We start from the raw sequence: 63,599 nt of genomic DNA on the forward strand, positions 1-63,599 counted from the left end.
TGGGACAGTAGGGTACTCACCCCTAGGGGGCTCCCTGAGTTAGCATATGCTGGGAGGTAGAGACTGGGAGATGGGATGGGACCCAGGCATCCGGGACAGCAGTGCAGGGCACTCACCCTCAGGGGACGCCAAAGTACAGAGAGACAATGATTCCCCAAAGAGTCTCTTCTCAGGTAGGATTTTATTACGTGGGGGGAGTAAAAAGCTGGGCTTTTATTCAAGCACCCGCTGGGCTTGGCACCACCATTCTGGGTTGGGAGGACTCCTTCCTACTCAGAAAACTCCCCAAACCCAGCTCTGCCCCCTTCAATGAAGGGATGCAGGGCTTTCAGCGTGGGACCCTGGGCTGCTGAGACCCCTCATTGTTTTCTTGATCCAGGGGACGTACGCGGAGACCCTGGTGAACACCCTCGGAGGGGACCCGTCATTTTTGCCAAAGGAGACGATGCCCTGGGCTGTCCCGTCACACACCAGGGGGCCCCCGGAGTCGCCCTGAGAAATCAAAGCAGGTAGAGGGTAAATATGAGCTCAAAGCACAGCATTCACCTGTCCTTTTTGAACTGTTCTATAGCAGGGATTGCAGTCCCCCACTGCCCCACCTAGCTAGGTAGATAAACAGATAAAGAATCCAGCCCAGGCCTTGGCAGCAGCGTCTCTGAGCCTGATGCTGGACCAGCCACTAAAGGGATTCAAATGGCCAATTCCCAGGCAATGTCATTCAGATCCCCTGGGCTGGGCGCTCTGGCCCGCACTGTGTGGGGGTGGGGGGCAGAGGAGGTGGTCTGATGGTCTCCGCTGGCCGTCATCTCTCCTGCTCTACGAACAGCTCAGATCCACGTGATAGAAACCTTCCCACCTTCACGGTGTTTCCTTCTCTGTATTCAGGGCATGAATAGATAGATAGATAGATAGATAGCGTATGGGGATGGACAGACAGGCAGATAGACAGACCCCAGTCTCAGTGTTGTCCACTGAAGGTCACCCTAACTGATTCCCTAACTCCCTTGGCCTCCTGGGGAAGCTCCCAGCACAGCCGCCCACCAGGGACTGGGCGTTTTCCAAGAATGTGGCCTTGTCCTCATCAGGGTTCCCCACACACATCATCTTTGAGGGCTTGTAGTAGCATCGGAGCTTCGTGTCCCTCTGGCAGGTCTCATCTGACATCACCTCCAGCTCCAGGTCTGAAGGTCATTAGTCTTCTGTTTGCCTTTCACACAGAAAAACATGACTGGATCCCTGCACAGCTGGATCCCTGCACAGCTGAGGGTGCTGCACCACTGGATCCCTGCACAAAAGGAGCCCTGCACAGCCCAATGGATGCGCATGGCTGGATCTCTGCACAAGTGGGGGTGCTGCATGGCTGGATCCCCGCATAGCTGGATCCCTCTACAGCTAGGGATGCTGAACATCTGGATTCCTGCATGGCTGGATTTCTGCACAGCTGGATGGATGCTGCACAACTAAAACCCTGCACGTCTGAGCGTGCTGCGCAGTTGGATCCCCGCACAGTTGGGGCTCTGCACAGCTGGGTCCCGGGTTCGGGGAGACACTGGGGCGCAGACACAGGTTCTTACCCATCGCCGCAGTGGGCGGCTGTCAGCACAAAATCCTCCCGCACCAGGAAGCCCCCACGCATCTCTTCACCTGTGTAGGTTTTTCTCTTGAGATAGGCCATGTACGGGCGGGAATGCGGCTTGGCTTCCTGGCTGCCGATGATCTCCCCTGGAACCCCGGGGAGAGATGAGGGGAGAGATTTGAGCAGGTGCAGATGGAAAACTCCAGCAGAAGCAGCCTTGTCACCCACAGTGCTGGCAACCCCACTCCCCAGATGTGCCCAGCTGCCCAACCCTCGCCTGGCATCCATCGGGACTGAGGTCCATTGGATGCAGCCCCAGCAGCTGCTGTCCAGCTCTGTGTCCCCCACTTCACTCCAGCGGGTCCCTAGACACCAATCACAGTGCCCCCATCCCTTAAAACCCCCAAAGTTCCCAAAGCCCCAGGGCCCCCCGATCCCAGCCATACTCACCAGTATGAGCACCGGAGGACAGGAAAAAAGTCATGGGGAGCAGGAGCAAGATCTGGAGCTGCATGTTCAGAGTCAGTGCAGGGACGGTGCATTGGCCTCAGGCCTGGGGGCATTATAGACTCAGCTGCGGAAAGATGAAAGGGAGGAAACCTCAGGGTCGCCCACACACTCATCTGCATGTGGGGCTCACGCGTCTCAGTTTCCAGCCGCACCAACCACACGGGCTGGGGGGGAGGACAGGCCGTGCATCAACCCGGCAGCTGGGTCCCTTTGATCTTTCTCACAGCGGTCCAGCCATGAGCAGGCTGGGGCTGGGCAGACCAGCCATCGTCCCCGATAACAGCAACCGTAGCAGGCGGGTTTCATGCAAAGGGGATGCGGCAGGCTCTGTGACATGCTACAGCTGGGAGCTATGACTGTACAGCAGCAGAGGGGCAATGACACAGGAGAGCCAGGAATAGAACCCAGGAGTCCTGGCTCCTAGCCCCTTGCTGCAACCACTAGACCAAATACTCTATGCAATTAATAGTAGCAAGGGGGAAGGAACACAAGCGAAAATAGGGTAAGAACAGGTTAAAGAACATCTAGATAAGTTAGATGTATTCAACTTAGCAGCACCTGATATCATTCCTCCTAGGGTACTTAAGAAACTAGCTGAAGCAACCTCAGAACCGTTAGCAACTATCTTCAAGAACCTCTGGCGGACAGGTGAGGTCCCAGGGGACTGGAGAAGAGCGAACATAGAACTTATCTTTAAAAAGAGGAACAAAGAGGACCCAGGGAATTATAGCCCGTTGGGATGGGGCACTGTGGTTGGTATCTAGGGATCCGCTGGAGTGAAGTGGGTCAGCCTACCTTTGATACCTGTGTAAGCAGGGTCTGAATGAGCTCACCCTTGACAGCTAGCTGGGACAGGGGGAGACTTCAGGAGCAAACTGTATGTAGATGAACACACCTATTCTTCCTAGGTATCCGGCAGACAGAAGCTGGGTTGTTCAAAGTGATCATCTTTGGCTGGTGTTGGGTTTCAAATAATTTTAGTACTGAATGCAGGGGTAGTGAAGTGTTGTTATCAGTGTTGTTATCTTTATTGTATGAGGAAAGGGAGCAGAACTGTGCTTAGCCTGGCCCCGTTGAGAGGGTCACCCTCAGCTGAAAGGAACTCACTAAGCCAGGGGCTCAAATGCCAGACCCCTGCGAAAGTCAGAGGGGGTGGGGACAGGTGTCCTTACCAGAAGATGTGGCTTCTGCCTAAGGGTCCCTGGTATGATTTAACCTGTTCCTTCCCACTCTTCAAAGATAGAGCTAAATAGGCTCCATTAGGAGTCTTTTGTTTTGTTAAGTGCTCACAAGAGTTGAAATCACTTGTGGTGGGACAGCGTTTCTGCCCAGCTTGCTTCATGTTCTCCCATTAAGAGCTGACAATCACTAAGAGTTGGGTAGAACCTCAAGAGACTGAGCTGCAGAGGTGACAGCAGAGAGGCAAGTGGCAGCAGAAGGTGACCAGCGAGAAGGGGGCTGGCGGGAGCGGCGAGCAAGCGGCCAGTGAGGGTGGGTGGCGGTAACTGGTGAAGCGGCCAGTGGAACGGAACAGTGGCTGGCAGGGCAGCCAGCCAGAACCAGCACTCAGATGGTGGAGCAAGCAAGGAGCCTTCTTCCCCGGGTGGGAGGTGAACTCACACAGATGCACCTCTGAACCCTGAGTCCTCACCGACCAAGGACAACCCCTGTGAGTGGAGTGTAGTGAGGAGCAGAGAGGGGCACAGAAATGGAACTTCTGGTTGTAGAACTCAAGAACATAAGGCAGGAGACACTGCCTCACACACGCGGGGCTAGGGTGTCCTGCTCACAGGTTTATGATTCTGAATCCTGCTTGTGGAATTTTCCCTAATGAATGTCGGGTCACTTCCTTCCTTTCATTAAAAGTTTCTTTTCTACACTCAGACTCTGTGCTTGCGAGTGGAGAAGTATGGCCTCTCAGAGGTACGAAGTGGCGGTGGGACCTGATAACAGTCTTCAAATATGTGAAGGGCTGTTATAAAGAGGATAAGGATCAATTGTTCTCCATGTCCACTGAAGGCAGATCAAGAAGTAATGGGCTTAATCTGCAGCAAGGAGGTTAGACATTAGGGACCCAAGAAATTTGGGACCTCTTCCCAGCTCTGCCCAGGATCCCGGTAGGCAAGGATTTTCATGGATCACTGATGGGCACCCAAACCCCTTAGGCAGGTTTTGAAACAATCTGCCTTGGTCTCAGTTTCCCCATGTGTACAATGAGAAGAATGTGTCTGTTTGCATTGGATGCTCTTTGGGGCAGCAAATTTTCAAGAAGTCAGAGAGCACTGGGGAAGTTCCAGAAGCCCGGAAGAAAGCTAATGCTGAGTCAATATTTAAAAAGTGTGAACAGGACGACCCAGGTAGTTATAGGCCTGTCAGTCTGATATTAATCTCAAGGAAGACAGAGTGGCTGTTATGGGACTCAATTAATAAGGAACTAAAGGAGGATAATGTAAAGAGCCCCTGGTAAAGGTGATAGTGTTGATTTATACACATAGACTTTTGTAAGGTGTTTAACTTGGTACCATGCATTTTGATGGAAAACTAGAAGGATATACAATAAGGATGGCACAAGTTAAATGGATAAAAAGCTGGCTCACTGTCAGGTCTCTAGATGTAATTGAAAATGGGAATCGTCATCGAAGGAGTGTTTCTAGTGAGGTCCTGCAGGGATCTGTTCTTGGCCCTGTGCTATTTAACTTTTTTTAGTGACTTGGAAGAAAACATAAAATCCTCACTGATAAAGTTTGCAGATGACCCAAAAATTGGGGGAGTGATAAATAATGAAGAGGACAGGTCATTGATAAAGAGCCATCTGGATTTCTTGGTAAACTGGGTGCAAGAAAATAATAAGTGTTTTAATATGGCTAAATGTAAACGTATTAATGTAGGAAGAAAAATTACAGGTGATACTCATAGGCTGAGGGACTCTATCCTGGGAAGAAGTGACTTGGAAAACGTTTTTGGGGTCTTGGTGAATAGTCAGCTGAACAAGAGCTCCCAATGCAACACTGTGGCCTGAAGGGCTAATGCGATCTTGTGATGCATAAAGAGGGGAATCTAGAGCAGGAGCAGAGAAATTATTTTACTTCTGTATGTGGCACTGATGCAACTGCTGCTGGAATCCTGTATCCAGTTCTGGGGCCCACAAATCAAAGAGAATGTTGAAAAATTGGAGAGGGTTCAAAGAAGAGCCATGAGAATGATTAACAGATTAGAAAAACTGTGTTATTGATAGATAGATAGACGGGGATGGGGATAGATAGATGGGGAAGGGGCTGGAAAGATAGGTGAATTGGGATGGATAGATAGATGGGGATATCTGTCTATAGATTGATAGACAGATATATGGATGGAAACAGATGGATAGATGGGGATATAGATGAATTGGAATTAGATAGATAGATTAGATTAGATGGGGATTGGCTAGAGAGATAGATAGATCAGGATAGGATTAATCAATGGATGGAGTGGATGGATGGGGATAGATACTGTGACAGGGTCGGGCCAGATGGCTACAGGAGAGTGATACTACTGAGAACCACTGCTAAAGGATTCCCTTCCCACCCCCAGCCTAAGAGGGGCGTCCACAGGTCCTGGAAACCAAGTGGGCAGGGCGTGCCCTCTCGCTGGACCCCGTTGAGGTAGGCCCAAGCAGCGGGCAGTAAAGCGGCCCTCACCTCCTGAAGTATGCACTGGGGAATACAAGGTCTGCAGAGCCACATGCGCAGAGCGAGCGTCAGGGGATCCAGCCAGTCTCCCTGGTCATAGTCCAGGAGGTCTCCAACTCTGGTAACTTCTGCCAGGACCAACCTCTGGTGCACCGAGGGGGACTCCGCCACCTGCACACGTAGCTGGGGATTGTGTAGCAGGGGCTCCAAGAGGAGATCTGCTCACTCAGTGGTCCAAAGCCTAACGCTCGCAGAGTGCCCAGGAGATACCCGTGAGCCACCCTATCGAATGCCTTCTCCTGATCCAAGGACAGGAGGGCGAACAACGGACCACCCCTACACCCAAGCTCCAGGAGATCCCGGACCAGATAGATGTTATCAAAGATGGTAAGGCCCGGGACAGTGTAGGTCTGGTCTGGGTGGACCTCATCCGCCAGCACGGACCCCAGCCACAGCGAGATGGCCTTGGCTATGACTTTGTAGTCCGTGCTGAGGAGCGAGATGGGATGCCAATACCATAAGTCGCGGAGGTCCTGCTTCTTCGGCAATAAGGCGACCATGGCTGTCCTGCATGAGAGAGGGAGGACTCTCTCTGAAAGGACTCGGACCAGGCAGTGACGAGGTCTGGGCTGAGGACGTCCCAGAACACGTGGTAGAACTCCACAGTGAGCCCATCCATGCCCGGAGATGTATTGGTGGGCATGCGGTGGATGGCTTCCGAGAACTTGGCCAGAGTGAGAGGCAGCTCTAGCCGGTCTCGGTCGCCCGTGCTGACCAGCGGGAGTCCGTCCCAGAGCACTTTGCAAGCGTCAGGATCGGTCGGATCTGGGGAGAAAAGATCTGCGTAGAAGGCCCTGGCCCTCCAGCACATCTCTGCCAGATCTGGGAGGGGGGTGCTATCCTTTGCTAGCAGGCAGGTGACATGCTTCTTGGCCCCCTCTTTTGCTCCAGGGTGTAGAAGAAGCAGGAGCTGCGATCCATCTCCCGAAGGAGGCAGATGCGGGATCGAACAAAGGCACTCTGGGCCCGATGGTCCTCGAGGGCTCGGAGCTCCTCCCGCTTCTCCCGGCACGCTCCGCAGAGGGATGGATCCTCGGGGCTGACGGCCAGACTCCTCTCCAGCTCTAAGACCTCCCATTCCAACTGCTCTATCGCCACATACCTCCATCGGCTGGCACCCCAGGTGTAGTCACGACAGAAGAGCCGGGCGCACACCTTCCCCACGTCCCACCACCACCATGCTGAGGGAAAGGCATGCCACTGCCCTCGCCAGGCCAGCCAGAACTCCCGGAAAGACGCCATGAAGCCCACATCCTCCAACAAGCTGTTGTTGAAGTGCCAATAGGTCGGCCCTTGCCACTCTGCGCAGAGAGAGGCCGTCACGGTGGCTAGACGGTGATCCAAAAACGGGGCCGGCAGGATGCTGGAGGAGTGGGCCGGTGAAAGGTGGAAGCGTGACAAGTAGATGCGGTACAACTGGGAGTGGCATAACTGATGGGCCTCCACCCAGACAAAAGTAAATGTCAAGATGTCGTCCGGTCGCACCAGACTTCCACCAGGGAGTGATGTTCAATAATCTCCTGGAGGACGTCCGCGGCGGCCGGGCACTGCTCGGTCCCCAAGCGGTTCCACTCCTTGAGGGTGGTGTTAAAGTCCCCGGCCAGGACCAGGCACTAGCGAGGATCCAAGGAGCCGAGGAAGGCTGTCATAAATATAAAGGGAAGGGTAAACATCTTTAAAATCCCTCCTGGCCAGAGGAAAAAATCCTCTCACCTGTAAAGTGTTAAGAAGCTAAAGATAACCTCGCTGGCACCTGACCAAAATGACCAATGAGGAGACAAGATACTTTCAAAAGGTGGGAGGAGGGAGAAAAACAAAGGGTCTGTGTCTGTCTGTGTGATGATTTTGTCGGGGACAGAATAGGAATGGAGTCTTAGAACTTAGTAAGTAATCTAGCTAGGTATGTGTTAGATTATGATTTCTTGAAATGGCTGAGAAAATAGCTGTGCTGAATAGAATGACTATTCCTGTCTGTGTGTCTTTTTTGTAACTTAAGGTTTTGCCTAGAGGGATTCTCTATATTTTGAATCTAATTACCCTGTAAGGTATTTACCATCCTGATTTTACAGAGATGATTCTTTTTTACTTCTATTAAAAGTCTTCTTGTAAGGAAACTGAATGTTTTTTTCATTGTTCTAAGATCCAAGGGTTTGGGTCTGAGGTCACCTATGCAAATTGGTGAGGAGTTTTACCAAACCTTCCCCAGGAAGTGGGGTGCAAGGGTTGGGAGGATTTGGGGGGGAAAGACATGTCCAAACTACGTTTTTTCAGGAACCCAGATAAAGTTTGGTGGTGGCAGTGGAAGTCCAAGGGTAAAATAGTTTGTACCTTGGGGAAGTTTTAACCTAAGCTGGTGAAAGTAAGTTTAGGAGGTTTTCATGCAGGTCCCCACATCTGTACCCTAGAGTTCAGAGTGGGGAAGGAACCTTGACAAAGGCGGACGTCCCCGAGCGGTCCCACTCCTTGAGGGTGGTGTTAAAGTCCCCGCCCAGGACCAGGCACTCACGGGGATACAAAGAGCTGAGGAAGGCAGACGCCTGCTGATAGAAATGCAGCCGCTCCGGGCCCAATGTCAGGGCATAAACATTAATAAGGTTGACTCCAGCAATTCCAGGTGGCAATCCAGTGGCCAGACAGGCAGAAAGGACCCCTCTTAGGTGGTGGTTGTGGCGGTGATGGTGTCCACAGCAGCGGCTGGGGATGGAGCAGGGGTCCCTCTTTCCTCTCCTCTGGGGAGAGAGCCAGCAGCACCCCCCAAAGGGCTGCATCAGGAGTAGCAGCAGCAACCCGGGGTGAGGGGTTCACCAGCCAGCCAGCAACCAGGTAGCAGAGAAGGGGGGGCGGTCTCTGGCCCACACAGGGGAGCAGTTGAAGCAGCAGCAGCAGCGAGAGCTTAGGGCCTAGCAGCAGTCCCAGCAGCAGGAGGAACAGCCCTCTCCCTCCTTCCTCCCTCCAGGCCAGAGGGCTACAGGAGGGTGTTCGGGGCATAGACGTTAACGAGATTGACCACGATCCCCTCCATGCTGACCCAGAGGTGCAGCAGGCTGCCCGGCCCAGCCACGGCGACCCCCAGCACCTCCGGCCGTAGGTGGGGGGGAACAGGGTTGCCACTCCAGCCATACGAACTGTGAGATGGCTAAAGTTGACCCTGTCCCCCCATTCCAGCAGCCAGCTGTCTTCGGCGGCCAGATCCATTCGGGTCTCCTGCAGGAAAACCACAGAGTATCCCCCCTCCCAAAGGAAGGAGAGCACCTGGCACCTGCGGAGACCCATCCTGCAGCCCCGGGTGTTCAATGTTGCAAAGATGATGGGTGCCATGAGGAGGGCTGCAGGGTATCCTCGCCGGCAGGGATGCTCACGGTCCCCATTGGGCTGCACAGCAAACCATGACCTACCCCGTAGGTGAGTAAGGAGTCACGGAAGCCACGGACCCGTGGCAGCCTGCTTCCCGGTCCTTTTACCCTCCCCCATAAGGGCCCTCGCGGCCCAGAGGATTTGATGAAAATCCCCCCCATCGCTGGAGAGCAAGCTGCACCTTGTTACGGGAGCCACGGATGTCTTCAAGAAACTCCCACCGCTCTTCTCTCAGCATATGGGGGGCCAGGGTCACTGGCCCCCAGCCTTCCTCCAGAGGGGCTCCCGGCACAGCCCCAAGGCCCACTGAGATGGGCAGGCAAGAAGCGGATCCCCAATGTGGCGTCCGATAGGCTGGTGCCACATGGCCCGCCTCAGATCCCGGCTCAGTGGGGGGCAGTGGAGGGAAGATAGCAGCCCCGAGTGGGTCGGGACAGGGGAACATGAAGGCCGCTACCTGGGAGCCATCCTCTGGGAAAGGGAAGGAGACAGCCCCAGCAGCAACAATGGCGTCACGGGAGGTGGAGCAAGGCAGGTGTCAGGAGCAGGGGCAGGGGCAGGGCAAGGGTCAGGAAAAGGGTTGGGGAGGGGGCAGAGGCGGGATCCTGGGCCCCAGTAGCCGGGCTGCTGGGAGGTGGTCCCTCTCGATCTGGCACAGAGGTGTGGGGGGTGGGAAGGGGGCCCTCCATGATGCCGGGCTCAGGCTCTATGGAGGGTGTGACAGCCACGGCATCAGGAGGTGAACGATTTTCGGTGCGGCCCCTGCCCGGGAAGGAGGTCGGTTGCCCCACACCACCGAGGGATGCCCCTGGTATCTCGGGTCCGGCCGTGAGGCACTGGCCGTCACCTCAGTGGGCTCGGCGGCCGTCAGCGGGGTGCCACCTGCGTCCGGGCGGGTGGAAGAGTCCAGGGGACCCTCGGAGGCGGAAGCGGAAGCAACGGTTAGAGGGAGGGAGCATGGGGAAAGCGGGGCCGGAGTGAGGTCACCGAGATCGAGGCCCACTGGCAGAGGGTCGTCCTCCCCCTGGGTAACCGGGGTCAGACCCAGGGCTTTGATCTCTTCGAAAATGGAGGGGAGATCATCACCCCACCACCCTGGGGTTCTCCCCACCAGCGCCCAAAGCGACGCTCGCCTCGGGGCTTGCAGGGGCCGCGGGAGTCAAAGGGGCAGGAGGGGCTCCATCAGGGGCCTCCACAAGGAGGGGCTCTAGTGGAGGGGCAGTGCTACCCTCTGGTGCTGCCACGTTTTCCCCAGCCGGCACCGGTGGATGGAGTACACTCAAGGGCAAGGCAGAAGGCTCGGCATCGGTGCCCCACTTCCTGGTCTTCTGGGGGACCTCCGCATCCGACGGCAGGAGCGGAGCTCGAGCCTTCCACTTGCCCCGCTTTCCCTGTACTAGGGCCCAGCCCTCCATGGCATCATCTGGGGGCTGGCTAGCAGGGGTCGGGTCGGGGGGCAGGGGCGACGGCTCAGGGACTCGGGGAGGAAATGGTGGGGCAGCATGAGGGAGGGAAGATTGCCCCGCTGCACCCCCTCCACGGGCCCCGCCAGATTGCAGGCAGCAGAGGTGGGGCTCTCCCGCTCGTCTGGGCATAGTGGGAGAGGTTCAAGCGGGAGCAGTGGTGGACTGGGAGGAAGGAGGGGCAGCTCCAGGCGCTGGGCAGCCTGGGGCGCCAGTGATGATGGGGCCGGAGCCCTGCCGGGCCTCGGGGGTCCCGGACGCTCCTCCGTGCCAGGCCAAGGGGCTGTCCCTCCGGACGTGCCCCATCACCCGGCAGAGGTAGCACTGGGCCTCCCCCGTAGAATAATGCACTCGGTAGCAGGCCCCCTGGTAGGGGACCAAGAAGGACCCCTTGAGCGCCCCTCCATCACGCGCCGCCGGCGGCAGTTGAAGCTGCACCTGCTGGCAGAACGAGAGGATGTGATGGAGGGCGGGGTCTTTGCAGCCCAGCGGGAGAGGGCTGATAATGGAGATCAGTTTCCCCAGGGTAGAAAGGCAAGGGAGTAGGGCGGCATTGGGAAGGAAGGGTGGTACGGAGGTCAGGACAACTGGGACGCCCACGTCCTCTCGCGGCTCCAGGGGGACGAACACCCCCACCCACCACCAGGCCCTTCTCCACCACCTCCTGGGTGGCGGCCTCCGATTCCAGGAAGAAGACGACCTTCCGATATATTTTAGAGGCCGCCATGATGGCCGTGGGCCCCACCACCCTTGCCAATGCCCGCATGTAGGTCTCCACGTGGGGCGAGGCGGGCACCAGGAGGCAACAGATGCCATGCTTCCTGGTCAAGGTGGGGAAGGGGCCCCGGCCGCTGGGAATGGTAACAGAGATGGTGGCCTGGAGAGATGACGTAGTGGCAGGCGGAGCGGCTACCGCCACCTGGGCGTATGCCCTGGGGCCGGGGGGAGGGACACCCGCAGAGCTGGTGAAGGGAGCAGCGGGTAGGAATGCCGCGGCCAGTGGCAGGGCCGCGGCAGTGGGGGCGGTACCTGCCATGGAGGGCCTGGTCTTTTTGGCAGTGCCCTTCCCCTTCTTTTTGCCCTGGCCCTTCCCACCAGCTGGGGGGGCTCCCCCAGAATCTGAGGGGGTGACGGACGTGGCAGCAGCGGAAGTCACCCCGTTGCCCGCTGCTGCCGGCGCCCCAGTGGGGGCGGTAGCAGGTGGTTCAGCAGTGGTGGTTGAGGTAGAGGCTAGAGGGAGTCACGGGGGGCAGGTGGAGGAGGGGCAGCGGGGTCTGCCCAAGGGGTGCCACCCACCTTATTATGGCAGGGGATGAGGTTGGGGGGGAGGACAAACACCAGAGGGAGGGGGGGAAGGGGAATAGGTCGACCACTCCTCCCCGCTAGCCTGCAGGCAGGGGAGGAGGGCGCCGGAAGGGGAGGGCTGGATGGGGGGGGGGGGCGGGGGAGGGCTATCAAAGACTTGTGGGGGGGGTTGGTCACCAACCCAGGGTAGGATTCTGGCTCCTCTAGCTGCACTAGGGAGGGGGGTTATAATAGCATTAAGGGGGCGCAGTGACACGGGGTGAACTAAAATGGGAGGGGCACAAGTGCGTGGGGGGGGAGCATGGGCGCACGGATCGAGGGGCTAATCAGGGCAGAGTGGACTACAGGGGGAGGGAAACAACCAGGTTGGAGGCAGGACAGGGAGACCTAGGGGCTAGCTTCAGAGGCTGGGACGGGGCAAACAAAGCTGCAGAGGGAAACGGGTGGGGCAGACAAACAAACTGAAGCTAGTGAGGGGCTGAGGCAAAGGGGGGGGGGAAAGGCTGCAAGGGGCAAATGGGGCAGGTAGCAAGGGGCAAACTCCATGCGGACCCGGAGGTGCAGCAGGCGGCCCAGCACCTCCGGCCATAGGTCAGGGGAGAACAGGGTCACCACTCCTGCCATAGGAACAAGAGGATGTGACGGAGGGCGGGGTCTTTTCAGCCCAGTGGGAGAGGGCTGATGATGATGAGGGGTTTCCCCAGGGTAGAGGGTAATAGGGCAGCATTAGGGAGGAAGGGAGGGATGGAGGTCAGGACCAAACGGATGCCCAGCTCCTCCAGCTGCTCCAGGGGGACAAACACGCCCCCCACCGCCAGGCCCTTATCCACCACCTCCTGGGCAAAGCCCGCCCACTGCTAAAGGATCCCCCCGCAGCCTAAGAGGGGGATCCACAGGACCTGGGCACCAAATTAATCCGGGGGACAACTAATGAAGTAACAGGGACAGGAGTGTGGTCAAAGGGTCAAACGAAGGGAACCGGACAGGGGCACCGAGCAGAGAACCCCGGACAGCGCCCACTGCTCCTCAAAGGCGTCAAGGGAGTCAGTGGATGCCGCCCAGATACGTGAATGGACCGAGGATCGGAAATAGGCCCCACAGTCACAGGAGACTCCATCGGCCAACCTCCTCACTCTGGTTTTATAGATGGCCATTTTAGCTAGGGCCAGGAGGAGGCTGACCAGGAGATCCCGTGACTTTGTGGGGCCACGGATAGGGAGTGCATAAATAAGAAGGTGAGGGGAAAAGTGCAACCAAAATCTTAACAAGCTGTCTAAGAGGAGCCAGAATAGGGGCTGCAGCCTGGCGCACTCCAGGTATATGTGTGCCCGGGTTTCCCTCACGCCGCAAAAGGGGCAGGTGTCCGGGATAGGGGTGAAACGCGTGAAGTACACGCCCGTGCTCACAGCCCCGTGAAGGAGCCGCCAACTGATATCCCCGGCGGCTACAGGAGAGTGATCGAAGGGAGAGACAGGAGTCCCGGGTTAAGCCGGTTCCTTTTCCCTGGGTAAGGTAACGGGCAAACAGAACAAACAGGAACTCGCTGGAACCAATTAAGACCGGCAGGCTAATCAGGGCACCTGGTTTAAAAAGGACTTCACTTCAGTCAGTGAGGGGTGCGCAAGGAGCTGAGAGTGAGAGGGCGTGTTGATGGAGGACTGAGGAGTACAAATGCTATCTGGCATCAGGAGGAAGGTCCTGTGAGGATACAGAAGGTGTTGGGAGGAGGCCATGGGGAAGTAGCCCAGGGAGTTGTAGCTGTCAAACAGGTGTTACACGAAACCTTGTAGACAGCTGTGATCCACAGGGCCCTGGGCTGGAGCCTGGAGTAGAGGGCGGGCTCAGGTTCCCCCCATCCTCAACTCCCTATTGGATACAGGAGGAGTTGACCTAGACTGTGAGTCCCACCAGAGGGGAAGGTCTCTAGCCTGTCCCCCAACCCACTGGGTGGACCAGCAGAGACTGTGGGGATTGTTCTCCTTCCTTTTCCCCATGCTGGCCAGTGATGAGGTTAGCTGAATGAACGGCAGGTTTGAGCCACTAGCAAAAGTGGCCAACCTGAGGGCTGCCGTGAATCCCTGAGGCGAGCAAATCCCCCAATAAGTGCAGGACCCACCAAGGCAGAGGAGGAACTTTGTCATAATAGATGGATGAGGATGGCAAGAGGCAGCTTGATTTTTTTGTCACTAGAATAGTTTCAAACCTGTCCCACTTTTGTCCCAGAAGTTGACCCTCTGGCGTCAGGACAGCTGATTCCTAGGCAGCTTTTACACTTTGCATCTCTGTCCCAGCAGGCGGGGTCTCGTCCAGCCCTGAGTGGGTTAATTCCCTCCTGGCACCCATCAGATCCTCATTCTTACTCCTGTGGGAATTCTGTATCACTATCCAATGCTGAATTTGCACAGAAATTAATGTTGTTTGTGTAAGGGGACTGTTGCCCCCTTACTAACATTCAGTGGGGGTGTTTTAGTTGCTAGCTCCCATTTCTTAAAAGGGGGAAGGGTCGATGGGGAATCAGGACCCTGAGACTGACAGCCCCCAGGAACAATGGGGAGAGGCCAATGCTCCAGGTCAGCCTGAATCACAGGGCGGGCAGGCTAATCAGGGAGTCAGGAGGCCAGGGAGGTCCCGTCCTCCATGTGAGCTGGATTTGCCTGGGTCAGACAGAGTGGGGTTGAGCTGAGGAGAAAGCAGGGGCCCAAGCTGAGCTGGGGGACAGAGCTGCAGCCCCAAAGCCAGCACAGCCCAGAGAGAGCAGACTTGCCCTGGGAGCAGAGCTGCAGCAACCAGAGTCAGAGGGTCCAGAAAAGCAGCCCGGGAAGCAGGTCTGTGCTGGGAGCAGAGTCACAGAAGCAGCCTGCAGAGCAAACTTGCCCTGGGAGCCCAGCTGCAGCCCCAAAGCCAGAGGCACAGCCCAGAGAGAGCAGACTTGCCCTGGGAGCAGAGCTGCAGCAACCAGAGCCAGAGGGGCCAGAGAAGCAGCCCAGGGAGCTGGAGGCAGAGCAGCAGCAGCCATGCAGAGACCGAGTGGTGCAGCCGGGGCTGGAGCAGTCCGGAGCTGGGTGCGGTGAGCAGCTGGGGAGATCGAGGGGGACCCTGGGCAGCAGGCCCAGCACAGGGAGACGCCTCAGCCAAGAGGCTCTGCAGGCCAGGCTTGGATCGTAACCGCGACAGGGCGGGGGCAACACTGGGAAGAAGGGTCCTGCCACTTAGAGCCTGAGAGCGTGTGGCCACCACCAGAGCAAGTGTCCAACCCACAGCATCCCTGCAGCACAGCCAGGGCCTGAGGAGGGGCCTGGGACTTACAAGGAGCAGACTGTGAACCGCCCTGACACTCCAGAGACACTGTTTGTGAAGTTCCCTGCCACCGAGCAGGTTGATGTGTTTCCTTTAACCTTTCCCATTTTTCCTTATTCTTTTTAAAATTAATTGTTGATTAAATATCTTGCATTTGCTTTAACTTGTATGTAATGGTCAGTGGGTCAGAGAAGTGCCCAGTGCAGAGAGAGTATCCGGAGTGGGGACACCCTAGCCCCTGTCCTAGGTGACCACAGCAGGGTTGGGGGTCGAGCCCCCCAGGAATCCTGGGCCCAGCCTTGTTGGGGTTATGAGGACTCTGCCAGACAGGAGAGTGGAAGGGGAGCCCTCAAGGGCAGGGAGGCCACTGGGTAAAGGAAGTGGGAGCGAGGACTCGGATCCTTTCGCTAGCCCATTTCACTGGGGTAGTGCACAAGCCAGGAAAGTTCCCCACAAGAGCGGGACTATTCCCCCGCTTATATTTGCACAGAATTTTCTCCCCACCCCCGCCCCACCCTGTAATGGGCTGCACAGCTGCTGGCCTCCACAAGGAGGCGCTGGACCCCACAGAGCCCAGCTTGCACATAGAAGACACTGCCCGGGGGAGGGGAGGGAGCTGGGGGGTTCCCGGCAGCTGCAGTTCTCAGCACGCCCTGGAGGAAGGCAGCAGCAGGCAGGAAACTCCATAGAAGCCCGGTACCCAGCATCAGGCTGTCTCCCCCTCTGGATCCCTGGGCTCTGGGGGGAAAGGAGGGGGTGTCTGGGTTGGGGGGCCCAGAGCTGGGCTCCAGGGGTAGGGGGTGCAGGAGTCTGAACCTGGGGGTGCCACACAGTTGGGCTTTGGCAGGAGGGGGTGCGGTTGTCTGGGCTGGGGGGATACCCCGCTCTGGGCTCTGGGCAGGAGGGGGCAGAGAAACAGGAACTGGGTTGTCGTAGGGGTTGCTTTAACTCTCTACTGCTGGGGGACAATTTGTGTGTCTCTGTATTGTTACAGATATACATACTGCCACATATTTTGAAATCAATTACCAAAATAATTGAAACCAGTGTGATTCTATTTTGTTATTTTGACAAAGAAAATATCCAGAATTTCGAAATGTTGTGCGCAGAATTCCCCCAGGGGTATGACATGCTGCGTGAAATCTCTGAACCCAAGTGTCCTAGGTCCCAGCCCAGTGCATTTACCACAAGCCCAACCTTTCCCTATAGGGGTAAATTCCCTCCTGGGCCTGGCAGATGCAGCAGCTGCTCTGGATATCGAGGCTCATGTTGATCGCTCACTCCCAGAATCACTTTTTTTTTTTTTTTTTAACTTTTTTTATTCATTGCTGGCAATGTAGCAGTGAATGAAACGCAGCAGGCCGCATGGCAGGGTGGGGCAGGGAAGGTGGGAAAGAGGCGATCAGCGCCAGGGATTGATCTGCAATCTGTTCAGGGTAGCCTTCACTGCGTTCCCTTCCCACTGGCCTTGTCCACACTGGGAACTGGTGTGTTTGGAATGGGAAGTGGCCCCCCAGGGGGAACTAACACACGGGAAAGGCCCAGTGAGGACAGGGCAGGCTGCAGTTTTAACACGACTTAGCAGGTCAGGTAATGACAAGGATCTCTCATACACGGTCACTCGACAGGGTGACATGGGTGAGAGCTACAAACCGCCGGGTCTGCTCCAGGGTTTGGCCCGTGTCCGTTACCCTGGGGGAAATAAACCAGCTGGTTCCCTAGTGAAGAGGCAGCCTAAGGGTTGGGATTCCCAAGGGAACTGACAGGAGCAGGCCTTGAACCTGGTTCTTAAATCCCCTAGGCTCCCTGCATTGATGCTCATGGGATGGGCGCTGCCTGAGCGGAGCGATGGCTGGGGGAGGCTCAGCCTGGGGGGCCGCAGCCCTTCTGCAAAGCAGGCCCTATGTCTGGGCCTCTCCAAAGGACAGAAGCGGTGCAGCTCTGGCCAGTGCAGCGATTCCTAGAGCGGCTCAGGGCTGCAGCCTCTTCATCGTCTCCTGTATCCAGGGGATGAAGGTGGAGACACTTGTGTACACCCCAGGGGGCTCCCCAAGAGATGTTGCCCTGGGCTGTTTCCCACACACCAGGGGACCCCCAGAGTCACCCTGTGAAATAAAACAAGCCACAGTTATTTTCCCATTCATTTGTACAGCTCCTAGTGCAGTGGGGCCTGATCCCCAATAGCCACTTGTAGGCTCGACTGCAACACCAACAGCCTCATTAATAATAATGATTGGATGCTTGAAGCCAGGAGCACATTTGCCTTTGCACAGTTTTTGTCAGTCTTTGGATCCCCCGCACATGATCGTTGAGGCGTTATAGTCATGATATGTCCCATTACGTTTCTTTGGACATGCGGCATCCTTCATCACCACCACATCCACCTCCTGGAGCATGGCCAGAGTCGATTCACTCTTTGACCTAGTCCTGCCCCAGCCAGCAAGGCTGTACACAGTCCCAGGCTTTACTCTCTCGCTGGCTTGGGGCAGGGCAATGGTTTTCACTCCTCTATTCAACTTCACTCTCTTTGCCAGCTGAGACACAAGACCGATGAAGATCAATGTGAAGGTCGCACTCAAGGATGCAGAGACACACCCCAATACCCAGCAAAACCCATAACCATGGTCTCAGTGGGGGGGGGGGTGATGGGATGGGGCGGTACCTGCAGCAGCATGATGTCATTGTCATCCGTCTCCTCATTGTACTGCGGGTGAGGTATCTGGTGGCACATGGGGACCTTTTGTCTTTTCCATTCCCCTGGTCTTATGTTATGGGCTCCCAGCTTGACAATAATCTCACTGTAAAAGCCAAGAACAATCCATGAGGCAGCAGGGGCAGGAGTGAACGTGAGGCAGGGGATGGGCACATGTGAGTCTGTGACATGAACAGTGATATGGACGGGACAGGGCAGCATGGGGCTCTTAGGCCATGATCCCAGACTCAGCTGCTGGCCTGGAAAAACGTAAAGACCACCGTATACATTGCCCACTGAGATCCAGCCCCAGGACTGGAAACTGGCTGACTTAGGGAGGGAGGAGGAATAGCACATGAGGCCTCTCCCTGCTAGAGGGTGCCATTTGAGGCACAAAGTCCCTGCCCAGTGGTGTTGGGGTCCCAGCCTGTGTCTCTCCCAGCCCCTTCTGCTGTTTCCCTGAGTTCCTTCACTCCCCATTGTCCTCCCAGCCCCTGGATCTCAGCTGCCCTGCACCCCAGCTAGATCCACACAGGGGGTCTATGCCCAGCTCCCTGCAGCCCACAGCCCTGCAGAGCTGTCCTGGGGCTGTGAGCCCCTCCTTGCCCTGATCTGGGCAATGGGCCAGACCCCAGCTGGTGCCAATGGCTGTAGCTCCATTGATTTACCCAGCGCTGAAGCTGGACCATGGTTTGCAGAGGCCCCTAGAGACATGGCGATGCCCCCTGAGCAGATTGGACCCCTGAGCTCTGCTCTCCCAGCCTGTCCTACTAACTGTTCCTACCCTGCAACCTACGACAGTGCCAGGACTCCCGACTCCATCACCCACTAACTCCCAACCTGCCCCGACATTCCCAGCATGGAGGCGCTTACTCTCCATTGCAGTGGGCGACCGCCAGCACGAAGTTCTCCACCACCAGAAACCCTCCGCAGCTGTAACTCTCATCTTCATCTCATATATCCAGATAGGCCATGTAGGGTCTGCAGTGGGGCTTCAATTTCTTTTCCCCGATGATCTCACCTGGTCGGGGGGAGACAAGTTTCATACAAAGAGCCCCATTGTGTCCCTGGGCCAAGCAGGGACCGAGCTCCCCATCCCAAAGGGGAGTCCCCACAGCCTCAACCCACCCCCTCTGATGCTCTCCCTGGGGGATCCCTGGGCCTGGAACTCTGCCCTCTCCTCAGCTCTCCCCCAGACTGGACACCCCATGGGGCCGAAGGGTAAATCTGAAACTCTGACCTGGCTGGGCGGAGAATCGGTGCCAAACGCACCGGGAGTGGGTCAGTAATTGCACTGCCTTAAGGTAATGGCAATGGGGGCCAAAGTCACCCCAGATTAGGCCAGGTAGCCCCCAGATGGGCACTGACAATCTTACTGGCTGAATTTCCTTCAGGCAGGATCCTTTCCCCCAGTCCAATGCTGCTCCCTTTGTACTTCCGGTGTTGTGAATGCCATGGGTAGAGAGAAAGGGAGAGATCATTTGGGGCAGCTTCTCCCCCTTCTGATAGTACTTTCTCTTCTTCAATAAACGTCTCCAGCTGGGGCTGAGGAAACAGAAACTCCATAGACAGGCACCCCAAGCTCTTCGTTGATGAAGATGTACATTTTTCACCCATATCCCCTTTCCCGATGAAGAGTGGCCACTTAATCATTGTACCCCATGATCACCCCTTTTACAGGACTGACTGTGACAGGCCCCTAGATACCAACCACTGAACCCAATTCCTGAGACCCCCCTTTTACTCAAAGTCCAAGAGTCCCCGAGTCCAGTCATACTTAGCAGCCCAAGTTCTGGGGGAGCAGGAGAAAGGCCGTGGGGACCAGGAGCAAGATCTGTAACTGCATGTTTGCAGTCAGTACAGGGATGGCACATCTGCCTCAGACGTGGGGACTTTATAAACTCAGTTTGGGGTGGGGGGGGGGATCAGGAGGACAGGAAACCTCAGGGTCACCCACACACTCGTCTAAATGCAGGGCTCAGGTGTCTCAGTTTCCAACCACAGCCAATCACATGGGCTGGGGGGAAGGACAGGCCGTGTGTAAGCCACACATCCTACACAGCTGGCTGGATACTGCATGGCTGGGTCCCTGCACAGCTGGATGGATGATGCACCACTGGATGGAGACGACCTTGGAGGACACATGTCTCACAGGATCCAGCATTGATCTGGATGCCAGCTCACAGCTGTGCACATCTGGGGCTCTTACTCACCTGGCCTCATCCTTGTTCAGCTCCCTGCCCATGTCTCTGTGGTGGAGACTGTGGATGACAGCGACTGATGTCGGTGGGGAGGGTGGGAACGTAGCCCTTTGATCTTTCTCAGGGTGGCCCAGTCGTGAGCAGGGTGGGGCTGGGCAGAGCAGCCATCGGGCCCGAGCACAGCAACTGTGGCGGGAGGGTTTCTGAGAAGCCCCAACCCGAGTGTGTGACTACGCGAAGGTGATGTGGCAGCCTGTGGGATGCCATATAGCTGGGAGGTATGACTGTGCAGCAGCAGAGGGGAAACAACACCGCAGAGGCAGGGATAGAACCAAGGAGGCCTGACTCTCAGACCCCCCCACTCTAACCACTATACCCCACTGCCCTCCCAAAGGCAGGGGTAGTTAGTGCCAACCAGTGACGTCTTTACTGTCCTTTACAAGCCACTCCAGTCTCAGACCTGACAAACTCACTACACCTAAGGCTCTGCTTCCCTGGTATTTACCCCTGAAGGGTGGCGTGTGAGGGCTCTACTGAAAGCTGATAACTTGTCAAGCCTCATGCTCGCTGTGAGACGTGCCCACAGCTACTAGTTAAGGGATAATACCTCTATCCTGACACCTACGGCTAATGCCACTGGGCTTGTCTCTTTCTTAAACTTTAGACTGAGCTCCTTGAGTCTATCACTGTAAGGCAGGTTTTCTAATCATTTAATCATTCTCATGGCTCTTTTCTGAAACCTCTCCAATTTTTCAACATCCTACTTAACCTGTGGGCACCAGAACTGGACACGGTATCTGAGCATCAGTTGCGCCAGTAAGACAGAGAGGTAAAATAACCTTGCTGCTCCTACTCTAGGTTCCCGTTTATGCATCCCAAGATCGTGCTAGCCCTTTCAGCCACAGCGTCACACTGGGAGCTCATGTTCAGCTGAATAGTCACCATGACCCAAAAATCTTTTTCCAAGTCACTGATTCCCAGGATAGAATCCCCCATCCTGTAAGAATGACCTGAAATCTTTATTCCTACATGTATACATTTACATTTAGCCATATTTAAACACATTATTTGCTTGTGTCCAGTTTACCAAAGGATCAAGATGTCTCTGGGTCAGTGGCCTGTCCTCTTCATTAGTTACAACTACCCCAATTTTTGTGTCATCTGCAAACTTTATCATAGAGGATTTTATGTGTGATTAATGAGGGGGTAGGGCTGACCTAGGGGAGAAGGCCTTAAAAAGCCAGAGGCTAAACGACCAAGGGGAGCTAGCAACCAGGGGACCGCAAACAGGGAGTTTGGAGGAGGCAGTTGTAATATAACCACTATAGTAGGAAGGGCCATATCACCAGAGCCAATGCTGTGCCTGTCTCCGCCTGCGCCTGTATCCAGACAGAGAACCTGGCCACGGATGCCTCTACCCAGATCCTGATGTGCACTTGCAGAGACTGTGGCCTGCACTTCCCACTCTCAGAAAGCCAAGCTGGGGGGAGCATCCAGTGTCAGAGGTGCCTGCTGGTGGAATCTCTCAGGAAGCAGGTGAGTGAGCTACAGGAGGAGGTGGCTAGGCTGAGGAGCATCCGTGTCCATGAGGAATTCCTTGAGTGTATTCATATGGAGACATCCAAGGCTGAGGAAGCTATCCAGCTACAGAGGACTGCTGTCACACCTCTGGGGGAGGAGGCCATGGCTCTGTCACAGGGAGGACACTGGCTGCTGGTTACTTCTGGCAGCAGGCAGTGCTCCACCCCTACTCCCAACCCACCCACCATGGTGATGGAAAACCAATATGCTGCCCTGGCAACGAGTGATGAGGAATCACCCCCAAAGGAGGAGGAGGAGAAGCCATGTACCTCCAAGTCTGGGAGGATTTCAGCCACCACTCCCAGGAGGAAACGTAGGGTAGTGGTGGTCGGTGACTCTTCTGAGCGGGACATAGGCACCCATCTGTCGCCCTGACATGGCATCCTGAGAGGTATGCTGCCTGCCAGGGGCTGTATCCGAGATGTTACGGAGGGATTGTCGAGGATCATCCGGCCCTCTGACTACTACCCCATGCCACTCATTCATGTGGGCACTAATGATACGGTGAGGTATGACCCTCAGCAGATCAGAAGTGACTACAGGGCTCTGGCAGTAAGGGTGAGGGAATTGGGGGTGCAGGTGATGTTCTCGTTGACCCTTCTGGTCAAGGGTAGGGGCCCAGGCAGAGACAGATGCATCCTGGAGGTGAATGTCTGGCTGCAAAGATGGTGTTGCCAGAAGGGCTTCGGCTTCCTTGACCATGGGATGCTGTTCCAGGAAGCAGGACTGCTCTGCAGAGATGGGGTCCACCTATTGAGGAAGGGGAAGAGCATATTTGGATACAGACTGGCTAACCTAGTGAGGAGGGCTTTAAACTAGCTTCGAAGGGGGCAGGTGACCAAAGCCCACAGGTAAATCAAGAACATGGAGACCTGGGAGAAGATTTGGAATTTGGGGAGAGTATGGGCTGTTATAGCAGGGATAAAGGAGAGACAAGACAGAACTGGGGAGGCGGGGGAATCAAATCAGTATCTTAGACGTCTGTATACTAATGAGAGAAATATGGTGAATAAGCAAGAAGAACTCAAAATGTTAGTAAATAAACACACTTATGACATAGTTGGCATCACAGAAACTTGATGGGATAATACTCATGACTGGAATATTGGTCTAGAAGGGTACAGCTTGCTCAGGAAGAACAGGCAGGGGAAAAAGGGAGGAGGTGTTGCCTTGTATATTAAAAATGTATACACTTGGACTGAGGTTGAGATGGAAATAGGAGACAGACTTGTTGAAAGTCTCTGGGTAAGGATAAAAGGGGTAAAAAACAAGGGTGATGTCCTGGTAGGGTCTGCTACAGACCACCTAACCAGGAAGAAGTTGTTTAAAGAAAGACTCATCCACCTCTAACAAAATCATACAAAGCACAGGACTTGGTGGTGATGGGGGACTTCAACTACCCAGACATCTGTTGGGAAAATAACACAGCAGGGCACAGATTATCCAACAAGTTCTTGGAATGTATTGGAGACCATTTTTATTTCAGAAGGTGGAGAAAGCTGCTAGGGGAGAGGCTGTTCTAAATTTGATTTTGACAGGTAGAGAGGAACTGGTTGAGAATTTGAAAGTGGAAGGCAGCTTGGGTGACAGTGATCATGAATGATAGAGTTCATGATTCTAAGGAATGGTAGGCGGGAGAACAGCAAAATAAAGATAATGGGTTTCAAGAAGGCAGGCTTTAGCAAACTCAGGGAGTTGGTAGGTAGGATCCCATGGGAAGCAAATCTAAGGGAAAAACAATAGAAGACAATGGCAGTTTTTCAAAGAGACATTATTAAGGGCACAAGAGCAAACTATCCCACTGCGTAGGAAAGATAGGAAGTATGGCAAGAGCCCACCCTGGCTTAACCAGGAGATCTTCAATGATCTAAAACTCAAAAAAGAGTCCTATAAAAAGTGGAAACTAGGTCAAATTAAAAAGGAAGAATATAAACAAATAACACAAGTATGTAGGGACAAAATTAGAAAGGCCAAGGCACAAAACAAGATCAAACTAGCTAGAGGCATAAAGGATAACAAGAAAACATTCTACAAATACATTAGAAGCAAGAGGAAGACCAAGGACAGGGTAGGACCGTTACTCAATGCGGGGGGAGGGGGAGGGGAAATATTAACAGAAAATGTGGAAATGGCAGAGGTGCTTAATGACTTATTTGTTTCTGTTTTCACCAAGACGGTTGGTGGCAATTGGACATCTAACATAATGAATGCCAGTGAAAATGGGGTAGGATCAGAAGAGGCTAAAATAGGGAACGAACAAGTTAAAAATTACTTGGACAAATTAAATGTCTTCAAGTCACCAGGGCCTGATGAAATGCATCCTAGAATATTCAAGGAGCTGACTGAGGAGATATCTGAGCCATTAGCGATTATCTTTGAAAAGTCATGGAAGACGGGAGGGATTCCAGAAGCCTGGAAAAGGGCAAATATAGTGCCCATCTGTCATAAATATAAAGGGAAGGGTAAACACCTTTAAAATCCCTCCTGGCCAGAGGAAAAACCCTTTCACTTGTAAAGGGTTAAGAAGCTAGGATAACCTCGCTGGCACCTGACCACAATTACCAATGACGAGACAAGATACTTTCAGAATCTGGGGGGAGGGAGAAACAAAGCCTCTCTCTCTGTCTGTGTGATGCTTTTGCCAGGGACAGAACAGGAATGGAGTCTTAGAACTTAGTAAGTAATCTAGCTAGAGATGTGTTAGATTCTGATTTCTTTAAATGGCTGAGAAAATAAGCTGTGCTGAATGGAATGGATATTCCTGTTTTTGTGTCTTTTGGTAACTTAAGGTTTTGCCTAGAGGGATTCTCTATGTTTTGAATCTGATTACCCTGTAAGGTATTTACCATCCTGATTTTACAGAGGTGATTCTTTTTACTTTTTTTCTTCTATTAAATTTTTTCTTTTAAGAAACTGAATGCTTTTTCATTGTTCTTAAGATCCAAGGGTTTGGGTCTGTGTTCACCTATGCAAATTGGTGAGGATTTTTATCAAACCTTCCCCAGGAAGGGGGGTGCAAGGTTTTGGGAGGATTTTGGGGAGGAAAGACGTTTCCAAACGGACTCTTTCTAAATTATATCCTGGTTAGACGTTTGGTGGTGGCAGCGAAAGTCCAAGGGCAAAAGGTAAAATAGTTTGTACCTTGGGGAAGTTTTAACCTTAGCTGGTAAAAGTAAGCTTAGGAGGTTTTCATGCAGGTTCCCACATCTGTACCCTAGAGTTCAGAGTGGGGAAGGAACCTTGACACCATCTATAAAAAGGGAAATAAGGACAACCCAGGAAATTACAGACCAGTCAGCTTAACTTCTGTACCCGGAAATATAATGGAGCAAATAATTAAGCAATCAATTTGCAAATATCTAGAAGGTAATAAGGTGATAAGTAAAAGTCGACATGGATTTGTCAAAAACAAATCATGTCAAACCAACCTGATAGCTTTCTTTGACAAACCTTGTGGGTGGGGGGGAAGCAGTAGACATGGTATATCTTGACTTTAGTAAAGCTTTGGATACGGTCTCTCATGACCTTCTCATAAACAAACAAGGGAAAGGCAACCTAGATGGAACTACTATAATGTGGACACAAAACTGGTTGTAAAACCATTCTCAGAGAGTAGTTATCAGTGGTTCATAGTCATGCTGGAATGGCATAACGAGTAGGGTCCCGCAGGGATCGGTTCTGGGTCCGGTTCTGTTCAATATCTTCATCAGTGATTTAGATAATGGCCTAGAGAGTACACTTATAAAGTTTGCGGACGATAGCACGCTGGGAGGGGTTGCAAGTACTTTGGAGGATAGGATGAAAATTCAAAATGATCTGGACAAACTGGAGAAATGGACTGAAGTAAATAGGATGAAATTCAATAAGGACAAATGTAAAGTACCCCATTTGGGAAAGAACAATCAGTTGCACACATACAAAATGGGAAATGACTGCTGTGATGGCTCCCTTTGTGGAAGGGGTGGATGGGGTGTCGGGGCCTCGCCACTCTTAAAAGTTCTCACACCCGTCCCTTTAAGGGCATCCCAATGTGGCCCAATGGCCGGTTTCCCCATGCTCACCCCTTGGTCAGGGTAGTGGGTCCTAACTGTCAGAAGATATGCGTCACGCCCCAAGTATCAGGGCAGCATGGCCCACCGGCCAGAGTCCCTATAACTCACCCCGAGTATCAGGGCAGCGTGGCCCAACGGCCAGAGTCCATAGCCTTCCCCCTCTCAGGCAGGGAAGTGTATCCCAATGGCTGGAGTGGTAGGGGGACCCGGGCCCGCCCTCTACACCGGGTCCCGACCCAGGGCTCACCTATTGGCGGAGTTTCCCCTCACGCTTAGCTCTGCGGGGATCCTCCCGCAACACATCGAGCATCAGTGCAGCTTTAATGCTGCTTGTCTCTAAAGTTCCCCTGGGTCACTTCCTATCCTCAACGTCGTGTTTTCCACTCCGGGGCGGGCGGGGGGGAAGTCCTCTGGTCCACCCCCTCCTGTCGAGACCTCTGTCTGGGAAGCCAGGTGCGTCCTGGCTTGGCTGGCCCCTGAAGCGTTGGTTGTCCCTCCTCAGGAGCTGGCGGCATGTCTCCTTCTCCTCCGGCGGTCAGTCCAGACTGAGCAGCTCTGCAGGCTTTTATACCTCGACTCCAATGGAGCATGCCCAGCAGGGCTTCCGGGGCGGGGCTTCCTCTGCCAGGAAGGAAGGGTTAACCCCTGCGGTACCAGTATGGGGCCACTCTGCCCCATCACACTGCCTAGGAAGCAGCCATATTATGACAGGAGGAATATGGTGTTAGCTGTGTGTGGACATTGGGAGGAGCAGGGAGATGACCCTTTAGTAGATCTATGCCCTGAAACAGGAGCTGGCTCCTCCCTGGAAACAATTCCCCTCTCTGATCAGCTAACCTCTGCCCAGCAAACTGAGATCAGAGGGGTGTCGCATTTGTACTGACAGCTGTTTTCCAACCAGCCTGGACTCACTAATCTGACTGTCCACTGGGTGGAGACAGGATCGCACCCATCTATAAGATGGTCCCCCTTCTGAGTCACAGGGAAAACTGCTCAGGACCTGGAAAGAGAGGTCAGTGACATGCTGGCTTTGGGGGTAATCCAGCCATCTGCCAGCCCTTGGGCCTCGCCGGTGGTGCTGGTCCCCAAAAAGGACGGGCCAATCCGGTTCTGCATGGACTGTCTGAAGCTCAATGCCATCACCGTGTCTGATGCCTACCTCATGCCCAAGCCTGACGAGCTCCTAGATAAGCTGGGAGGAGCTTACCACCATGGATCTTACAAAGGGCTGCTGGCAAGTGCCGCTGGATGCAGATGCCCAGCTGAAATCGGCCTTTATCACCCCTCTGGGGCTCTATGAGTTCCTGACCTTGCCTTTCGGCCTCAAGGGGGTGCCGGCTACCTTCCAGCGCCTGGTGGATCAGCTACTGAGGGGGATGGAGAGTTTTGCCTTGGCATACATTGATGACATCTGTGTCTTTAACCAGACCTGGGAGGACCATGTGTCCCAGGTTAAACAAGTGCTGGACCAACTCCAGGAGGCTGGGCTGACCATAAAAGCTGAGAAGTGCAAGGTGGGGATGACTGAAGTATCTTACCTGGACCAATGGGTGGGGAGCAGCTGCCTAAAGCCGGAACCAGCTACGGTGGAGGTGATCAGAGACTGGCCCACTCCCCAAACCAAAAAGCAAGTCCAAGCCTTTATTGGGATGGTGGGGTATTATCTAAGATTCGTGTCACACTTTAGCTCCATAGCTGGCCCCATCATTGAGCTATGCAAAAAAGGGAAGCCAGACAAGGTGGTCTGGACCAAGCAGTGCCAGAAGGCTCTCTGTGCGCTGAAGGAGGCTCTGGTCAGTGGGCCAGTTCTGATAACCCCAGACTTTGAGAAGCCCTTTATGGTGTTCACCGACGCCATAGACACAGGGCTGGGTGCAATGTTAATGCAGGCTGATGAAAAGGGGGAGAGATCCATCGTGTACTTGAGCAAGAAGTTGTTACCTTGGGAGCAAAACTACGTGGCCATAGAGAAAAAATGTTTGGCTATGATATGGATCCTTAAGAAACTAGAGCCTGCTATCTATTTGGGCAACACTTCACTGTGTACACTAACCATTCCCCCCTGACCTGGCTACACCAGATGAAAGGAGACAATGCCAAGCTCCTGAGGTGGAGCCTGCTCCTGCAGGATTATGATATGGAGGTGGTCCATGTGAAGGGGAGTGCCAGCATGACAGCTGATGCATTGTCCAGGAGAGGGGGTCCTGAACTTCCCCAGGTCACTGGTTAGAGTGACCCTGCTCAGTTCAGTCTTGAAGGTGGGAGAGATGTGACGGAGTAGGGAGTGGGGAGTATTGACCTGGTCATGTTGCATGGGAGTTTTATTGGTTTACTGTCTGATTTGGTGCTAGATGGTGCTGGGATATCAGGGTGTGACTTCACTTCAGGGATGATACATAAGCACGTAACCTGAGCGCAGGAGGGGATTGGGGCCTGGTGACACCTTCTGCCAGGGAAACTGGACAAAGGCTGGAGGAGGAGCCGGGAGGTGTGGCTGGGGGGGAGACTTCTGGAGAGGGCTTCAGTTTGGAGCTGGCTGGGGAAACAGAGGGAGGCCCAGCATCAGGGTCTGGGCTCCCTACCCCCCAATATGGACCTGACTGAGGGATCCTGTTTTCTGTACCTACAAGCTCTGTTTTGGACTGTGTTCCTGTCATCTAATAAACCTTCTGTTTTACTGGCTGGCTGAGAGTCACAGTGAATCACAGGAAGTGGGGGGTGCAGGGCCCTGACTCCCCCACACTCCGTGACACCATCATTGGAGATTTGTAAGAGCAGGCTAGACAATCACCTGTCAGGAATGGTCTAGAGTAGACAACACTTAGTCCTGCCATGAGTGCAGGGGACTGGACTAGGTGACCTCTTGAGGTCCCTTCCACTTCTATGATTCTATGTTGTCTTCCAGGTCATTGACCAGGTCTCCCAGGTCTATGGGGAGAGGGGACTATAGAGTTTGGATGGCTTCCACCGCAGAGAAGGGGGACTGTCATAAATATAAAGGGAAGGATAAACCCCTTTAAAATCCCTCCTGGCCAGAGGAAAAATCCTTTCACCTGTAAAGGGTTAAGAAGCTAAAGGTAACCTCGCTGGCACCTGACCAAAATGACCAGTGAGGAGATAAGATATTTTCAAAAGCTGGGAGGAGGGAGAAAAACAAAGGGTCTGTGTCTGTCTGTATGATGTTTTTGCTGGGGACAGAACAGGAATGGAGTCTTAGAACTTAGTAAGTAATCTAGCTAGAGATGCGTTAGATTCTGATTTGTTTAAATGGCTGAGAAAATAAGCTGTGCTGGAGGGAATGGATATTCCTGTTTTTGTGTCTTTTTGTAACTTAAGGTTTTGCCTAGAGGGATTCTCTATGTTTTGAATCTAATTACCCTGTAAGGTATTTACCATCCTGATTTTACAGAGATGATTCTTTTTTACTTCTATTAAAAGTCTTCTTGTAAGAAAACTAAATGCTTTTTCATTGTTCTAAGATCCAAGGGTTTGAGTCTGTGGTCACCTATGCAAATTGGTGAGGATTTTTACCAAACCTTCTTCAGGATGTGGGGTGCAAGGGTTGGGAGGATTTCGGGGGGAAAGACATGTCCAAACCGCATTTCCCAGTAAACCCAGATAAAGTTTGGTGGTGGCAGTGGAAATCCAAGGGTAAAATAATTTTGTACCTTGGGGAAGTTTTAACCTAAACTGGTAAGAGTAAGCTTAGGAGGTTTTCATGCAGGTCCCCACATCTGTACCCTAGAATTCAGAGTGGGGAAGGAACCTTGACAGGGACCAATCTCCCTGGGGACAGGCTGGCTAAACGAGTCAAGAGGGGGTTAAACTAAATAGCCAAAGGGGAGGGTAAAAAGAGGGAAGAAATGAGCTCCCAGCACAAAATCAAGAAAAAAATTAATCAAGGAACCCAAGGACTTGAAGAGAAAAAATTCTTGACTTGCCTCTACACCTGTTGAACAAACATAAGGAATTGGAACTGCTCATCTATGAGCATTAGGTTGGGCTAGTTGGTATGACTGGAACCTGGTGGGATGATTCCCATGACTGGATGGTCAAAATCAATGGTTATAACCTATTCAGGAAGGATCATGTAGACAAAAGGATGGTGGGAGGGGCACTCTATGTTAAAAATGGCACCAGCTGTTTCCAAGTCATAGGTACCATGGAGGAAAATGACCCTTAATGCTTACGGATCAATGTCCTAGAAGATAAAGCACAAGAGGGCATATTAGTTGGTGTCTGCTACAGAGAACCACATCACACCATGGGAGAGGATGAATGGCTGCTTCTGCATTTGTCTATAACGAGTATTAAAAAAGCTGTGTCACCCTAGGTGACTTCAATAGAAGTATCCACAGAAACAACCAGGAGTCCGGTGGCATCTTAAAGACGAACAGATTTATTTGGGCACAAACTTTCGTGGGTAAAAACCCACTTCTTCAGATGCCACCAGACTCTTTGTTCAATCGGAGTGCATTTTCTGGAGAGCTCATACTGCCGGCACTAAAACATCCTCAGAATTAATAAGTATTATAGATGGTGATTTCCTAACTCGAAAGTTGTTGCATTCACCATGGGGGAAGTCTGTGTTGGGCCTTGACTTGACAGATAAAGAGGAACTGATCGCAGAACTAGAAATTAGTGATACCTGAGGTACGGATGATCACGGCTTGATCACATTTATAACGTGCAATCAGAGCAAAGTCCAGAGCAGTGACATGAGTGTGCCGTGCTTTTAGAGGGCCATTTTGACAAAGCTGAAAACAATTCTGAGCCAAATCAGCTGCAAGGGTTTAACCAGAAAAATGTGTCTACTAATTGGGAATTTACTCCTGGGGGAATTCTGCGCATCTGTGGACGGGCAGAATTCATGCGTCCCACGGAATTTTTTCCCCCGCAGAAAATACATTTCTGCCCAAGAAGTGCTGCAGTTCCACCTTTCACCCACCAGAGGCCGCTTTGGTGCCAGAACAGCCCACGGCATGAATGCAGGCGGCGGGTCTGTTACCACAGCAGCCTCTGGTGGTCAAAGGGTGGAACTGCAACAGTTTGGGGGCAGCGTGCGTTCGGTGAGGGGAAACAGGTCTGCATTACTATGCCTAGTAAGGAATCTATTTGTCCAAAACAATATTCCCTGACTCTTTTCTTTTTTGGTCTGTATTGTTACAGACCTACTGGCCGACCGATATTCTGAATGACCAGAATAATTTAAACTGGTGTGATTACATTGTTTTATTTTGACAAATAAAATATGCAAAATTTTGCAGAATTTTAAATTTTTTAGCACATAATTTGTTTCCCCTGGCACAGAATTCCCCTGGAGCAGGAATGGTTGCAGAAGACTTTACTCGATGCCCAAGAAGCCGCAATCAAGGAAAGAGCCTGTGTTGGTTAAAAAATCGACCTGTGACTTCCTTTTATTTTCGTCATTCAGCTTGAAAGCCTACAGCACTTCCTTGCAGGCAGCGTTTCCAGGAGGGAGAGGGCAATTCAGCAATCCTTTGTAAAGTGACAGCTCACGCTGGCCCATCTAATCCGGATGGTCCTTTCGGACGGGTGGGGAAGAGGGTGGAGGGGAAATTCCCATGCCTGGGTTCCCAAGTTCAGAGCACACACTTTCAGCGTTACAAAGCAAAACATCCATGTTTCCTTGTAGCCTGGAACACAGACATTGCACGCGAGGTTGCTGCAGGCAGGAACTCTGCAGCATTTCACAGAGTCTGAGCACTCATTACATTCTTGCAAGACTCATCCCTCTTTTGAGCGAAAGGAACACACGGGCGAACCGTCTGGTCTCTGGCTATGAGCTAGTCAGTTAGCAGTGCGGGCCGAGGGATGTGCCGGCTGCCGCTTCCTGTAGCCCCCATTGGCCTGGAATGGTGAACCGCAGCCAGTGGGAGCTGCGATCGGCTGAACCTGGGGACGCTCCAGGTAGACAAACTGTCCAGGCCTGCCAGCTGCTTTTCCTGACGAGCCGCGAGACAAAGGTTGCCAGTCCCTGGTGTAGTCCAGGAAGGACTGACAGTTCATTCCCGTATGAACAGACTGTCCCCAAACCATGAGATTTGCTGGGCGGTCACTCCACGCCCACTAGCCATAGGTGTTAAGATAGGGACGCTAGCCCTGAACTAGTACCCAAATGTGTGGCTTGTGGGGAGTATGAGGCTTGACAAGTTACAAGCTTTCAGTAGAGCCCTCACATGCCACTCTTCAGGGCTAAATACCAGGGAAGGGGTGTCTGAGGTGTAGTGAGTTTGTCAGGTCTGAGACTGGAGTGGTTTGTGAAGGACAGTGAACACTTTGCTGGTTGGCACCAATGGGGTCACAGGAGGATGGGAGCCAGGACTCCTGGGTTCTGTCCTTGCCTCTGCTGTGTCATCTCCCCTCTGGTGCTGCACAGTCATAGCTCCCAGCTGTACGGCGTCACAGAGGCTGCCACATCCCTTTTGCATGGTCACAGACCCACCGTGGGGCTTCTCAGAAACCCTCCCGCTGCAGTCGCCATGATTGGGGCCCATGGCTGCTCTGCCCAGCCCCACCCTGCTCACGCTGGGCCACCATGAGAAAGATCACAAGGCCACGATCCCACCCACAGCTGAGATCAGTCGCTGTCACCCACGGCCCCCCACCACAGAGACCTGGGCAGGGTGCTGAGCGTGGAAGGGGCCAGGTGATTAAGAGTCCCAGATGCGCCCAGCTGTGAGCCAGCACCCAGAGTAGCCCTGGATCCTGCTAGACACGTCCCCACCAAGGTCTTCTCCATCCAGTGGTACATCATCCATCCAGCTGTGCGGGGACCCAGCTGGGTAGCATCCAGGCAGCTGTGCAGGATCCCCTGCTGACGCACGGCTTGTATTTCCCCCCAGCCCATGTGGTTGGCTGTGGCTGGAAACTGAGAGGCCCGAGCCCTGCATTTAGATGAGTGTGTGGGTGACACTGAGGTTTCCTGCCCCCTTGATCTCCCCCAAGCTGAGTCTATAAAGGCCCCAGGGCTGAGGCAAATGCACCATCCCTGTACTGACTGCAAACATGCAGATACAGATCTTTCTCCTGCTCCCCATGGCCTTTCTCCTGCCCTCCGGGACTTGGGCTGGTGAGTACGGCTGGGATCGGGGGCCCTGAGGCTTTAAGTTCAATGGCAGGGTCTTAAGGATGGGGCTCAGAGAGTTCTAGGGGATCTAGGGGCCTGTGACAGCCTGTACCCCTATGTTCACCCCTTTTACCAGACTATGATACATTTTATACTACACGTGCCTTGTGAGGTATCATCTAAAAACTCATAATTTGCTAATCATTATTGTCCTGGTAAAATATGTGTGGTGTGTAAAGTTATAAGTTTCTACTGTATGGTGGGTTTCTACAACATGTTCCAAGTCTGGGGAGCATCCACAAACCAGTTCCCTAGAGACAAAACGCCAACCGACAACTCATCAGGTGTCAGTGTATTCAAATGGACCATCACCTGGTTAAGTGGCCATTCTTGGGTAGGAAAGAGGACATGGGTGACAAATTTACATCTTGTCAAAGACACATCTTGGGTTCTTGGCCGCACAGACTTTCAGTCTCCTGAACCTCAGCTGGAGATCATTTTCGAAGAAGAGAAAGAACTAGAAGAAGGGGGAGCAGATGCCCCAAATGATGTCTCCCTTTCTCTCTACCCATGACATTCACAACACCAGAAGTACAAAGGAAGCAACATTGTACTGGGAAAGGGATCCTGATTACAGGCAATTCAGCCCGCACGATTGCAGAAACATGAGAGATCTCACGAGGCATAGTTTCTACGAAATTTATCACTGTCCTGTAAAGGGGTGAAAACAGGGGTAGAGACTGTCACAGGGGATTGTGTCATATAGTCTCACACAGCACTGATACCGATCAGTGTCACCCACAGCCCATGTAAGGAAGAGCTGGGGAAAGGTAAAAATAATCCTTTGGAACAGTGACAGCAGCAGCAAGCTGCCCTCAAGGGTAAAGACCCTGTGTCCCATTCTTCACCTCCTGAGCCAGCCAGTCCCCTGCCTTCGGGCCATATCAGAGCCCACGGCCCCTAGAGGTGAAAGGCTTCCAGCAACTCCGGTATCAAAAATTGAAAACAGGAAGCCCAGTTGTGCTGGGTTCCAGACATTGCATAGCTGTTACCATGTGGCTTTCCAAAGCATGAACTTTCCACATCACTGACAGAGGCAGGGGCCTGTCAACTAAACCCGGGATCTATTCTTCCTTTTATCTCCCAAGGCTGTCCTCTGGGGTTCACACAGGCTAACTCTGGGTTGTGGGGTGATTGTCTTAAGGCCGAGACTGTCAGAGGCATCTCGGAGATGAAACCATTCATCTGAAACCAGAGGGTCCAGCTCCTAGGGAAAAGATAGGCCAATGCTATTGTTGGGGGTTGGGTTAAACCTTGAAAACCAGCCAATATGAGCTCCTGGTGCAGTGCTCTAGATAAGTGGATGATGAACACCATCTTTGGGTGTGTAAGCCAGGGAAGGTGGGGTCAGTTCTGGATACGGTCTTGGTGAGACACCACAACTGGAAACTGTGTCCAGTTTTGGTGTCCACACCTCCAGCAGGATGTTGGCAAATTGGAAAGTGCTACAAGAACAAGCCAAGATTTGGAGACCCTGACTCGTGGGGAGCGCTCCAAGGAGAGTGATTTCCAGAGGGTATTGGAGGCGAAGAGGGGACTCATCCCCCGTATGTAGGAACCTCCATGGGGTGGGGGTTTCTGAGAGCAGGGGGCTCTTCAACCTCACTGGCTAAGGCAGGACAAGACCCAATGGCCAGGAGCTGGAGTCAGCAAAGGTCTGGCTAAGACTAATATGCAAACATTAAACATGGAACCAGGGGAACAACTGACTTGGGGCCGTGGTGGAGTGGCTGGGTGGGTTCTGGCTCTGGAGTATCCAGGGGGCCAGCTTGGAAGGTCACAATTATCCCTCCTGGCCTTGAAATCTATGGGGCTGGGTATCTAGGTGCAGAGAAGCCCCAGAGCATTTCTTACAACAGTGGTAGGGCTGAGCAGTGTTAGCCACTTCCCCAGCCAGGCTGGGTGGGCACCATAGCCAAGGAGACCCCTGCCCCCGACGCGGGCGCGTCTGTGACCTGAGTTTTCCTCAGTGGGCATCTCTGCCCCTGGCCCATCCCAGGTAGGGGTTTCCAGGCAACAGCGTACGTGTCCCTGTGGTTGCCAGGTCTTGCCCTCCCCTCCCTCTGCCTGGTCCATATACCCCCCGGGGCTCAGGCAGAGGCTCCGTGCCCTGCCTGGATGGCTCTGATGATGCAGCTCTTGATCCTGGTCCTGGTCCCTTCGGCCTTTCTCCTGATCCCCGGGGCCTAGGCTGGTGATTGCTGGGGGGAAGGAGGATTGGGGCCTGTGCGGAGCAGGACCCTGACCCAGCAGGGGGATCTGTGAGCAGCTGTGAGGGTCTCCCCGCAATCCTGCTGGGGCCAAGGGGCTGTAGCGAACTCTGCAGCCTCTCCTGAGTGTGGCTGGGGCTCTCAGAGCAGCCCAAGAGGTTGGGTGGCCTATTCCCACCCCAGGCTCCTTTGGGACCCCACTGCCAATCTGTGTCCCTGTCATAAATATAAAGGGAAGGGTAAACCCCTTTAAAAATCCCTCCTGGCCAGAGGAAATCTCCTCTCACCTGTAAAGGGTTAAGAAGCTAAAGGTAACCTCGCTGGCACCTGACCAAAATGACCAATGAGGAGACAAGATACTTTCAAAAGCTGGGAGGAGGGAGAGAAACAAAGGGTATGTGTCTGTCTGTAGGATGCTTTTGCCGGGGATAGAACAGGAATGGAGTCTGAGAACTTTTAGTAAGTAATCTAGCTAGGTACGTGTTAGATTATGATTTCTTTAAATGGCTGAGAAAGGAATTGTGCTGAATAGAATAACTATTTCTGTCTGTGTATCTTTTTTGTAACTTAAGGTTTTGCCTAGAGGGGTTCTCTATGTTTTGAATCTAATTACCCTGTAAGGTATCTACCATCCTGATTTTACAGGGGGGATTTCTTATTTCTAATTACTTCTATTTCTATTAAAAGTCTTCTTGTAAGAAAACTGAATGCTTTTTCATTGTTCTCAGATCCAAGGGTTTGGGTCTGTGGTCACCTATGCAAATTGGTGAGGCTTTTTATCCAACATTTCCCTGGAAAGAGGGGGGGTGCAAGTGTTGGGAGGATTGTTCATTGTTTTTAAGATCCAAGGGTCTGGGTCTGTAGTCACCTAGGCAAATTGGTGAGGCTTTTTTACCAAACCTTGTCCAGGAAGTGGGGTGCAAGGTTTTGGGAAGTATTTTGGGGGGAAAGACGTGTCCAAACAGCTCTTCCCCAGTAACCAGTATTTGTTTGGTGGTGGTAGCGGCCAATCCAAGGACAAAGGGTGGAATATTTTGTACCTTGGGGAAGTTTTGACCTAAGCTGGTAAAGATAAGCTTAGGAGGTTTTTCATGCAGGTCCCCACATCTGTACCCTAGAGTTCAGAGTGGGGGAGGAACCTTGACAGTCCCAGACAGGGAGCCCGGCTATGGGGCTAAGGCACAGGCCTGGGACCCAAGAAATTTGGGACCTGTTTCCAGCTCAGGCCAGGCTCCCTGTGGGGACCTTGGGCTGTTCCCTGGGTCTGGGATTTTCATGCAGTGCTGATAGGAACTGAGCACCCAAATCCCTTGGTAGGTCTAGAAACAATCTCACTGGTCCTCAGTTTCCCCATCTGTACAATGAAAAGATTATGCATGTGTCTGTCTGAACTGGACACTGTTTGGGGCAGGGATTGGGGGGTCTGTGCAAAGCCCGGCACAAGGGGGTCTTGATCTTGGCTGGGATCTGCACAGCACCTGGTATAATGGGGGCCTGGATCTCAGCCTAGGTGCCACCCTAATGTAACTAACAGCAGTGTGTTAAAGGTGGGATATTCCAAACAAGCCACCCACCTGGGTGGAGACTTCTTCAGAGCTGATCACAAAACGTTTTTTATTTTTCCATGGGAAAAACCATCAAAAGTGTTTCTTTTACAATGACCAAAACCTGAAAGTTCTCACCTAAATATTACCCACAACTGGAGAGAAAGAATCAGTTGCACCATAATAATTCAGACAGGTTTGAGACGAGGCTTTCTGAGTACAAATACTATTAGTAAAACCTACAATTTTCCATTGGACCAAACGTCTGGCAGGTCAGTCTTGGACCAGCCCTGGTTGGTCACTGTGGACTCATGGAGAAGGAGAAGCCTCCACAGGAGACCTTTCAGTGTCCTTCTGGGGGCTGTCTGGCCTCATCTGGGGTGACCTTGATCGCCAATGCCATTACCTCAAGGCAGTGCGATTACTGACCAACTCCCAGTGTGTTTGGTACCGATTCCCCACCCAGCGGGAGATAAACTTCAGATTTACCTCCCGGCCCCATGGGGTGTCTGTGAGGGAGAGCAGAGCAGGGGGCAGGGTTCCAGGCACAGGGATCCCCCAAGGAGATCATCGGGGAGGGGGGTTGAGGTTGTGGGGACTCCCCTTCGGGATGGGGAACTTGATCCCAGCCCGGCACAGGGAGATGATGGGTTTTTTATATGAACCTGGTCTCCCCACAGGTGAGATCATCGGGGGCCGGGAAGCCAAGCCCCACTCCAGACGCTACATGGCCTATCTGCAAATACAAGATGGGCAGGTTAAAAAAAAATGTGGAGGATTCCTGGTGAAGACAAACTTCGTGCTGACGGCCGCTCACTGCCAGGGAGAGTAAGCGCCTCTCTGCTGGGGATGTCGGGGCAGGTCGGGGTTAGCGGGTGATGGGGGAGCCGGGAGCTCTGGCGCTGTCGTAGGTTGCAGGGAAGGAGCAGGTAGTGTGACAGGCTGGGAGAGCAGAGCCCAGGGGTCTGATCTGCTCAGGGGCCGTTGCAGTGTCTCTAGGGGCCTCTGCAAACCATGGCCAGATCCCGCCCTGGGTAAATCAAGCTGGGGTCTGGCCCAGTGCCCAGATTGGGGCAGGGAGGGGCTCACAGCCCCAGGACAGCTCTGCAGGGCTCCGGGATGGGGGGAGCTGGGCATAGACCCCTGTCTGGATCTAGCCGGGGTGGGGTCACTGGCCTGGACAGGAGCTGAGAGCGAGGTGCTGCGAGGACAACGAGGAGTGAAGCAGCTCAGGGGAACCTCACAAGGGGCTGGTACAGGCACAGGCTAGGACCACATTGCCACTGGGCAGGTGTTTGTGCTGCAACTGGCACCCTCTAGAGGGGAAAGGCCCCTTGTGCCATTTCCTAGCCTCCTGCGCCAGCCAGTCCCCAGCCCTGGGCCAGATCGCAGTGGGCAATGTATACAGTGGTGTGTATATATATATACTTTGCACGCTGGCAGATGAGTCCGAGATCTTGGCCTGAGAGCCCCAGGCTGCCCTGTCCCCTCCATATCACTGTTCATGAGTGAGGCCCATATGTGCCAATCCGTCACCTCATGTACACTCCTGCCCCTAACGCCCCATGTATTGCTCTTGACTTTTACAGCAAGATCACTGTCAAGTTGGGAGCCCATAACATTAGTGAACAGGAACGGAGCCAACAGAAAATCCCTGTGCTCCACCAGATCCCCCACCAGCAATATGACAAGAAGACCCTTAACAATGACATCATGCTCCTGCAGGTATCATCCACTTCCCATCACCCCGCCCCCAGTGACTTGACACTACTGGAGGTACTACCCCCCATCCCATCACCCCGCCCCCAGTGACTTCACGTGAAAGCACTAGACACATCTCTATTTTCCTCTGTTGGGACGTGTTGGTCCCTTTCAGCTCCACTCCCTGGGCTGATCTGGTTCCCTGTTTTCCCTCACGTCCATGGCAGCTGTCACACAACGCAAAGCTGAATAACTGGGTGCGTCTCATCCCTCTGCCAAACGCCAAGTCCAGGGTGAGGCCGGGATCCATGTGCAGAGTGGCTGGATGGGGTTGGACTGGCAGGAACTCAAGAACTGATACCCTCCATGAGGTGGGCCTCGAGGTCATGAAGGACGACATGTGTCAGTGGAACCATATATACAACCCCTCAGCAATGTTGTGTGTGGGGAAGCCCGGCCTGGGGAAATTACCTTATCGGGTAAGTATCCTGCTGACCTGGAGGCTCCTTGGTTCCAGGAGGTCACTGCTGGGAGAGAATGGGGAGGTGTTTTCCAGGGCTAAATATCTAATTGCACAGTGATCCCCTACTAACCTAGCCCCACTCAGGAGACGGAGTGTTGATGCAGACATCAGATTGGCCCAGAGGGTGAAGCGATAGTGAGACCAGCTCAGCACAGCTCCTACTAGCTTGGCAAAGATCCTTTATTACACACGGCTATTGACGTTCTTTCATTTCAAACCCCGGCCACTACAACCCAATTCAACTCTACCTCAAACTCAACCCCCCTCCCCAACAAAATCCTTCCCAACTGTTCTACAAACTGAACCCCCAACACAACACTACCCCAAATTCAATCCCTTTCCCGAACAACCCTACCCCAAACTCAAACCCCACCCTATGCAACACTATCTCAAACTGAACCCCCCCAACACAAACCTACCAACTCCACCCCAAACTCAACTGCTTCCAACACAACCCTTCCAACCCTACCCCAAATTCAAACCCCACCCAACACAGCCCTATCAACCCTACCCCAACATAGCCCAACCCAACACTATCCAAAGCTCAAACACCCAGTACAACTGTACCCAACCCTTCCTCAAACTCCACCCAACACAATCCTACCCAACTCTAACAAACTTAACCTGTCCTGCACAACTGTCCCCAACTCCAACTCTTCCCAACACTACCCAATCTCTACTAAATTTAACCACTCTCCTATCCAGCTCTACCCTGTTCTACTAAACTCTACCCAAACTCATCCCTACCCACATCCACCCAATTCAAACCCTACCCAATTCTACCCAACCCAAATTCAACTCTACCAAACTCTGCCTAACCCTACTAGTGCCAAATATTGAAACCTCCCCTACTCTGGTGCAATCAGATCTGCAGATGAATAGTCATGCTACAGATATGCAAGATGTAATTGTGGTTATTCTTAATCCCAGGGTGATTCTGGTGGCCCCTTGGTATGTGAGGGAGTGGCCCAGGGCATCGCTTCATACGTTGACAAGCATTTGTGCGAGCCAAGTGTGTTTACAAGACTCTCCACCTTCATTCCCTGGATCCAGAACATTCTGCAGAAACAGCATTAAAGGAGACACCTGTTTTCCTGGCTCTTTGCATGGCTAGACCAGCCATGGGCTAATTAGGCTTTGCATGTGAAATGCAGATTATCTTCATTAGTTTTAGAAAAATGCTATGAATTGATTGGTCTCAAAATGGATTGGGGGTGGGGGAAGCAGTCCGTAGATGTTGGGATAAAACCCCTGTGTGTCTCTATGAGTTTTTGAACTATCCTATGGGATTCTAGAGCAGGGATCAGATTCCCTCTATTAAACCCTATAGGATGGTGCCAGAAAAACCATATAGAAAGGCTGGTATTGGAGCCAGCACCCCATAGAGGGAAAAGGTGATATCCTCTTGCATCAATTTCTCTTAGAGAGAGAGACAAGCTTTGAGCTTACACAGAGCTCTTCTTTACATCCGGAAAGGTTCTCTATGTGTCACAGCTCAATGCAAGGTGGAAACAGATTGTTTAACACATATTTCAAGGGACCATTCAAGCTGAAGTAGCCTGTTAACACCTCTCCAGTCATAGGGGGAGAAAGAGGGTGGGAAAGGTGTGGGGAAGGAGGTTTGGTGGTCTACAGATTGTTGTAATAAGCCATAAATCCAGTGTATCTATTCACTTCATGTTTTTTGAGTGTCTAGCAAAGTTATGAATTTAAGCTCCCAGGCTCACTTTTTGCAAGTGTTGTGCAGGTTTCCTTTGAGGATGAGGACTGAGAGGTCAGCTATGGAGTGATCATTTTGTGAAAAGTGTTCAACCCCAGGTGATAAGGTGTTTTTGGCTTTCATAATTTTTCTGTGTGAGTTCATTCAAGGGTGGTTGTCTCATTTCACCCATCTAGTTGTTATTGGGGCATTTAGTGCACTGGATAAGGTACGCCACATGTTTTGATGGGTATGCGTAGGACCCATGTATCTAGAAAGGTGCGTTGTGGGGAGGGGGTGTTTGTCGTCATAACAGTGGAGATAGGTCTGCAAGTTTTGCATCTTCTGTTCTGGCAGGGTCTGATACTACTTTGAGTTGGTGGGTCCTGGTCTGGGCAAAGCTTGCTTCTGATGAAGAGCAAGGAGAGAAATATGTACTAAATACTTATGCTAAACAATCTGTTCAACCTTGTACTTAGCTATGACACCCTGAGAACCTTTCCCAGACCTGAAGAGCTCTGTGTAAGCTCAAAAGCTTGTCTCTCTCACCAACAAAAGTTGGTCCAATAAAAGATATCACCTCACAGATCTTGTTGCCTTTTGATCAGATTACAACTTTGACTGATAAAGCTAACAGTGTTGATGCTATATACTTATAATTCTGGAAGTCATCAGACTTGGTACTGCACATGTTGATTAGAAAACTAGAACTACGTAAAATTACCATGGCCCACATAATATAGGTTAAAAGCTGGCTAAATGATAGATCTCAAAATGTAATTGTAAATGTGGAATCATCACCAAATGGATGTGTTTCTTGTGGGCTCAGGGATCCATTCTTGTCCTATGCAATTTACCATTTTTATCAATGCCCTGGAAGAAAACTTAAAATCAGTACTGATAATGTTTGCCGATGACTCAAAAATTGGGGGAGTGATAAATAATGCAGAGGACAGGTCACCAATACAGAGTGATCTGGATCGTTTGGTAAGCTGGGAGCAAGCAAACAATATGCATTTTAATATAGCTAAATGTCAATGTATCCATCGAGGAACAAAGAATATTGGCCAGATTTACAGACTGTCTCCTGGGAAGTAAGGACTCCGCAAAAGATTTGGGGGCCAAGATGAACATGAGCTCCCAGTGCGATACTGTGGCCAAGAGAGCTAGTGTGATCCTGGGATGCATCAACAGGGGAATCTCGAGTCGGAGCACAGAGGTTATTTTACCTTGGGATTTGGTCCTGGTGCGACTGTCGCTGGAACCCTGTGCGCAGATCTGGGGCCCACAATTCAAGAAAGGTGCTGATAAATTGGAGAGGGATCAGAAAAGAGCCATGAGAATGATTAAAGGATAAGAAAACCTGCCTTCGAGTGATAGACTCAAGAAGCTCCATCTATTCAGCTTAACAAAGAGAAGGTTAAGGGGTGACGTGATTGCAGTCTATAAGTACCTACATGAGGAACAAATATTTCATAATGGCTTCTTCAGTCCAGCAGAAAAAGGTCGAACACTTATAGGAAATGTTGTATCTTGCCGTATTACTTTTCCATCAGATGTCTGGGTAGTTAAAGTCCCCTCCCCTCCATCTGCCCTCTTTACTTGTTAATTTCACATGGTGGTTTGTGGCCTCTGGAATCAGCACAGAGTTTTATGAAATCCCATCCCTGTGAGTGTTTCCTTCCCTCCTGGATCTCTGTCATCCAGGCGAGGGGAGCCCCAGCCACTCAGAGGTTGAACCCGGCAGTCTGAACTGTCTGTCAAACCAGGGCAGAAGGAAGAACAAATTACTAGGATCCAGCTACTCTATTTGCATCTGCCTGTGCTGTCACATTGGGGAATGTGAGACGGGGCTTTTCCCATCTGGGTACTGGCTGCTGGGGACTGGCTGGCTCAGGGGTCAGGGAATGGGTTACAAAAGCTCAGTTAATGCTGCAGTATCTGAGCTGAGGCCTGGAATCTGGCCTGGGTTCCCAAGTTCAGAGCAAACACTTTCAATGTTATAAAGCAAAACTTACATGTTTCGCACAGCCTGGAACATAGGCGCCGACTTCCCCTCTAGCCGGGGGATGCTCAACACCCCCCCCTTCTGCCCCAGCTCCCGCCCCCACTCCACCCCTTCCCCTAAGCGCCTGCCCTACCTTTCCCACCCCTACTCTGCCCCACCCTGCCTCTTTCCAGCACCTCCTTCCCGCATGTCGCGAAACAGATGTTTGCGCCAGGTGCTGGGAGGGAGGGGGAGAAGTTGATCAGCAGGGCTGGTGGTGGGCAAGAGGTTCTGGGGGGAGGAGAGGGGGGAGCTTGGCTACCAATGGGTGCTAGGGTGCCCAGATGTCCTGATTTTATAGGGACAGTCCCAATATTTGGGGCTTTGTCTTATATAGGTGCCTATTACCCCCCACCTCCCTTCCCAATGTTTCACATTTGCTGTCTGGTCACCCTAGTGGGGTGCTGAGCACCCACTAATTTTTCTCTGTGGCTGCTTCATCCCCGGAGCACCCACGGAGTCAGCGCCTATGGCCCGGAATACAGACATTGCACAGGAGGTTAATGCAGGCAGCAACTTCCAAGCATTGCACAAAGTCTGAACACTAAATGGGTTTTTGTAAGACTCATCCCTATTTTGAGTGAAAAGCAAACACACAGGTCAACAAGTTTCTTCTCTAGCTACGAGTCTGTTAGTTCTTAGCTAATGCCATCTGCCAGCATCACACCGTGTAGTCCATCACTGGGTAGCCAGGGAGGGCTCACAGCTCTCTCCCATGTGAATTGGGCTGTCACCAAGCCACGTGATTCCCTGGATATCTGCTGTGACAAGCTGCAAAGTCCTCCTGCCTGCACTTTCACCGGCATTCATACAGGAAGAGGAAGAGCCAGCTGCAGTTACATGCAGGCTCTCTGACCAGCCCCTGCCTGGGAAGGCTACTCCCAGCGCCACAGGCATGCACTCCCTCTGTACAAAGCAAGTTCATAAAATTCTCCCCCTCCCTCAACGTGGAAAGGAATATGAAACAGCCTTTTTCCCCTGAGTTATGATTCCCACACACTTCTCTCCAACTCATTGGTTTAGATAAAGGAAATGTTTATTAACTACAAAAGATAGATTTTAAGTGATTATAAGTGATAGCAAACAGATCAAAGCCGATTCCTTAGCAAATAAGCAAAAACCACAAACTAAACTTAATATACTAAATAGATTGGATATGAATAGCAGATTCTCACCCTAAGAGAGGATATAAGCAGGCTGCAGATTCTTAAGGGGCCAGCTGCACTTGCTTTACAGCTTGGAATCCCCAGGTGTTTCATTCACAGGCTAAAAATTCCATTAGCCCGGGTCCAGCACTTCCCCCAGTTCAGTCTTTATCCCTCAGGTGTTTCCAGGAGTCTTTTTGAGTAGGGAGTGAAGAACACCCAATGATGTCAATCTCCTGCCTTTGTTCTCAAAGTTGGGTTCCCAGACCAGTCTGTGGAAAAATACAGACATCCCAAGATGGAGTCTAGAGACATGTGGTCTCATCACATGTTTTTGCAGAGTCATAGCAACCATTATTTGGAGGCTGTCTATAGCATTCTCAGGAAGGCTCCCCAGATGGGAGAAAAGCTTCTCCTAAGGCCCATTGCTTTTTTTTCTCCTAATGGTCCATTGCCCTGAATAGGCCCTTCCCCACCCACTGTCTAGACTGGAAGCATCATGTCTAGTTGGCGTTACCCAGGTGTAACTACATTTGAAATACAAATCATAGAATAGAATATCATAGAATATCAGGGTTGGACGGGACCTTAGGAGGTCATCTAGTCCACCCCCCTGCTCAAAGCAGGACCAATCCCCAACTAAATCATCCCAGCCAGGGCTTTGTCAAGCCTGACCTTAAAAACTTCTAAGGAAGGAGATTCCACCACCACCTCCCTAGGTAACCCATTCCAGTGCTTCACCACCCTCTTAATGAAAATTTTTTTTCCTAAAATCCAACCTAAACCTCCCCCACTGCAACTTGAGACCATTACTCCCCATTCTGTCATCTGGTACCACTGGGAACAGTCTAGATCCATCCTCTTTGAAACCCCCTTTCAGGTAGTTGAAAGCAGCTATCAAATCCCTCCTCATTCTTCTTGGTGGGGAGGGATAGCTCAGTGGTTTGAGGTTTGGCCTGCTAAACCCAGGGTTTTGAGTTCAATCCTTGAGGGGGCCATTTAGGGACATGGGGCAAAAATTGGGGATTGATCCTGCTTTGAGCCAGGGGGTTGGACTAGATGACCTCCTGAGGTCCCTTCCAACCCTGATATTCTATGATGATTCTGCAGACTAAATAATCTCAGTTCCCTCAGCCTCTCCTCATAAATCATGTGCTCCAGTCCCCTAATCATTTTTGTTGCCCTTTGCTGGACTCTTTCCAGTTTTTCACTACATCCTTCTTGTAGTGTGGGGCCCAAAACTGGACACAGTACTCCAGATGAGGCTTCACCAATGCCAAATAGGTGGGAATGATCACATCCCTCGATCTGCTGGCAATGCCCCTACTTATACAGCCCAAAATATCATTAGCCTTCTTGGCAACAAGGGCACACTGTTGACTTATATCCAGCTTCTCATCCATTGTAACCCCTAGGTCCTTTTCTGCAGAACTGCTGCCTAGCCGCTCGGTCCCTAGTCTGTAGCGGTGCATGGGATTCTTCCATCCTAAGTGCAGGACTCTGCACTTGTCCTTGTTTAACCTCATCAGATTTCTTTTGGCCCAATCCTCCAATTTGTCTAGGTCCCTCTGTATCCTATCCCTACCTTCCAGCGTATCTACCACTCCTCCCAGTTTAGTGTCATCTGCAAACTTGCTGAGGGTGCAATCCACACCATCCTCCAGATCGTTAATGAAGATATTGAACAATATATAGTCAATATTAATAACTTCAGATACAAAAATGACACATGCATACAAATAGGATAATCATATTCAGCAAATCATAACATTTCCAATGACACCTCACGTCATGTCTTGCATAAAATACTTCATAACTATTATGGCAGAGCTCCAAACTTGTCCCCGTGGGTCCCACTCTTCCAGGCAGTTTATGCTAGCTTCAGAGGCTCACTGCAACCCTCCACTAGGGCCAGGGCAACCTCTCTCTAGGGCCAGGGATACAGTCTACTGAGCCCTCTTCATCATAAGCCAGCAAGGAGTTTGGTGAGAGAACTCCCACAGTCTCTGTTGCTTCTACAGCCTCATACCAAAACAGTTTAGCCTCCTGTCCTGAGAGGGGCCTGTCTTCCCTTCTCAGGACATGTATCTGTAGTGGTGGGTTGGGGGGAAACCCGGGCCTACCCTCTACTCTGGGTTCCAGCCCAGGGACACTAATGGTAGCAGCTATTGGCAGCCAACCTTCACTGCCAGCGTTGCTATATTTCCCTGGGCTACTTCCCCACAGCTCTCCTGCTTCTCCCTGACTAATGACTTGAGGGTGTCTTCATTAACCAGCAGCCCTCCACCGGCACTTCCTTTCACCAGCTCTCCTCTGCCTAAGAGGAGTGAGCCCTTTTATAGTGTCAGAGGGGCCTTAATTAGAGTCAGGTGATCACATTAGCTTAATGGCCTCACCTGACTCTTTGCAGGTTAATTGAAGTCAAGTGTTTTCATTATCCCCTGCCCTGGTCAGTCAGGGAACAGAAAACTGCTAACCCAGTGGCTAGAAACTCTGCCTCGGACTCTCTCCTATAGCCCTTTAGCCTGAAGGGAGGAGGGAGACTGCTGGGGCTGCTAGGCCCTTGCTGCTGCTACTCCTCTAGCTACTCCCCTGGCTGGGCCAGGCACCACCCCCATCCCTCTCTGCTACCTGGTTGTTGGCTGGCTGCTAGACACACCCCCCCCCCCGAGTGGCTGCTACTGCTCCTGCTGCAGACCCTTGGGGCGGGGGGGCTGCTGGCCCGCTCCCCAGAGGAGGGGAGTGAGGGACCCCTGCTCCAGCCCCAGTTGCTGCGGACACCACCATCACCACCGCCATCTGAGAGGGGTCCTTTCTGCCTGCCTGGACAGCCGGACTGCCACCTGGAGCTGCTGGAGCTACTGCTGTGGTTGCTGCTGAGGAGCTGCTGAACCCGAAGGAGGAGGAGAAGAAGACCATCTGCTGCGGGGGGAGCGCACAGGGACTCTGCAGACCACTGGGGAGGGGGCTTTCAAAGACCGAGTAGCTTTTGAACTGTGCTCTTGTGGTGGGGGCTTTTGACTGGGGGGACACAGGGGGTGTGGTGTGGAGCCTGCCCCGCTGGTCCATCCGTGTGTCCCCCTTTGCCCCCCCCCCACCACCACCGTCATCGCTGCCCCCTCCACCACCCCCAGTGGACACTTACCATCTGCCTCAGCTCCTGCCTCTGGGACTCCGCTGCTCACCTGGCTGGCCGCGCCCTGATTCCACCATTTGGGCCTGAAGCAGCAGCCAGCCCAAACTGACTTTTTGTGCAAGTGGGCACATGTGCCCCCCTCCCTTGGACTGACCCCCCCCCAGCTTTGCCTCTTACTACCTGCCCCTTGCAGCCTTTTGCCCCCCCTTTGCCCCAGCCCCCACCCCCCCCCTTCTAGCTTCAGTTTATTTGCCTGCCCTGCCCTTTTCCCTCTGCAGCTTTTATTTGTTTGCCCTGCCCCAGCCTCTGAAGCTAGCCCCTTGGTTCCCTGTCCTGCCTCCAGCCTGGTTCTTCCCCCTCCCCCTGCGGTTCCCCTGCCCTGATTAGCCCCTCACTCCGTGCGCCCATGCCCCCTCCCATGCGCTTGTGCCCCTCTCCATTTTAGCTTGAACTCCTTTTCACTTCACCCCTCCATGCTGTTGTATTCCCCCCTCCCCTAGTGCAGCTAGAGGATTTGGAATCCCACCCCGTGTCAGTGACTGACCCCTAGCCCTTGATTGCCCCCCCGTCCAGCCCACCCCTTTTGGCGTCCTCCTCCCCTGCCTGTAGCCTAGTGGGGAGGGGTGGTCGACCTGCTTCCCCTTTCCCCTCCTCCTTCTGGTGTTTTCCCCTCCCACCCTGCTCATTATGGTGGGGGACAAGGCGAGTGGGGCCCCTTCGGCAGACCCCACCGCCCCTCCCCTGCCTGCTGCCCCGTCACCCCCCTGAGCCTCTACCTCCACCGCCATGGCCAAACCACCTGCTAATACCCCCGCTGGGGCACCGGCGGTGGTGGACACCAGGGTGACCTCCACTGCTGCCACGTCCCTCACCCCCCCGACTCTGGGAAAGCCCCTGCAGCCGGCGGGAAGGGCCAAGGTAAAAATAAGGGGAAGGCCCCCACTAAAAAGACCAAGCCATCCATGGCAGAGGCTGCCCCCACTGCTGTGGCCCCGCCACTGGCCGCAGCATCCCTCCCTGCTGTTCCCTCCACCAGCTCTGCGAGTGCCCCTCCCTCACCCGCAGGGCATACCCCCCGCCTGCCGCTAAGTCATCTCTCCCAGCCACCATCTCTGCTACCATCTATAGTGGCCAGGACCCCTTCCCCACCTTGACCAGGAAACACGGCGTCCGTTGCCTCCAGGTGCCCACCTCACCCCATGGGGAGACCTACCTGTGAGCATTGGCTAGGGTGGTGGGGCCCACGGCCATCATGGCGGCCTCTAAAACGTACGGCAAGGTCGTCTTGTTCCTGGTATTGGAGACTGCTGCCCAGGAGGCGGTGGAGAAGGGCCTGGAGGTGTGGGGCATGTTCATCCCCCTGGAGCCGCTAGAGGACCTGGGCATCCGACTGGTGCTGATGTCCGTCCCTCCCTTTCTTCCCAATGCCGCCCTGTTACCCGCCCTCTCCACCCTGGAGAAACCCATCTCCGTGGTCAGCCCTCTCCCACTGGGCTGCAAAGACCCCGCCCTCCGTCACGTCCTCTCGTTTTGCCGGCAGGTGCAGCTTCCACTGCTACCGGCGGCGCGTGATGGAGAGGCGCTCGAGGGGTCATTCCTGGTCCCCTACCGGGGGCCCATTACCGGGTGCATTACTCTATGGGGGAGGCCCGGTGCTACCTCTGACGGGGGATGGGGCACTTCCAGAGGGACTGCTCCTTGGCCTGGCAAGGAGGAGCATCCGGGACCCCCGAGCACCGGCAGGGCACCGGCCCCGTCATCGCTGGCTACCCGGCACCCAAAGCCACCCCTCCTCCTTCCCAGTCCACCACTGATCCCTCTCGGGCCTGAGAGGCACCTCCCCGACTATGCCCAGATGAGCGGGAGAGCCCCGCCTCTGCTGCCTGCAATCCGGCAGGGCCTGTGGAGGAGAGTTGGTGGGGACACCGCCGGGCATGGGAGAGGGCCCTCTCCAGGGGGAATCTTCACTCCCTCGTGCTTTCCCACCGTTACCCCCCTGCCCCTGACCCGACTCCTGCTAGCCAGCCCCCAGATGATGTCATGGAGGGCTGGGCCCTAGTACAGGGGAAGCGGGGCAAGTGGAGGGCTCGAGCTCCGCTCCTCCCATCCGATGTGGAGGCCCCCCAGAAGACCAATAAAGGGGGCACCGATGCCGACCCTTCCGCTTTGCCCACAGGTGCGATCCATCCACCAGTGCCGGCTGGGGCAGACGTGGCAGCACCAGAGGGCAGTATCTCCTCTCCACGGGACTCCCTTCCCTCTGAGGCCCCCGATGGAGCCCCTCCTGCCCCGTTACCATCTGAAGCCCCTGTGAGCCCCGCGGTGATTGTCACTTCGGGTGCCAGCGAGGAGAACCCCGGGTAGTGGAAGGCGATCTCCCCTCCATTTATGAGGAGATCGAGACCCTGGGTCCGAGCCCGGTCACCCAGAGGGAGGATGACCCTTTGCCAGCGGGCCTCAATCTAAGTGACCTCACCCTGGGCCCTCTTTCCCCATGCTCCGCCCCCCAACCACTGCTTCTGCTCCCACCTCCGAGCGTCCCTTGGGCTCCTCCAGCTGCCCGGCCGCAGGTGGCACCCTGCTGACGGCCGCTGAGCCTACTGCGGCAATGGCCGGTGCCACGCGGCTCAGACCCGAGCCCCATGGGGTATCCCCCATAGGTGTGGGGCTACCAACCACCTTACCCCACTGAAGACTATCCACCTTCTGAAGCCGTGGCTGCTATGCCTGCCATAGACCCTGAGCCTGGCATCATTGGGCGTCCCCTTCCCACCACCCAGATCCCTGAGCCCAACTGAGAGGGGCCTCCTTCCAGTGGCCCAGCTACTGGGGCCCAGGATCCTGCCTCTGTCACTCTCCCCGACTCTGTTCCTGACCCCTGCCCTGCCCCTACTCTTGATCCCTGTCTTGCCCCTGATTCCAACCCCATCTTTATCCCCTCCACCTCCCTGGGGCCGACTCCTTCCATTTCCCAGAGGATGACCCCCAGGGAGCGGCCTCTATATTTCCCTGTCCCGACCCACCTGGGGTTGCTATCTTCCCTCCGCTGCCCCCTACTGAGCCAGGCTTTGAGGCAGGCTGCGTGGTGCCGGCACATTGGGTGCCACGTCTGGGGTCCGCCCCTTGTCTGCCCATCTCGGTGGGCCACGGGGCTGTGTCAGAGGCCCCTCCAGAGGATAGCCGGGGGCCAGTGACCCCAGCCCCCCATACGCTGCGGGAAGAGCTGCGGGAGTTCCTTGAAGACGTCCTTGGCTCCCCTAATAAGGTGCAGCTCACTCTCCAGTGATGGGGGGACTTCCAACAAATCCTCTGGGCTGCGAGGGCCCTCATGGGGGAGGGTAAAGGGACCGGGAAGCAGGCCGCCGCAGCCTACCAGCGGGTCCGCCTCTTCCATGACTCATTGCTCACCTATGGGATAGGTCACGGTTTGTTGCATGGCCCAACAGGGGCCAAGAGCGACCCTGCCGGTGAGGATCCCCCCCAGCCCTCCTCATGGCACCTATAATCTTCGCAACATTGAACACATGGGGCTGTAGGATGGGTCTCCGCAGGTGCCAGGTTCTCTCCTTCCTTCGGGAGGGGGAATACTCTGTGGTTTTCCTGCAGGAGACCCATACGGATCTGGCTGCCGAAGACAGCTGGCAGCTGGAATGGGGGGACAGGGTCTACTTTAGCGATCTCACAGTTCGTACGGCTGGAGTGGCGACCCTGTTCTCCCCTGACCTACAGCCTGAGGTGCTGGGGATCGCCGAGGCTGTGCCAGGTCGCCTGCTGCACCTCCGGGTCAGCATGGAGGGGCTCGTGGTCAAACTCGTCACATCTATGTCCTGACATCAGGCCCGGAGCAGCTGCATTTCTATCAGCAGGCGTCCGCCTTCCTCGGCACCTTGGATCCTTGCAAATGCCTGGTGGGGATTTAACAACACCCTTGAGGAGCGGGACTGCTCGGGGACTGAGCAGTGCCCGGCCACCGCGGATGTCCTCTGGGAGATAGTTGAACATCACTCCTTGGTGGACGTCTGGCGCGACCACCACCCAGACTACATTTCGACATTCACTTTTGTCCGGGTGGAGGCCCATCGGTCACGCCACTCCCGGTTGTACCGCATCTATTTATCACGTTTCCACCTTTCACGGGCCCACTCCTCCAGCATCCGGCCAGCCCCGTTCTCTGATCATCATTTAGCCACTGTGATGGCATCTCTCTGTGCAGAGAGGCAGGAGCCGGCCTATTGGCATTTCAACAACAGCTTGCTGGAGGATGTGGGCTTCATTGCGTCCTTCCAGGAGTTCTGGCTGGCCTGGCGAGGGCAGTGACATGCCTTTCCCTCGGTGCGGCGGTCGTGGGATCTGGGGAAGGTGCGTGCCCGGCTCTTCTGCCGTGACTACACCCGGGGCGCCAGCCGATGGAGGGATGCAGCGATAGAGCAGTTGGAACTGGAGGTCTTAGAGCTGGAGAGGTGTCTGGCTGCCAGCCCCGAGGATCCACCCCTCTGCGGAGCGTGCCGGGAGAAGCAGGAGGAGCTCAGGGCCCTTGAAGACCATCGGGCCCAGGGTGCCTTTGTTCGATCCCACATCCGCCTCCTTCGGGAGATGGATCGCGGCTCCCACTTCTTCTATGCCCTGGTGAACAGGAGGGGGGCCAAAAAACACATCGCCTGCTTTCTGGCAGAGGACAGCACCCCCATCACAGATTCGGCGGAGATGTGCAGGAGGGCCAGGGCCTTCTATGCAGGCCTTTCCTCCCCGGATCCGACCGATCCTAACGCTTGCGGAGTGTTCTGGGACGAACTCCTGACGGTCAGCGTGGGCGACTGAGACCGGCTAGAGCTGCCTCTCACTCTGGCTGAGTTCTTGGAAGCCCTCTGCTGCATGCCCACCGATAAATCTCCAGGCATGGACAGGCTGACCGTGGAGTTCTACCGTGTGTTCTGGGACGTCCTCAGCCCAGACCTAGTCACTGTCTGGGCCGAGTCCTTGCAGAGAGAGGTCCTCCCTCTTTTGTGCAGGCGAGCCGTGCTCGCCTTATTGCTGAAGAAGGGGGACCTCTGCGATTTACGAAATTGGCGTCCCGTCTCGCTCCTCAGCACAGACTACAAAGTCATAGCGAAAGCCATCTTGCTGCAGCTAGGGTCTGTGCTGGTGGACGTGGTCCACCCAGACCAGACATACTCCATCCTGGGCCCTACCATCTTTGACAACCTGTATCTGATCCGGGACCTCTTGGAACTCGTGTGTAGGGATGGTCTGTCATTCGCCCTCCTGTCCCTGGATCAGGAGAAGGCTTTTGACAGAGTGGACCATGGGTATTTCCTGAGCACTCTGTGAGCGTTTGGCTTCAGACCCCAGTTTGTGGGTTTTCTCCAGGTACTGTACACCTCCGCAGAATGTCTGGTCAGGCTCAACTGGACCCTGACCGAACCAGTCAGCTTCGGGCGAGGAGTATGGCAGGGGTGTCCCCTTTCGGGCCAGCTGTATGCTCTGGCGATAGAGCCCCTCCTCTGTCTCCTCCGTAGGAGGTTGACGGGGTTGGTGCTGCGAGAACCAGAGCTGCGGCTGGTCCTGTTGGTGTACGCGGACGACGTGCTCCTCGCGGTCCAGGACCTGGGTGACTTGGTGTGGTGGAGGCTTGCCAGGCCATCTATTCTGCAGCCTCCTCCACCCAGGTCAACTGGGTCAAGAGCTCTGGCTTGGTGGAAGGGGACGGGTGTCAGGCGAGCTCCCTCCCACCCGCGCTTCAGGCCATCTGTTGGAGCACGGGTCCTCTGCTCTATCTTGGCATTTACCTTTCTGCCACGCATCCGTCTCTGCCAGAGAACTGGCACAGTTTAGAGGACAGGGTGAAGAGAGTGGCTCCAGAAATCGACAGGACTACTCCAGTGCCCCTCCCTTCGAGGGAGAGCACTGGTGCTTAATCAACTAGTCCTGTCCACGCTCTGGTACATGCTCAATACCCTGGTCCCAGCCCTGGGTTTCCTGGCCCACCTCCGGACATCGATTCTGGAGTTCTTCTGGTCAGGACTGCACTGGATCTCTGCAGGGGTTCTCCATCTACCCCTGGAGGAGGGAGGGCAGGGCCTGAAGTTTCTACCCACTCAGGTCCATGTCTTCCACCTCCAGGCCCTGCAGAGGCTCCTTTATAGTGCAGGTAGTCCGGCGTGGAGCGTACTGGCGCACGCTTTCCTGCGCCACTTCTGAGGGCTCCAATATGACCGGCAGCTCCTTCATCTCCATCCGAGAGGTCTTCCGCCAGACCTCTCCAGGCTGCCAGTCTTCTGCCAAGACCTCCTCTGGACCTGGAAACTGTTCTCAGTGACCAGGTCCGTGGCGGCCACTGTGGGGGCAGATCTCCTCACGGAGCCCCTGCTACACAACCCCCAGCTCCGTGTGCAGGTGGCGGAGTCCCCCTCAGTGCACCAGAAGTTCGTCCTGGCAGAAGTCACCAGAGTTGGAGACCTCCTGGACTACGACCAGGGAGACTGGCTGGATCCCCTGACGCTCGCTCAGCACATGGGGCTTTCCTGGCCTCGTACTCCCCAGTGCGTACTTCAGGAGGTGAGGGCCGCTTTGCCTCCCGCTGCTCGGGTTTGCCTCGACCGGGTCCTAAGAGAGGGCGGGCCCCGCCCACCCTCCACCCCAGGCCCTCTGGACCTTTTCATCAGGCCCTCGGCCCATGGACCCAACCGACCCCCGCACCTTCACCGTGAGCCAGCTGCACAATCTGCAGCCGGTCCGCTTCCACACCGCTCCAAGAGAACATCTATACATACTCGTGCTCCACACCCTTCATGTCCTCACCCTCACGCCCCGCCCTGTCACAAAGTGGCGGGACCTCCTGCCACCTCTAGAGGGTGAGGAGCCCCAGTGGGCCAGCCTACACTCCACCCTGTTCCTGAGGCCCGCCGGGGATATCAGTTGGCGGCTCCTTCACGGGGCTGTGAGCACGGGTGTGTACTTGGCGCAGTTTACCCCTATCCCAGACACCTGCACTTTTTGCGGTGTGAGGGAAACCCTGGTGCACATTTACTTAGAGTGTGCCAGACTGCAGCCCCTATTTCAGCTCCTCTTAGACATCTTGTTAAGATTTTGGTTGCCCTTTTCCCCTCACCTTTTTATTTATGCACTCTCTATCCATGGCCCCACAAAGTCAAGGGACCTCCTGGTCAACCTCCTCCTGGCCCTGGCTAAAGTGGCCATCTATAAAACCAGGGCGAGGAGGTTGGCCAATGGAGTCTCCTGTGACTGTGGGGCCTATTTCCAATCCTCTGTCCGTTCCCATATCCTGGCAGAGTTCCTCTGGGCGGCGTCCACTGACTCCCTTGATGCCTTCGAGGAGCAGTGGGTGCTGTCCGGGGTTCTCTGCTCGGTGTCCCCATCTGGTTCCCTTCGTTTGACCCTTTGACCACACACCTGTCCCTGTTTCATTAGTTGTCCCCCGTAATTATTTGGTTCCAGGTCCTGTGGACCCCACTCTTAGGCTGGGGGTGGGGGGATCCTTTAGCAGTGGTCAGGCTCTGCCTGTCCACTTCCTGGATCCCGATAGGGCTACTCTGCTGTACCCAATGGCCTGGGTCTATCACACTATGTCATAATCCTATCATAATAATATCACTATGAAGAATATGAGGTGCAGTGTCACACCCATGACCAGCCTTTCAGGTACAACGATGAAGAAGCTAGACAGTGCTGATGGCTCATCAACAAAGACAATGGACCATGGAAGAGCTGAGCCTTCCTGTGAATGTTTCAGCCAGCCGCTAAGTAATGTCTGCTGTGACTCAGCAAGGCCGGCAAGGGCACGTGACCAGACCATGATACTGAACTCCACTTTGGTACCTGTATTTTTCCGCAAACTGGGCTGGGCACTCAGCTTGCAACAAAGGGTTCCCACCATATAAGGAGACTACATAAGGTGGGAAGTGACATCATGATTTGTCTTCACTCCTCCACAACTCAACACCTGAAAGAGGCTCTGAAAGACAAAGGACTTGGAAGAGGGGAGGGGAACCCAGTCTGCACAGCAATTGCAGTCTGTGCCTTAAGAATCTGCAAGCCGGCTTGTGTCATCAGTCAGGATGAGAGGATTTGAATTATCAATTTATCTATCTAGTATGTTAGGCTTGGTTTACAATTTTGTTTATTTGCTAAGTAATCTGCTTTGATCTGTTTGCTATCCCTTACAATCCCTTCAAATCGATCTTTCTGTAGAGAATAAACTTTTTTTTATATTTTATCTTAACCCGTGTGTTTTGAATGAAGTGTCTGGGAAAATCTCTGCTTGGTTAACACAGGCTTGTTGTGCATCTTTCCCACGTCAAGGGGAAAGCAAGCTATATTAGTGAGCTTGCATTATACAGATCACTGTGCAGTGCAAGATGGTATAAGATTGGGTTTATACTCCAGCAAGGGTGCAAGGCTGGGGAGCTGAGAAATTGGCTGGTGTCTTCTTTCTGTCTTTGAGTGGCTTCCATGATTCTATGATCACCCACCTGCTGTCATGGTGGGTGATCATAGAATCATGGAACAGACCTCAGGAGGTCATCTAGTCCAACCCCCTGTTCAAAGCAGGACCAATCCCAACTACAGGACCTGGAGAGGCTGGCTGAATATCCAGCGGAGAAGTGTGAGTGAGGCCTGCCCAGCTGGGGGGTTAGGAAGCACAGCAGTTCCCAGATCGCACCCCAGAGGTGACAACCTGTCACACCCCCCATCTATGATAGCATCATTTACCACAGACCCCTTGATGAAGGTGGGAAAATAAAGTGTTTGATTCTCAACTTGCCCTGAGCCAGCCAGTCCCCACACCATGTAGAGATGAAACCTGGTTCTTAGATCACACGGAGGGGGGGAATTATAGAGATATTGATAGAGGTGTGTGTGTATGGGTGTGATGTTACACCCCATATTCTTTATAGAAATATGCTTATGATATGAATATGGAATAACTAAGATATTTTATGCAAGATGGGTTTTGTGAGATATCATTGGAAAGGTTATGATTTACTGAATGTGATTATCCAATTTGTATGCATATATCATTTGTGTATCTGGAGTTAGGAATTTTGACTATGTTACCATTACAAGTGTGTTTTCACCTGGGGAATGCCCACGACACAGTAGGCAAACAGCCTGGATGGGCCACTAAGGAAAACAATAGAACTTTGAAAATGCTAATCTCACTCCTTCTTGAGAAGTTTCCTGGGATGCTGCTTTGACACTGCAGGGGCAGGTGATTAGGTCACCTGGTACTGGACACCATCTTGACTGGCTGGTACTTTTCCACTGAAGGAGGGGGGATCAAACAGGGAAATAAAAGATTCCTGCCACATGTAAATCCTGTTTCAGTCTGGAGGGTGAGTTAATCAAGGTCACGAGTTCTTCATTGAATCCCTGCCCAGGATGACCGCTGGAAATACCTGGAACTGATCTGGGGAAGAAGGACTGGGACCCAGACTGAGACAGGGGTCTGGCCTGTGAAGAGAAATACCTGGGACTTTAAGATGCAAGCAAAAAGCAGTTTGTGTTCAAGGAACTCTGCAACATGCCTAAAGCAACATTTAGCGTGAGAAATTACTATTTGTAACCAGCTTCTTTAGTGTCTTCAGCGTAATTTGCATGTTTGTTTATTTTGATCAGTAATCTACTTTGATCTGTTTGCTATCCCTTATAATCACTTAAAATCTGTCCTTTGTAGTTAATAAACTTGTTTTTATTTTCTATAAACCAGTTTGTGCAATTCATATCTGGGGAGGGGGGGCAAAAAGCTGTGCATATCTCCCTCCACATTGAGAGGGGGTGATTTTTATGAGCTTGCGTTGTACAGATCACTCTATACAGTGCAAGAGAATACAATTTTGGGTTTACACCCCAAATGAGGTGTGAACGTTAATGCTGGGCAAATCCCTGAGCTGAATCGTCCCACTCAGAGCTGATTTCAGTCTCTGTGTCTACAGCTGGGTATGGCCCTACCTGTGTGTGTGTTAGAGAAGGTTTGAGGGCCTGGCACAGCAAGGATAGGGTGAGTAAGCCCAGGCTGGTGGAAAGGGTGGGCTCAGTAGGACCCCAATATATCAGGTGTCATCCCAGATGTGAGGGGGAGCAACCCGTCACAATGGGGATAGGTGGAAAGAGGTGTGGAGAGAGACAGATATGGATGTGGATGCATAGGTAGATGGGGATTGGGATAGATAGATGGATGGGGAAGGGGATAGACAGATGGAAGGGACAGATAGATAGATGGGGATGGATAGATATATGGACGGGATGGATAGGTGTAGATAGACAGATAGATTAGATTAGATAGAGATGGATGCATGGTGATGGGGATGGATAGATGGATGGGGACTGGCAGTACTGGGTTTACCATGGTGCCACTGGTGCCATGGGGCCGGGCCCAGGCTCCAAAGGGGCCCCGGCCCGCTCTGCTTGGGCTGCAGCTCAAGGCCCCGCCAGCTCTTCTCCGCCCCCCCCGCCTCTGTCCTGCCCCCAATGGCAGCCAAGCTCCGCCCTCCCCTGCCTCTTCTCTGCCTCCTCCCCAAGCGTGCCATGTTCCCGCTCCTCTCCCTCCCTCCCAGCGCTTACCCCGCCGCCTAACAACTGTTTGCTGGCACTCCGGGAGGGAGGGGAAGGAGTGGGGTTGCAACGCACTCAGGAGAGGAGACGGAGAAGAGGCGGGGGCAGTGGGTGGAATCGGGACAGGAAGGAAGAAAAGGTGGGATCCCCACACTCCCCCTACACATACCCTCCCCCCCGCCGTGAGCTGCTCAGGGAAGGGGCTAGGCTGGGGAGCTGGGAGCACCCTCACGACCCCAGCCCACACCCCCAGCCCTCTGCCCTGACTCCTGCACCCCCACACATCCCCAGCCCCCCGACACCCCATGCCCTGACTCCTGGAGCTCCCACCCCCACCCTGAGCACCAAACGGGCAATCCTGCACCCCCCCCCACACACACACACATTCCCACCTGCACCCCTTGCACCAAACAGGAGCTGCTCCAGGTAAGCGCTCCACATCCCAACCTCCTACCCCAACCCTGAGCCCCCTCCTGCATCCTAACTCCTGGCCAGACCCTGCACCCTAACTGCCTCCCAGACCCTGAACCCCCAGACCTGACTCCTGCACCCCCCCACACGCATCCCCTCCTGCACCCCTCGCAACAAATGGGAGCTGCTCCAGGTAAGTGCTCCATCCCCCAACCTCCTGCCCCAGCCCTGAGCCCCCTCCCGCACCCGAGCCCCCTCCCAGACCCTGCACCCCCAGCCCTGAGCCACCTCCAGCACCCTAGCTTCCTCCCAGACCCTGCACCCCCAGCTCTGAGCCCCCTCCCGCACCCTAAGTCCTGGCCAGACCCCACACCCCAACTTCTTTTTACATTTTTTTATAAAGTGCTCTAATCCAAAGCGCTTTACACTCGTTAGCGAACAGTGCAAATAATATTCGGAAAGATCGTTAAGTGGTCCGCCGAGCCCCCCAGCGATTTTCAAGTGGTCTGTGGAAAAATAAGTTAGACAACAACAACAATCAAGGTCCCTCACTTTATTGTCATTTACTTGCTATTCCCTAGAGGAGGAGGATGAAGAAAACAAGAATGAGAAATGGGGGTGGGGGGGAGAGAAGAACGAATGATCTTTTTCTTGGCTGGATCCCACGGAGGGGCCCCAAAAATGAATCATAGAATCATAGAATATCAGGGTTGGAAGGGACCTCAGGAGGTCATCTAGTCCAACCCCCTGCTCAAAGCAGGACCAATCCCCAATTAAATCATCCCAGCCAGGGCTTTGTCAAGCCTGACCTTAAAAACTTCTAAGGAAGGAGATTCTACCACCGCCCGAGGTAACGCATTCCAGTGTTTCACCACCCTCCTAGTGAAAAAGTTTTTCCTAATATCCAGCCTAAACCTCCCCCACTACAACTTGAGACCGTTACTCCTTGTCCTGTCCTCTTCTACCACTGAGAACAGTCTAGAACCATCCTCTCTGGAACCACCTCTCAGGTAGTTGAAAGCAGCTATCAAATCCCCCCTCATTCTTCTCTTCTGCAGACTAAACAATCCCAGTTCCCTCAGCCTCTCCTCATAGGTCATGTGTTCCAGACCCCTAATCATTTTTGTTGTCCTTCGCTGGACTCTCTCTAATTTATCCACATCGTTCTTGTAGTGTGGGGCCCCAAACTGGACACAATACTCCAGATGAGGCCTCACCAATGTTGAATAGAGGGGAACGATCACGTCCCTCGATCTGCTGGCAATGCCCCTACTTATACATCCCAAAATGCCATTGGCCTTCTTGGCAACAAGGGCACACTGTTGACTTATATCCAGCTTCTCGTCCACTGTCACCCCTAGGTCCTTTTCCGCAGAACTGCTGCCGAGCCATTCGGTCCCTAGTCTGTAGCTGTGCATTGGGTTCTTCCGTCCTAAGTGCAGGACCCTGCACTTATCCTTATTGAACCTCATCAGATTTCTTTTGACCCAATCCTCCAATTTGTCTAGGTCCCTCTGTATCCTATCCCTGCCCTCCAGCATACCTAACACTCCTCCCAGTTTAGTATCATCCACAAATTTGCTGAGAGTGCAATCCACACCATCCTCCAGATCATTTATGAAGATATTGAACAAAACCGGCCCCAGGACCGACCCCTGGGGCACTCCACTTGACACCGGCTGCCAACTAGACATGGAGCCATTGATCACTACCCGTTGAGCCCGACAATCTAGCCAACTTTCTACCCACCTTATAGTGCATTCATCCAGCCCATACTTCTTTAACTTGCTGACAAGAATACTTCGGGAGACCGTGTCAAAAGCTTTGCTAAAGTCAAGAAACAATACATCCACTGCTTTCCCTTCATCCACAGAACCAGTAATCTCATCATAGAAGGCGATTAGATTAGTCAGGCATGACCTTCCCTTGGTGAATCCATGCTGACTGTTCCTGATCACTTTCCTGAAGCTGAGCACAGGGCCCCACTAACTCTAAATCTGCAACTGGGGCTGACCCCTCCCGTACAGCTCCCCATGCCACAGCCAGGGGCTGACCTCCACCTCCCCGAGCTCCGCATGCCACTGCCAGGGGCTGGGGCTGGCCCCTAACCCCTCCAAGCTCCATTCTACCTGGGGCTGGGGCTGACCCCCCAAGCCCTGCTGCCTGACACCTCATGTCGCCACCCCCACCCCACACACACACATTCCTCCATGCCCCGCTAGGGTGGCACACTGGACATTTTTGGTAAACTGGGCATATGTTCATTTGCTCTTCCCAACTGATCGGCGGGGGTGGGGGGAACCTCAGGGTCACCCACACGCTCATCTAAATGCAGGGCTCAGGCCTCTCAGTTTCCAACCACAGCCAACTACACGGGCTGGGGGGGAAGGACAAGCCGTGCGTCAGCCGGGGATCCTGCACAGCTGGCTGGATGCTACCTAGTGGGTCCCTGCACAGCTGGATGGATGATGCACAGCTGGAAAAGATGCTGGAGGACACATGTCTAGCAGGATCCAGGGCTGCTCTGGGTGCTGGCTCACAGCTGCGCACATCTGGGGCTCTTACTTATCTGGGCCCATCATTGCTCAGCTCCCTGCGCGTGTCTCTGTGCTGGGGGCTGTGGGTGACAATGAGAGATCTCAGTGGCGGGTAGGAACGTGGCCCTTTGATCCTTCTCAGGGTGGCCTAGCCGCGAACAGGGTGGGGGTGGGCAGAGCAGACCTGAGCTCCGATCACAGCGACCACAGCGGGAGGGTTTCTGAGAAGCTCCCTAGTGAGTCTGTGACCAAGCCAACAGGATGTGGCGCCTGTGTGATGATGTACAGCTGGGAGCTATGACTGTGCAGCACCAGAGGGGAAATGACACAGCACAGATAGGGATAGAACCCAGGAGTCCTGGCTCCCAGCCCCCCGCCCACTCCTTTAACCACTGGACACCACTCCCCTCCCAGAACCAGGGATAGAACCTAGGAGTCCTGGCTCCCAGTGCCCTCTGACCCACAGGCCCATTGGTGCCAATCAGTGAAGTGTTCACTGTACTTCGTAAGCCAGTCCTGTCTCAGACCTGACAAACTCACTACACCTCAGATCCTGCTTCCTGGTATTTAGCCCGGAAGGGTAGTGTGTGAGGACTCTTCTGAAAGCTGGTAACTTATCAGGCTTCATGCTCACAGTGAGCCGTGTGTACGGGTACTAGTTCAGGGATAATGTCTCTCTCCTGACACCTACGGCTAATGGGCTTGGAGTGACCATCCAGGGAATCTCGTGGCCTGGGGACAGCCCCTTCACACTGGAGGGAGCTGGCAGCCCTCCCTGGCTAGCTGGTGATGGACTACACGGTGTGATGCTGGCAGGCCCAGGCAGCTGGCATTAACTAAGAACTAACAAACTCGTAGCTGGAGAACAGATGGTTCACCTGTGTGGTAGTTTCACTCAAAAGAGGGAGGAGTCTTACAAGGATGTATTTAGTGTTTAGAGTCTATGAAATGCTTGTACCTTGCTGCCTGCATCAATCTCGCGTGCAATGTCTGTGTTCTAGGCTATAAGGAAACAAGAATGTTTTGCTTGAAAACATTGAAAGTGTTTGCTCTGAACTTGGGAACCCAGGCATGGGAATCGTCCACCCCACCCCCCTTTCTGGCATCCACCCAGAACGACTATCAAAATCAGATGGCCATCCCAGACCATTACAATACAAAAAATTGGTTAATATTCCTCTGGCCGCTGGGAAATGTGACATGCAAGGAAGTGCTGTGGGCTTGGAAGCTGAATGACGTAAATAAAAGGAAGCCATAAGGCAACTTTCTGTCTTTTGGGCTGTTTGACGTCTGAGTGGGCTACAGACCCCAAACTGGCACCAGAGCTCCCCAGGGGTTGCCCTGAGAGACACTTTGAACTGACAGACCACTACAGCTCTGGCACTCTTCGGATTTAGATGGTAACTCATTGGGCTTACTCTGAACTCTGGGGTACAGATGTGGGGGCCCACATGAAAGACCCCCTAATCTTATTTCTACCAGCTTAGGTCAAAAACTTCCCCAAGGCACAAATCCTTTCCTTATCCTTGGATGGTACTGCTGCCACCACCAAGTGATTTAGACAAAGATTCAGGGAAAGGACCACTTGGAGTTCCTATTTCCCCAAAATATCCCCCCAAGTCCCTTCACCCCCTTTCCTGGGGAGGCTTGAGAATAATATACTAACCAATTACCTCTAATAAAAAGACAGACCAGACCCTTTATTTTTAGGACACTAAAATCAATCAGGTTCTTAAAAGAAGAACTTTATTATAAAGAAAAAAGTAAAAGAAGCACCTCTGTAAAATCAGGATGGAAGGTAATTTTACAGGGTGATAAAAAGATTCAAAACTCAGAGGATTCCCCTCTAGGCTCAACTTCCAAGTTACAAAAACAAGAATAAACCTCCCTCTTAGCATAGGGAAAATTCACAAGCTAAAAGAAAAGATTATCGAACGCATTTCCTTGCTTACTTACAATTTTTGTAATCTTAGATGCTCATTTCAGCTATGTTTATAGGAGATGTTTTTTCCTGCCCTGGTCTCTCTCTGTCTGAGAGAGAGAACAAACAAAGAGAGCACAAACAAAACCTCTCCCCTCCCCTCACAGATTTGAAAGTATCTTCTTTCCTTATTGGTCCTTTTGGTCAGGTACCAACCAGGTTATTTGAGCTTCTTAACCCCTTATAGGTAAAATGATTCTGTACCTCTGCCTGTACCTCTGGCTAGGAGGGATTTTAAGTTACTGCATACATAAAGGTTGTTACCCTTCCCTTTATATTTATGACAGGTGTGTATACGTTTGCCTGCTTTAACCTGGAAATAACTGTTATTCCTTTTTCCTAGTTCATAAACCTTTATATAATCCATTAAGAACATGAGAATGGCCATACTTGGTCAGATATGTGGTCCATCCAGCCCAGTATCCTGTCTTCAGACAGTGGCCAGTGCCAGGTGCCCCAAGAGGGACTGGACAAATCATCAAGTGATCCATCCCCTGTCACCCATTCCCAGCTTCTGGCAAACAGAGGCCGGGGACACCATTCCTGCCCATCCTGGCTAATAGCCATTGATGGACCAATCCTCCAGGAACTTATCTAGTTCTTTTTTTTTTTTGAATCCTGTTATAGTCTTGGCCTTTAAACATCCTCTGGCAAGGAGTTCCACAGGTTGACTGTGCGTTGTGTGAAGAAATACTTCCTTTTGTTTGTTTTAAACCTGCTGCCTATTCATTTCATTTGGTGGCCCCTAATTCTTGTGTTATGAGAAGGAGTAAATAACACGTCCTGATTCACTGTCTCCACACCCGTCATGATTTCACAGACCTCTGTCCTGTCCCCCCTTCGCTGTCTCTTTTCCAAGCTGAAAAGTCCCAGTCTTTTTAATCTCTCCTCATATGGAAGCTGTTCCATCCCCCTCATCATCTTTTTTTTTTGCCCTTCTCTGAACCTTTTCCAATTCCAATAGATCTTTTTTGAGATGGGGCGACCACATCTGCACGCAGGATTCCAGATGTGAGCGCACCATGGATTACAGGATTAGCTACAGGCATTGTCTTTGGTGTAAGATCTAGGTACCAATTGATCCGGAGTACGGCTATGTCTCCACTCCCACTTTTGTCAGTATAATTTATGCCGCTCAGGGGTGTGAAAAAAACCACCCCCCAGAGCGACATGAGTTACACCGA

General features: G+C 53.2%; 1 protein-coding gene and 1 pseudogene across 1 annotated transcript; one reads left to right on the forward strand and one right to left on the reverse strand.

Moving 5' to 3' along the window:
* Window positions 1-203: 203 nt before the first annotated feature.
* Window positions 204-19,771, reverse strand: LOC102931796 (annotated as a pseudogene).
* Window positions 19,772-35,027: 15,256 nt separating this feature from the next.
* On the forward strand, window positions 35,028-40,106 carry LOC102932023 (granzyme H). Its single transcript, XM_043526936.1, is given in 5 exon segments — window positions 35,028-35,103; window positions 37,344-37,491; window positions 38,253-38,388; window positions 38,592-38,843; window positions 39,818-40,106. Coding segments are annotated over 5 exon segments (759 nt in total). The 3' UTR covers window positions 39,965-40,106.
* The last annotated feature ends 23,493 nt before the right edge of the window (window positions 40,107-63,599 follow it).

The sequence above is a fragment of the Chelonia mydas genome, chromosome 13 (assembly GCF_015237465.2).
Source record: "Chelonia mydas isolate rCheMyd1 chromosome 13, rCheMyd1.pri.v2, whole genome shotgun sequence".
Taxonomy (NCBI): domain Eukaryota; kingdom Metazoa; phylum Chordata; order Testudines; family Cheloniidae; genus Chelonia; species Chelonia mydas.